Here is a 72,089-nt window from a genome sequence, read left to right as displayed (position 1 = left end):
CGGGACTATGCAGAGCTCAGATGCCCTGGTGCCTAGGCAGCTGAGCTCTAGCGGTTTGAAGGTATTTGCCTTTCCTATTGTCAAGCAGTTAACCCCTGATTACCCTGCTGTTTTTATTGGATAATTTATACCTCCATTTTTTTATTGCAGATGTCCTCCACATCCAGCAAAAAGGAAAAGAGGGCTCGCAAGAGCAAACACAGATTGTGTCAGGGTTGTGATCAACCTCTTCCTGATGACTTCCTGCAGGATCTCTGCCTCAGGTGTTTCCAGGACACACAGGGAACTATACCTGCAAAAAAGAAACAGAGAGCTGAACCTGCACTCTGCATCTCCTGTCTGCAGCCCTTACTGTAAGACCATACCTCTAACATCTGTGAGCAGTGCTCCCATCCAGATGAAACATCAGATGACGACACCACCAAGATGATGTCCCTGTTTAAGGCTTTCCTCAAACAAACTAAATCTGAAAAGTCATCGAAAAAGAGGAGACGTCGGTCTCCGTCTTCCTCCTCTGTGGATTCACGGTCAGAAGGCGAAATCTCCTCTAGTTCTGAGTCGCCGGTTCTAGAAGATAACTTTCTATTTAACAAATCTGATACGAATCATCTGATTAAAGAAGTGAAGAGTATCATGGAGACCAGTAAGGAAAAGGCCAGTAGCCATGACGAGGATAATCTCTTCTACTTTCCGAAGAAGAAGGCGTCGGTGTTTCCAGGTCACCCTGTTCTTGATGCAGTTATGCGTAAAGAGTGGGAACATCCAGTGGCAAGGCTGAACTTAGGCTCCAGATTCAGAGCAGTTTATAAAACAGATCCGGCGGAATCCTCGAGCTGGGAAGGCCCTGCTAGGGTAGACCCAGCAGTGACGAGATTGGCCAGGAAATCATTTTTTCCATCAGATGACTCAGCCTTATTGAGGGACCCTATGGAGAGGAAGGCGGATGGCCTCCTCAAGAGGTCACACACCTATCTAGCGTCTCTTAATAAAGCGGCCATGGCATCAGTCCCAGTGGCGCGAGCTCTCAGAGTATGGTTAAGCCATCTTGGCAGGGACATTGAAGACGGTGTCTCCAGAGAAGACCTCCTGAAACAAATACCTAACCTGAAGCTGGCGGCGGAATTCCTCTGTGATTTCCCAGTAGATGCGATAAGGTTTACGGCAAAGAACATGGCTCTCACGAACTCCATACGAAGGTCGCTCTGGTTGAAGCTCTGGTCTGGGGATCCATCTTCGAAGAACAATTTATGTTCCCTCCCTTTTGAGCCAGGAGAATTGTTCGGGTCTCACCTGGATAAGCTCTTGAAGGCAAATATGGAGGATAAAGTATTAAGTTTTTGTCACGAGGGTATCAAGAGCCACGTCTGACTCCGTTATACCCGGTGTCAGGAGGTCGCAGCGGGTGGCTGCGCGCTCTATATCTAAAGATCACGTTGTTTCTTAGTGATTGTTTTCTGTGTTTGCCTTGCTATCCTTTTTGTCTCAATCAGGGATCCGTAGCTTCTCCTCCTCAGCTGTTTCTTGTCTGCCACTCCCAACCTCCTTATATTCCCCCCTCACACTTCTCTAGTTGCCAGTTATAGAGCTTCCTGCCTGGACATCTATACTGACCCACTGGAGTTGTGAATCCTGGTTGTCGTTCCAGAGTGCTACCCTCCGGATCCCTGTTGGGCTTCTTGTTGTCTCCTGTTGTCGCCCACCTGGGATTATATGTTGAGTTTGTATTGTCTGTCCTTCCCTTGGTGTTTTCCTTTAGAGCTAGTGGTGCGGACTAGTGTTCCCACCGCCCTGTTCACTATCTAGGGCTCAGCTTAGGGAAAGCCAGGGCTTTAGGCACGTGATCGGCGTACGGGTGAGGAACCCGTCTAGGGACGTCAGGGCAACCAGGTGCCAGCCGCTAGGTGAGTCAGGGGTCACCACCTTCCCTCTCACTTGGGCAGGGCCTTCCTTGTTCCCTCCCTCTGCGTCACGTATGTGATAGTCACACCGACCGTGATATTATAACTGGCCTTTACTTTTTGAGAAAAAAAATAAATAAATAAAAAAAATATATATATTTTTTTTTCCTCTACTTAGAATCCAATATGGATCCTATTGCTGCCTTGGCAAAACAGCTTCAAGGCCTGTCTTTGGAGGTGGCAGGATTGAAGTCGTCTGTCCTCCAACAACAGCAGCAAATGCAGCAGACCGCACCCCCTGCGGTTGCTATGGGTAACCAGGTAGTTACAGAACCCAAGGTTGTTCTTCCTGACAGATTTTCTGGGGGAAGGGACAAATTTGCGACGTTCCGTGAGGCCTGCAAATTATACTTTAAGTTGCGCCCTTACTCCTCAGGTAATGAAGAACAGCGGGTAGGGATTGTCATTTCCCTGCTTCAGGGGGACCCACAATCCTGTGCGTTCTCGTTACCCCCTGGTTCCCAGGCTCTCCGGTCAGTGGAGGGATTTTTTGGGTCTCATATATGATGATCCTGACCGAGTCGCCCTGGCTGAGTCGAAGTTACGGAGACTCCTACAGGGAGATCGGTCAGCAGAGGAATATTGCTCAGAGTTCCGTAGGTGGGCTACGGATACTCAGTGGAACGACCCGGCTCTCAGGAGTCAGTTCTGCTCTGGGTTATCTGAAAGGGTTAAGGATGCACTGGCGCTGTATGAGACCACCCTTTCCCTTGATGCTGTTATGTCCCTCTCTATCAGAATAGATAGGCGTCTTAGGGAGAGATCGAAAATTCCTGAGCAATTGGTTACCTCTCCCAAACAACAATTAGTCTGTACTGACTTAGATGAGCCTATGCAGCTAGGCGGAACTTCTCGTCAGGTCCGTCCTCCTGAGGTTCGCCGCAGGGGGGGGGGCTTGTTTTTTCTGTGGGGGGAAGGGTCATTTCATTAATGTCTGTCCCTCTTTTCTCAAAAACAAAAGACCGTCGGAAAACTACTAACCCCAGGCTGTGCGGAGGATGTCAGCCGGGGGGTATACGTTTCCTCCATACGAACATCTCAATTTGTGTTACCAGCGGTTATTGTTTTTGGTGTTAAGACGGAGTCTATTTCTTTTTTTCTAGACAGTGGAGCAGGGGTAAATTTGATAGATGCCCATTTTGCCCGCACTATGGGTTTGTCTCTCTGCACGCTGCAGAGACCTATTCCCGTATTCGCTATAGATTCGGCTCCTCTGTCTCAGAGAAACCTCACCCACATTGTTCATAATTTACACCTTCGGGTAGGGGACCACCATAATGAGTGTCTTTCATGTTACGTTCTGGAGGGCCTTCCCACTCCTGTGGTATTGGGTCTTCCCTGGTTGGTAGTGCACAATCCAGTGGTGGATTGGCAGGCCAGGGAGATATTGGAGTGGAGTGAGCATTGCAGAGAGAATTGCTTAAATAACAATTGCTTAATCGCCTCCATAGCTTCCCTACCTACATTTATTTCGGACTTTGAGGACGTTTTTTCTGAAAAGGGTTGTCAGAAGCTACCACCTCATCGTCCTTATGATTGCCCGGTTAACCTGATTCCCGGTGCAAAATTACCCAAGTCCAGGTTGTATAATCTTTCGGGTCCCGAGAGACAAGCCATGAAAGATTATATCTCCGAGAGTCTGGCTAAGGGACACATCAGACGCTCTTCTTCACCCGTGGCTGCAGGGTTTTTCTTTGTTAAAAAGAAAGATGGGGGCCTGCGTCCTTGCCTAGATTTCCGTGAGCTAAACCAGATAACCATCCGAGACCCATACCCTCTTCCTCTCATTCCTGACCTTTTTAATCAGATTGCGGGTGCTAGGTGGTTCTCCAAACTTGATCTTAGGGGGGCCTACAATCTGATTCGAATCAGGGAAGGGGATGAGTGGAAGACAGCTTTTAACACCCCTGAGGGGCATTATGAAAATCTAGTTATGCCTTTCGGTCTGACCAATGCCCCCGCTGTCTTCCAACATTTCGTTAATGATATTTTTAGTCATCTCATCGGCAGGTTTGTAGTCATATACCTAGATGATATCTTAATTTATTCGGCTGATCTGAAAACACATGAGGTGCATGTCAGGCAAGTACTGCAGGTCCTACGGACGAATAAATTATATGCGAAAATTGAAAAATGTGTCTTCGCCGTTCAGGAAATACAGTTCCTGGGATATCGATTATCTGCTTCAGGTTTCCGTATGGATCCTGGGAAGGTCCAGGCAATTTTAGATTGGGATCTTCCTGAGAACCTTAAAGCCCTACAACGGTTTTTGGGTTTCGCAAATTTCTATAGAAAGTTCATTAAAAATTATTCAGTGATCTTTAAACCCCTTACCGACATGATTAGGAAGGGGACTGATTTTTCCAAATGGTCTGACGCCGCTAAAAATGCATTTTCCTCTCTAAAAGAGAGGTTTACCTCGGCACCTGTTCTAATTCAACCTGATGTCTCCCAGCCTTTTATTGTTGAGGTAGATGCGTCAGAGGTGGGAGTGGGGGCTGTATTGTCTCAGGGTCCGTCTCCTGGCAAATGGCGCCCTTGCGCTTTCTTTTCCAAAAAATTATCTTCTGCAGAGAAGAACTATGATGTTGGAAATAGGGAACTGTTGGCGATTAAACTGGCGCTTGAAGAGTGGCGTCACTTCTTAGAGGGAGCAATCCACCCCGTCACGGTGATTACGGATCACAAAAACCTTCTGTACCTAGAATCGGCTAAGCGTCTCACCCCTAGACAAGCTAGGTGGTCGCTATTCTTTACCAGATTTAACTTTGTAATCACCTATCGTCCTGGGGCAAAAAATACCAAGGCAGACGCGTTATCTCGTAGTTTCCCTGGAGGGGGTAATGTTAGTGATCCGGTACCTATTTTACAAAGAGGAGTGGTTGTCTCTGCTGTACACTCTGTTCTAGAGGGAAAGGTGTTAGAGGCCCAGGGGGACGCCCCGGCCTCTTGCCCCTCAGAGAAATTGTTTGTACCGTTAAACCTGCGTCTTGAATTATTAAAAGAACATCATAATTCGGCACTTGCTGGGCACCCGGGTAGTAAAGCAACCTTGGAGCTATTATCTCGTCGTTTTTGGTGGCCAAGGTTGCGTCAGGATGTAATGGATTTCGTGTCTACTTGCTCTACTTGTGCACGCGCGAAAGTCTCTCATACACGTCCAGCAGGGTCTTTATTGCCACTTTTTATCCCCAATAGGCCATGGACACATCTGTCAATGGATTTCATCACTGACTTACTGTTGTCTGCGGGTAAAACAGTTATTTTGGTAGTAGTAGACAGGTTTAGCAAAATGGTACACTTTATTGCGCTACCCGCACTTCCTAATGCTAAAACTCTTGCTCAGGTGTTTATCAGTGAAATCGTGAAGCTTCACGGGGTCCCTTCCGATGTGGTTTCGGATCGGGGAACCCAGTTTATTTCTAAGTTTTGGAAAGCTTTTTGTTCCCGTTTGGGGGTACACTTGTCCTTTTCCCCAGCTTTCCATCCTCAGTCGAATGGACAGACTGAGCGTACCAACCAAAACCTAGAAACATATTTAAGGTGTTTTGTGTCTGAAAACCAAGAGTTGTGGTCATCATATTTACCGTTAGCCGAGTTTGCCATAAATAATCATTATCAGGAGTCCACTGGCAAGTCACCATTCCTTGGTGCATACGGTTTTCATCCCCAATTTTGTACTTTCAAAGAGGGGGGGTCTTCTGGGGTTCCCGAAGAGGAAAGGTTTTCTTCATCTCTTTCATCGGTATGGCAGAAGGTGCAAGTTAACTTGAAAAAGATGAGTGGTAAATATAAATGCATGGCCGATAAGAAACGGTCGCCAGGTCCGGACCTAGGAGTGAATGACTATGTGTGGTTGTCTACTAGGAATATTAAGTTGAAGGTTCCCTCTTGGAAACTGGGCCCTAGGTTCATTGGTCCTTATAAAATAGTAGCCGTTATTAACCCTGTGGCTTTTCGCCTGGAGCTACCTCAGACTTTTAAGATCCATAACGTCTTCCATAAATCGTTACTCAAGAAGTATGTTCCACCTCTAGAACCATCACCACTGCCACCTCCTCCTGTTATTGTGGATGGTAATCTGGAGTTTCAAATAGCCAGAATTGTTGATTCTCGTCGGGTCCGCCGCTCTCTTCAGTATCTGGTGCATTGGAGGGGTTACGGTCCCGAGGAAAGAATGTGGGTTCCAGCGTCAGAGGTAAACGCCAACAGGTTAATTCAGGCTTTCCATACCTCTCATCCGGAGAGACCTGGTCCTGAGTGTCCGGAGGCCCCTCGTGAAAGGGGGGGTACAGTCACGAGGGTATCAAGAGCCACGTCTGACTCTGTTATACCCGGGGTCAGGAGGTCGCAGCGGGTGGCTGCGCGCTCTATATCTAAAGATCACGTTGTTTCTTAGTGATTGTTTTCTGTGTTTGCCTTGCTATCCTTTTTGTCTCAATCAGGGATCCGTAGCTTCTCCTCGTCAGCTGTTTCTTGTCTGCAACTCCCAACCTCCTTATATTCCCCCCTCACACTTCTCTAGTTGCCAGTATAGAGCTTCCTGCCTGGACATCTATACTGACCCACTGGAGTTGTGAATCCTGGTTGTCGTTCCAGAGTGCTACCCTCCGGATCCCTGTTGGGCTTCTTGTTGTCTCCTGTTGTCGCCCACCTGGGATTATATGTTGAGTTTGTATTGTCTGTCCTTCCCTTGGTGTTTTCCTTTAGAGCTAGTGGTGCGGACTAGTGTTCCCACCGCCCTGTTCACTATCTAGGGCTCAGCTTAGGGAAAGCCAGGGCTTTAGGCACGTGATCGGCGTACGGGTGAGGAACCCGTCTAGGGACGTCAGGGCAGCCAGGTGCCAGCCGCTAGGTGAGTCAGGGGTCACCACCTTCCCTCTCACTTGGGCAGGGCCTTCCTTGTTCCCTCCCTCTGCGTCACGTATGTGATAGTCACTCCGACCGTGATAGTTTTCCTCAAACCGAGCGGAAGGATAAACCCAGGAGTTTTCGTTCCTACAGACAGGATCCCAGAAGATCAGGGTATAGAGGTCGCTCAAGCCGAGGAAGAGCTGACCGTAGAACTTGGGGTTCGTCGGAGAAATCTAAGAGGAAAACGGAAGAGAATAGGCCTCAGAAGCAGGAATTCTGACACCAGAATTGTAAGGGTAGGAGGTCGATTATCCCTTTTTCACCGGAGCTGGCTTCAAATTACATCAGACAGCTGGGCTCTGGACATCATACGAAATGGCTACAATCTGGAGTTCAATCGCGCACCAAAAGACAGGTTTACTGTAAACAAACCAAGAGATCCACAGATCTTTCTTTTGTTAAGAGAGTTTATAGAAAAGGGAGCTTTGGAACCAGTTCCAAACGATTCAAAGAACTCTGGAATCTACTCCAGAATTTTCTGCGTACCCAAAGGGAATGGGAAGAGTCGGCTGATTATAGACCTGCGCTAGTTAAACCGTCATCTAAAGAAGATCCATTTCAAAATGGAAACGATGAGTTTCATCGCTGCTGTCCTCAGGAAGAACCTGTTCATGGCTTCTTTAGATCTCAAAGACGCCTATCTGCATATTCCTATAAATCCACAGTCAAGAAAATTCCTGAGATTTGCCATCAAAAGAGGCGGAAACATTTTGCATTACCAGTTCAGAGCTCTTCCCTTCGGGTTATGTTCAGCCCCGAGGATATTCACAAAGATAGCAGTACTTATTGCAGTAGAACTTCGCCTGAGGGGGATCCAAATCTTCCCATACCTAGACGACTGGTTGCTGGTAGCCGGGACAGAGAAACTCCTGCATCAACATCTGGAACAGACGGTGGACCTCCTACAATCTGTGGGTTTCCTAATAAATTGGGAAAAATCAGATACGGTCCCAGCGACATCCAAGATCTTCCTGGGGTTTCTAGTAAATACTGTCACCATGAAGCTCTATCTTCCTATGCCAAAGGTGGAAGCACTGAAGAAGGAGATGAAAACTCTGATGTCCCTCCACTCCCCTTCAGTACGAAGGGTTATGAAAACTCTGGGTCATATGACGTCAGTTTCAGAAGCTGTCCCTTGGGCAAATATCCACAGCAGGGATCTTCAGATGAACATGCTGCGAGCTTGGCGACTCTCCAGTCAAAGGGAAGAGCTTCCAGTTCCTGTCTCCAGTGATCATAACTACGGATGCCTCCGGCCAAGGATGGGGAGCCCTTCTTCTGAACAAGTGGGTGCAAGGCCTCTGGACGCACGAGGACAGGATGAAATCCTCGAACTACAAAGAGCTGAAGGCGGTTCTGTTGGCTCTTCGCCACTTCAAGTCCGATATAGTGGGGAGATCCGTTCTGATCCGTTCTGACAACTTGACTACCGTATTCTACCTGAACAAACAGGGAGGTACGAGGAGCGGACTTCTTCTGGAGCTGTGCAAAACTATTTTCAGCTGGGCAGAATCACACCTGTTGGAACTAAAAGCAGCGCATATCAGGGGCTGCTGCAATACGCAAGCGGATCATCTGAGCAGGAAGACGGTGAACCAAGCCGAATGGGAGCTCAATCAGTCCGTTTTTCACCAAATTACAGAGAAGTGGGGCTCTCCTGCATGGGATCTGATGGCGACAGCAGAGAACAGAAAATTGAGCAGGTTTTGTTCGCTGAACAGCTTCGACAATCCAACAGTGGTGGGCGCCTTCTCCATGAGCTGGGAACGCCTATTTATCTATATATTTCCCCCGGTACCTCTCATCCCGAGAGTTCTTCGGAAAATAGCAGAGGAGAAGCCTCAGGCCATTATGATCACGCCATTTTGGCCGAGAAGGTCGTGGTTTCCCCTTCTACTTCACTTGTCCAGGGGGAACTTCTGGAAACTCCCCCTGCGGCCAGATCTCCTGTTGCAGAACAACCTGTATCATCAGAATCTACAACGTCTACACCTTACGGCCTGGAGGCTGAGAGAAGCAGACTAGAGAGAAGGGGCTTGTCACAATCGGTAATCAACACCCTGCTGGCGTCTAGGAAAGACTCTAGCATATTTTCTGTTGGTAAAGTCTGGCGAAAATTTCTATCCTGGATGTCACAGACCAGCCATGAAACCATCAATATTTCTTCCATCCTGCAGTTCCTTCAAGATGGGTTCCAGAAAGGGCTCAAGCCAAATACGCTAAGATCCCACATGACGGCAATAAACGCTGTAACAGAGAATGAATTCCTTCATCATCCTTTGATATTCCGGTTTTTCAAGGCAATCAAGAGGCTCAAACCTGTTCATAGAGACCCGGTACCCATCTGGGATCTTTCTCTGGTACTAAAAAGGCTTGCAGCTTCCCCATTTGAGCCATTACAGGAAGTGGACTACAAATGGCTCTCCTGCAAGACTCTATTCCTTACAGCAATTACGTCTGCCAAAAGACTGTGGGAACTTCAGGCATTGTCTTAAAAATTCCCATACTTACGTTTCCTGCCAGATGGGGTTCTACTTCGTACTATGCCAGCCTTTTTGCCTAAAATCCCTTCAACAGCAAACAAAAATAGAGAGTCGTTCCTCCCAGTATTTTTTCCTGAGCCTCTGGACGAGAACCAGAAACTCTTACATACATTGGATGTTAAAAGAGCTCTACTTATCTATTTGCAAAGAACAAGAGAATTCAGAGCAGTAGAAAACCTCTTTGTCCTCTTCTCTGGGCCAAGAAAGGGTTCTTCTCCTTCTAAAGATACTTTGGCAAGATGGATCAAAGCCACAATAATGGAAGCCTATTCTCTGGAAGAGATACCACCTCCATTTCCAGTGAGAGCACATTCCACCAGGGCCACGGCTACTTCTTGGGCAGAGGTCGCACAGGTCTCGATTGAAGAAATCTGCAATGCAGCATCCTGGTCTTCATCCCTGACCTTCGTCAAGCATTATCGTTTGGATGTTAACGCTAGGAGCTCAGCCTTTGGTACCGGGGTTCTGTCTGCAGCTCTCAGTGAGAATACCCTCCCTTGTGATCTATGAAAATCCCATTCTGTGCTGCCGTAGGACGAAATGGGAAACGAAAAATTCTTACCTGGGATTTTACTTTCCTTGAGTCCGTAGGCAGCACAAGTATACCCTCCCTAATAAATTTCTTATATCTTTTTTTGGCATAATTCTTGGTCTGAGTCTATTTGTATTAACACAAGGAGGTTCTGGAGGAAGCAGCCTTTATAGGTCACTACTAATGATTTAATTGTTTTAATCTGTACCTTTTATCTAGGTGGGCGGTCCTAGGATCAGATGAGAACAAAGTTAACCCATTCTGTGCTGCCTACGGACTCAAGGAAAGTAAAATCCCAGGTAAGAATTTTTCCTATGGCCAGGTCCGTACTGCTTGTGGCTCTATTAGCCCAAAAAACTGTTTTTTATAAGCTGTCACTCACCTACCTAAGGTGCCCAAGGGGTTTTACGTTAACCCAGGGTGTCCGCCCGCAGCCCTCGCCGTCTGGTGCCCAGCGCCGCCTTCCTCACCTCAGCCCCGCCTCCGCAATCCTCCCGTCCCTCTGCTAGATAAGGCGCCTGCGCACTAGGCTCAGCCTGATGCGCCGCAGACTCCTGGCAGCGGCTTCGTTGAGCGAAGTGCGCATGTGCATCAGGCCGGCGCATGCGCACTTCGCTCAACGAAGCCGCTGCCAGGAGTCCGCGGCGCATCGGGCTGAGCCTAGTGCGCAGGCGCCGGATCTAGCAGAGGGACGGGAGGATTGCGGAGGCAGGGCTGAGGTGAGGAAGGCGGCGCTGGGCACCAGACAGCGAGGGGTGCGGGCGGGCACCCTGGGTTAACGTAAAACCCCTTGGGCACCTTAGGTAGGTGAGTGACAGCTTATAAAAAAAAACTGTTTTTTGGGCTAATAGAGCCACAAGCAGGTTTAATAAGGGCAGTTTAGGATTCATGTTATTAGTACGGACCTGGCCATATGTTTAGCTTATAGGGCTCAAATCTCATGACAGAATCCCTTTAAGTTATTTGCTTTCTAATGTGTCTCTATCCTGATTGTACTTAGGGGACTCTCACACTTGCGGTAGCCTTTTCCGGCTGCGTTTTTTGTCCGGCTGCCTCTCGGCATGTTTGCAGTGCTGCGACCGGACATCTGGCCTGCACCAATTAAAGTGAATGGGGCCAGAGCGGAACTCCGGCGGCACGGTGGACTTGTGGTAGCACGGATCCGGCAGGCTGTTCCCCCGCCGAAACAGCCTGCCGGAAAAGGCTACAGCAAGTGTGAAAGTACCTTAACCCTTTTGTTATGTGCTGCCTACGGACTCCAGGAAACAAAAATGAAATTTTTTTTATATTTTCTTTTTAAACTTGTTAGGTCCCCAAGTGGACCACAACTTGCAATGACCAGATAGCAACTAGTACAGAATAATGGAACAAATTATAATAATTATATCACAGGTCAGTGCTGCCACCTGCTGGCCTGAACTGGGATATACTAATAATGAGCCTAGTACAGGCTCTGGCTCATTATTACAACAGGGTGCTTTCCCTGATCTGGCAAGTGCGGGACTTAGCCTTCTCAGGCGCCGTGGTCAAATTTTACCATGGCATCTGAGGGGTTAAATGTCCATGGCTGCTGCTCGTGGACATTTGGCATGTCTGGCTATGGCACTCACTCTGCTTCGGAGTGGGTGCTATCTGTAAAGACCCGACATCCGCTGTATATGTACGGCAGATGTCGTGAAGGGGTTAGAAAACATAAAAACCTTTGGGGAAAAAAAATATCAAAATTTTACTTGCATCGCCATTTTCTGACAGTCAGAACTTTTTAAACTTTCTATCCACACAGCTGTTTGGGGCCTTGTTTTTTGCAGAACGAATTGTAGTTTTTATTTGTACCATTTTTTAGGTACATACAACTATTTGATCACCGTTATTCAATTATTTATGATGGGACAATGTGACAAAAAAATGGCAAATCTTGTGCTTTTATTTTTCTTTCCATTACATCATACACCATGCAGGAAAAATATTTTTATATTTTAATAGTTGAGACATTTTTGGATGCAGGAATTTTTTTTATTGTTTATTTTTATATGTAAAATTGGGAAAGAGAAGTCATCTGAATTAATATTTACATTTTTTATGTAACATTTAGCCCCCTTGAGGGTTTAAACCTGTGATCTTCTGATCGCTTGTTCCATAGATCATAACAGAGAACTATTGTATGTGCAGATTTATGTGCAGAAAATCCACACTATTTGGCCTCATGCACACGACCGTTGTTGTGGTCTGCATCCGAGCTGCATTTTTTGAGGCTCGGGTGCGAACCCATTCACTTCAATGGGGCTGCAAAAGATGCAGACAGCACTCCATGTGCTGCCCGCATCCGTTACTCTGTTCCATGGCCCCGCAAAAAAAAAAATAGCATGTCCTATTGTCCGTTTTGCAGACAATAGGCATTTCTACAATGGGCCGCCCGTTCCGCAAATTGCGGCAGGCACACGGGCTTCAGTTTTTTGCAGATCCGCGGTTTGCGGCCCGCTAAAAAACAGAATGGTCATGTGCATGAGGCCTTTATCGCATTTTTTTATGTGGTTTTGGTGTGGATTTTAAGCAGATCTCACTCTTCCATTGAAAGAGGTGAAATCTGCACAAGAAAAACAGAACAATTGACATGCTGCAGATTTCAAAAGCTGCACTGCGGATCAATTTCCACACCTACTAAGAAAGCAAAAGTGTTCATGAGATGTGTCTAATATTATACACTTTGCTGGTACTGTATTACGCTGCATTTTTTTTCACACAAAATGGCATGTAGACCATTTTCTGCGCCTAAAACAGGTGTAGAAAATGATGAATAAGGGTACTTTCACACTTGCGTTGCCTGAACTGCCTGCCGGATCCGGAAATTCGTATGCAAACGGATAGCATTTGTTTTCGAATTCGGCTGACAAATGCATTGAAACACCGGATCCGTCTCTCCGGTGTCATCTGGAAAAACAGATCCGGTATTTATTTTTTTCTCATTTTTAAAGGTCTGCGCATGCGCAGATCAGGAAACCGGATCCTGTTTTCCAGAACACTTAGTTGGAAATTAATGCCAGATCCGGCATTCCGGCAAGTGTTCAGGAATTTTGGCCAAATACCGTAAGAGTGACTGAACTGAAGGCATCCTGAACGGAATGCTTTCAATTCAGAATGCATTAGGATAAAACGGAAGCGTTTTTTTCCGGTATTAAGCCCCTGTGATGGAACTCAATACCGGAAAACTTTAACATAAGTGTGAAAGTACCCTAAGATGGACACACAGGCCTGTCCTCTTCCCCACATACCACACACACTTTTTTTTAGACCTGGTGTGAACAGGGAAAAGTCGCAGACTGGGGTTTCTTGTAGCTCCAGCAATTCATTATGCCAAGTACTATGTTCATTTTTGAATTTAACTTACTAGGTGCTGCCTTGGACTCAAAGAAAATTACAGGACAAGAAAATGTTCTTCAGCTACCAGTTCCCCTCCTGCTAAAAGAAAGAAAACTGCCCTCATGTTTAGGCCTCGTGCACACGACTGTTGTGTGCATCCGTGGCCGTTGTTCCATTTTCCGTGATTTTCTGCGGACCCATTGATTTTCAATGGGTCCGTTGAAAACTCGGAAAATGCACCGTTGTTCATCCGCTGCCGTGATCCGTGTTTCCTGCCCGTCAAAAAAATATGACCTGTCCTATTTTTGTTGACGGACAACGGTTCACGGACCCATTCAAGTCAATGGGTCCGTGAAAAAACACAGATGCACACAAGATTGGCATCCGCATCCGTGGTCGTAGGCTACTTTCACACAGACGGATCGCAGATCCGTCTGCATAAAAGCTTTTTCAGAGCTGAGTTTTCACTTCGTGAAAACTCAAATCCGACAGTATATTCTAACACAGAGGCGTTCCCATGGTGACGGGGACGCTTCAAGTTAGAATATACTAAGAACTTTGTACATGACTGCCCCCTGCTGCCTGGCAGCAACCGATCTCTTATAGGGGGCTGTGATCAGCACAATTAACCCCTCAGGTGCCGCACCTGAGGGGTTAATTGTGCATGTCATAGCCCCCTGTAAAAGATCAGATGCTGCCAGGCAGGAGGGGGCAGACCCCCCTCCCCTGTATTTAACTCATTGGTGGCCAGTGCAGCCTCCCCTCCCCCCCCTAATTAAAATCACCCCCATCATCATTGGTGGCCAGTGCGGCCTCCCCTCTCCCCCCCCCCCTCCCTAATTAAAATCACCCCCGCCATCATTGGTGGCCAGTGCGGCCTCCCCTCTCCCCCCCCCTCTCCCCCCCCTCCCTAATTAAAATCACCCTCCCATCATTGGCGGCCTCCCCTCTCCCCCCCACCCTAATTAAAATCACCCCCCCATCATTGGTGGCCAGTGCGGCCTCCCCTCCCCCCCTAATTAAAATCACCTTCCCCCATCATTGGTGGCAGCGGAGAGTTCCGATCGGAGTCCCAGTTTAATCGCTGGGGCTCCGATCGGTAACCATGGCAACCAGGACGCTACTGCAGTCCTGGTTGCCATGGTTACTTAGCAATTTTTAGAAGCATTATACTTACCTGCGATGTCTGTGACCGGCCCGGGTGCTCCTCCTACTGGTAAGTGACAGGTCTGTGCTATAGGCAATGCACCGCACAGACCTTTCACTTACCAGTAGGAGGAGCGCCAGTCACAGGCAGCGAAGGTAAGTATAATGCTTCTAAAATTGCTAAGTAACCATGGCAACCAGGACTGCAGTAGCGTCCTGGTTGCCATGGTTACCGATTGGAGCCCCAGCGATTAAACTGGGACTCCGATCGGAACTCTCCGCTGCCACCAATGATGGGGGAAGGTGATTTTAATTAGGTGGGGGGGGGGGGGGAGAGGGTAGGCCGCACTGGCCACCAATGAATATAATACAGGGGAGGGAGGGGGGCCGCACTGGCCACCAATGAGTTAAATACAGGGGAGGGAGGGGGCCTCCCTGGCCACCAATGAGTTAAATAGAGGGGAGGGGAGTCTGCCCCCTCCTGACTGGCAGCACCTGATCTCTTACAGGGGGCTATGATACGCACAATTAACCCCTCATGTGCGGCACCTGAGGGATTAATTGTGCTGATCACAGCCCCCTGTAAGAGATCGGGTGCTGCCAGGCAGCAGGGGGCAGTCATGTACACATTCTTAGTATATTCTAACTTGAAGCGTCCCCATCACTATGGGAACGCCTCTGTGTTAGAATATACTGTCGGATCTGAGTTTTGACGATCTAACTCAAATCCGATGGTATATTCTAACATAGAGGCGTTCCCATGGTTATGGGGACGCTTCAAGTTAAAATATACCATCGGATTGGAGAAAACTCCGATCCTATGGTATATTAACTCCTGACTTTACATTGAAAGTCAATGGCGGACGGATCCGTTTGCAATTGCACCATATTGTGTCAACGTCAAACGGATCCGTCCAAATTGACTTGCATTGTAAGTCAGGACATATCCGTTTGGCTCCGAACGGCCAGGTGGACACCAAAATGACTTTTTCTTCATGTCCGTGGATCCTCCAAAAATCAAGGAAGACCCATGGAAGAAAAAACGGACACGGATCACGGACCTACGGACCCCGTTTTTGCGGACCTTAAAAAAAAACGGTCGTGTGCATGAGCCCTTAAACTGAATTCCTCTTGGACACTAAGGTCTCCAAGGATAAAGTTATTTCAGGGCACATCTCAGAAAGAAGATGCAGTAGATGTTTTGCATTTGTAAAGTAAATTCGTAAAATAAAAATAAAATTGTGCTTTAAATAACCCTTTCGCTACCAGCACTGTACATGGCCGGCGGGTCTCCGCTGTTTCAAACAGCAGAGACCTGCGGCTAATGACCGCGACCAGCAATAATGTTGATTGCGGTCATTAAAGCCTTTTGCTGCCGTGATCAAGCTTCTTACCAGCGTCCTCATTGGCCGAAGAGACCCAGGGTATTGAAGCTGCAATTCTTATTTTGGCCAGCAGGTGGCAGGCCAACATAAGAAATGAGCAATTCTGTTCTCATCATGGTCCGTCCCGCAAAAATTTAGCCCCCACACAGCTCAGTAGATAGAACTATAAAAAAGTTATGGGGATCAGAATATGGTGATGTAAAATATATGTGGTATCGTTGTAATTGTGCTGACCCAGAGAATGAAGGGAACAGGTCTGTTTTGCCACAAAGGGAACAAAACCCATAAAACGGTGGAGGAATTTATTTTTAAATATTTTTTTTAATTCCCCCCCCCCCCCCCCCCCTTTGGATTTTTTTCCAGCTTCCCACTACATTGCATGCCATATTAAATGGTGGCATTAGAAAGCACAACTTGTCCCGCAAAAAATAAGCCCTCATATGGATATCTGAATGGAAAAAAATAAAAAATAAATGTATGATTTAACCCCTTAGTGACCAACCATACGTGTTTTTACTGACGTAAACAAAGGGGGTTTTAGCTAAACAGCTGGCTTTAATCAATCATTACATGTACTTAAAATGGTGTATTAAAAACTATAACTTGTCCTGCAAAAAATAAGACCTCCTACAAGTACATTTATGAAAAAACAAAAAAGTTCTAGCTCTTGGAATGCAATTTTTAAAAAATGTGCTTGGTCACTAAGGAGTTTTAAGGAAGATGGGGAAGAAAAATGAAAACGCAAAAAAAAAACAAAAACTCTGGTATCCTAAGGGTTAAAGGGCACCTGTCAGCAGATTTGTACCTATGAAACTGGCTGACCTGTTGCATGTGTGCTTGGTAGCTGAAGGAATCTGTGTTGGTCCCATGTTCATGTGTGCCCGCATTTCTGAGAAAATTGAAGTTATATATGCAAATTAGCCTCTAGGAGCAACAGGTTTTGCGGTTACACTGAGAGGCTCAGCTCTCTCTGCACTTTGACAGTGCCAGGTAGTGAAAACATCATAATGCCTGGCCCTGTCAATCAAAGAGAGGGCACGGCTGTTGCAAAGAGAGCAGGGCCTCTAGGTATAACGGCAATGTCCCCGTTGCTCCTAGAGGTTCATTTGCTTATACTAAAACCTAATTTTTCTCAGCAATGCGGACACATATGAACATGAGATTCCATTCAACCAAGCGCACATGCAACAGGTCAGCCAGTTCCATAGGTACAAATCTGCTGACAGATGCCCTTTAAAGCTGTTAAAGGAACTACTGAAACTGATAAAGATGTCTTTCAAAAAATGGAAAAAAAAAAAACAGCTGTTATTTTCCTGTAGTAAAAGTAATGTTGTCCAATTCTGTTGTGAAAGAGTGGTTTCAATTTACCGTATTTTTCAGACTATACCACACACTTGTTTCCCCCCAAAAGGGAGGTAAAAGTAACAGTGCATCTTATAGTCGGAATGCTAATGACCGCTTCCATAATGGAAGCAGTAATCAATCAGCTTGTGTAAAGTGGAGAGAGAAGCGCTGCTCTGGTTCTACTCACCCTTCCTGGTCCCGCTCTGCACTGTGTCAGGACGTAATGCATGTAGGTGCGCACTATGACCTGACGCTGTGTAATGTCAGGTCACAGTGCAGCGTGGGCTGGAAGAAGAGAGTGGTGAGTGAGTGGCAGCACCATATGCAGCAAGCGAGATAAGTTGTTGTTTTTTTTACGGTCTGATGGAGCTTGGGGATCTGGGGTCGGATGAAATTTTTTTTTTTCATCCTCCAAATCCTATGTGCATCCTAGGCTCCTTTCACACGAGGGAGATCCATGCATTGGACTCGCAGCGTGTGTCAGTAAGAGCACTCCTGACCTCCAAGCACTGACAGGTCCCATAGCATTATATTGATTTATGATGCTATGTAACCCTTACAGTTCTGGAATGTATTGTATAACATTGACAGCATAAAAATAAAATCACACAGGAAGAAATAGAATTCACGGCACTCACCCTGTCCACACCTGATGTAACCTGCTAATGTAATAAAGTGAAGGGCGAGTGCCGTGCATTCTGTTCCTTCCTATATGACTCAGCACTGGATTCTGGTCACGGAGTTTGAGTGTGGGTGTTTCAAAGTTTTGGGGTGAAGAGGTGGGTGTTCTGATGGTTTAACTAATGGAGGGAGGGGCAATGAGGCAGGGCCACCAATACCAGAGTGCAACACAAAATACCACCCCTGCAAAACTAAATACCACAGTGCAGCACAAATATTGCCATCCCCGATGCTATATTCAACTGTATCACCGTCCTGAGGATTGTTGTGCATTTTCATAAGTATGTAATATTATCTAATGATATTATAGTCAAAATGAATGCTAATTGCCTTTAAGAGGAAATCAGCTTGAACCAAAGTTCTGTTATGTGGCTGAAAAATCCAAGATGAGTTCATGGCAAGTTCAGTTTATAAAAAAAAATAATTGTGAATATGAACGGACATTATATTTTAAAAGTTATTGTTAAAGATATGGGTTTATCTATGGGGAGTACACTAGCTTCCTCAGACATGTCTGTCTGAAGGGAACAATGTTGTTCTATGGATAAGCCATGACAAGATAAGAATTTATATCCTTAAGGCACACCTGCTGTGTGAAGTCTAATTCATAATTAAATTATATATATTTCTGTATGGTATATTTAGTTTTACAACATATTTTAACCAATAATTCGTATAATGTGTAACAATGTATCGATATATATATATATATATATATATATATATATATTATACGATGTATGTGTCATCTATAATGTGTCCTATAGAAGATACAGAAACACTGAAGTAAGTTCCTGGTAATTGGATTTCTGAGAAGAGTTAAAAGTTATTTCATCCATGTAGATAAGTAAAGTATACATGTCCCCATGCCGAGTATCAAGGCCGTTATAAATCATTATCAATTAACATATATTCAGAAAGATAGGAGAAGACAGTCACTCCAACATGTCTAGGTTATAGGTAATTAAAAGCGTCAGGAAAAGACCTTCCTCAATGATGTATATTAAAAAGGTTAAGAAGGTCATGTGAACGTATTAGGTATTTAGAATTAATATTTAAGGTTGTGATATTCATCTGCAGTACCACAGTGCCATCTGGAGGCAGATAGACAATATTATATTATTTTATCATTTGTTTTATACCATGTCAAGGGTTAATATGACATCATTGTGTTATTAGTATGTGAATACACCCACCTTACCTGATTGGAAATTCCTAATCTAGAAGGGGATGATTCTTAGATAAGGTGGGGAATAATTACTCGTGTGCAGAGCATTCAGGGATCCAGCCACCCATCCATTCAATCAAGACCAAAAGAAAAATTCAAAAAGAATACTATACCAGAAGAAACTTGGATTATTTTTTGGGACTACTAGGAAAGTTCTTGAGAACTGGTCCCATCTGAACTCTGTCTAACTTTGACCCGGTAACGTATATTGTGTTTACTGCTCGTGATATTAATAAGATATTTCTCTCAGTATATAGCCAAGAGTCCCCATACTGTGGGAATATATAGTGTTAGGTGCCTCTATAATGCTGATTATTCTCTTAGCAAAGATGCATATTGTTAATGGAAGATCTGACATTATTTGAAAAGAGGACTAAACCCTTGGAAAGTTATTTTTCTGATTGCCGAGTTGAATATTCTATCATATTAATATCATATATTTTTGATTGGTCGTAGGAAAACAGAGTCAAGGGATAACATTATTTTTTCTGTATAATCCGTGTTTTATTGCTATAACCTGTTTGATAAACAGAAGATCCTAAGTTTCTCTTGGTATACGAGTCTGTTTGTTAAAGGTATGACACTAGTTGTCATAAATCACTAAGTTATACTGTGCTAGTGAGATAGGGGTGTGTTGGCACCACCGTGTGGTGTGTTCAGGTATTATTTTGTAACTTCATCATTTGTTTTGCAATTGTATTGATTTTATATTCTTTGTTTTATAATAAACTATATATATATTTTGCATATACAATTGCCCCTTTGTTTCACTGCTTGCACAAATCAAATTAAGATACTCGATAAAAAGAACTTAGAGGTGTTTATGTCCGCCCAAAGGATCATATAATTTTTTTTGATACATACATTATTTTTTTTTGATCCTCTCCTTTATATGAAGATTCTTTTTATATAGAAGATATATGACAGGATAGACATACAATTGAATTCAGGAAGGCACCTGTGGCTGTCGGCCAGGTGCATAAGTGCCTGATGCTCCTAGCATTAATTACTATTGTTATTTATCCAGCAGGCAGCCATAAGGAGGGTTTGGGCGGCCCTTCTCTCCATCGTCCCACCAGGAAATATCCCTGTAGGGTCTGCCCCGGTTAATGGGATGTCTTTTCCTGTATTGAGCATCTGATCTAGCTGTTCTTTTCTGATCCTGCTGTTGTGTTCAGTGTGACTTGTATTTCTTATAATTTACTTTGGTGGGCAGATGTTACTGTAGTAAATGAGATTCACAGAAATGCATGCAATCATGTGAGCAAGATAGAAGCAGTGCCTCTGCTGTCCATGGTTGTCAGATAGTGCAGCACAGCCTCATTCACGTTTATACAGATCAGATGGACTGGAGTGGCAATGATTCTTATCTGTATTATTGTGTGTGATGTCATCTGTATTTCCCTGTGTTGTAGATACAGATGTAAAATACAGATATATATTGTAGATCAATTTCTTTTCAGCTTGAATTAAGCTCTATGGGAAGAAGAGGTCATTAGATGGGAACGTACGGCATGGCTAAAAGGTGTATGAATAGCTCCATACAATAAGAATAGGATCATAGTGTGACTGAAGGCCAAACAAGAACTGAACGTGGAGGAGGGCCCTGAGCTCAGCACCCAGGCATCACTGGGATGGGGAAGATTTCCAGAACCCCTCTTTCCCTCGCATATGAAGCCACCAGGAGACACCGTTAAAGCTTTATTGACACCTGATTAACATAGAATAGATAATAACCTTATGGTACAGTCTATTTTACATAGAAAACTTTACAGAGGATTTCATAGATCTCTATTCAAAATGTTTACATCCAGCAGAATCATTAAAATCAGAGAATAGAGCGTAGAAGGAATAACTTAGACAGTGGAAGTATCATACAAAGAACATCCATGGGGGGGTGTATATATATATATATATATATATATATATATATATATATATATATATATATATGATGTATGCTTATGTCCTCAGACACATTCAATTGGGCAGATTATGAAAGCTGGCTAAAAAGTAGACCATCTTTGTTGCCCATTCCAACCAATCACAGTTTTCATTTTTTCAAGAGCAGAATACAAAATGAAAGCTGTGCTGTGATAGGCTGTTATAGCAACAGAGACTTTTCTTTTAGACAGTTTTATAAATCTCCCCAGATTTGTCCTCTCCGGTGAGGTCACATCCTAAACATTATTATAACACTGGATGAGATTTAAAGTTAATGGACCCCCCCCCCCCCCCCCCCATACAGATAATACTGCACCCATCATCCTCTCCATTCATCTTCAGGAGGAGGCTGCGACAGCAGAATGGTGGAGCTTTGAGCAATATGGCAGCCCAGAAGAACAAAATTTCAGCCACAATCACTCTATATCGGATTCATCCCACCTATCAGACTGTATGAGCACATACATAGAGGCCTATCCTGAATAGGAACAAGTCCCGAGCACTGCAGCAATGGAAAACCACATGGAGGTGCCACATTCAGGCTAGTTTTACACATAGCATTTTGCCGTAAAAAAACTTGGTTTCTCATGGTGTTTTCGTGTACATTGTATTTGGGCCCCCCATCCTGGCAATTGGGAAGGAGGGTTCTAGCAGTAGATATGTGATAATTTATTACTGAAATGTCACTCTAAAGTCTGTAGTGAAATCTAAAATATACTACACAATGAGGGATATTCAACTAGACTGGTGTTTTCTACGGTGGTCGTGATATCTCCTGTGTCTCCAGAGGATGCACTTCATTTAAATTTAAGCACAACCTTCTGTAGTCTGTGTGCGTAGAATGAAGTCTACACCAGCTCATAGCATCAAACCGATTTTTTGCACAAATGGGGTCTAACATGTTGCAAATCTGCAGTTTGTGACTTTTTTTGGGGGGGGGGGGGGTCGATTGATAAATCTCCCCCAAAGTGTTTTGATTTGTGGCTTTTTTCTTTCAAAATGGTGCATGCTCTGGGTATGGCATTTTTCCAATGGGCTTCTCTATAGGACTTTAAAAATTCCAAAAAAAGCAAGTCACAAATGTAACATAATAAACGCCACCAAAAATACATGAAATTTATGGTAGTTTTTAAAAGCGTTTAAAAACGTGAAAAATAAAGCGTGGGAAGAAGACCCTAGAAGGTATGTCATGTCTCCTGGCAGTAACCTACAATGTTAATGTGACAGAATGAGGAACAGAGGGCATCCATAACATATAAGGAGGCCCGGCTTTATACAGTATAATAACTATAGACATGTGGACAAATGGCTGCACCATGAACACTTAACATGAATTGTCGAAGTATTCCAAGGCTGTTGTACACAAGTAGGCACAGTTATTGCTCTCTGGTATCGGTCTTAGTAAGCAGCAGTGTCACAGAGAATACAGAATGAATGAGGGATGACCAACAAATGATACCGTATCCATCATCAGTAGAATCTCTCTATATATAAATAAGTGCAATGCAGGAGGTTCTTGGGGGCCATGTACAAGTAGAGCTCAGCGCAGCCTCCGGAGTCACAAGAAAACTAACCCAACAGGAGAGGAGAAACAACCCATAAAAAGAACCTTAAAATATATTCAGGGGCCTCACACCTGAAGTAGCAAAAATAAAACTCTACAACACATTCGTTCCATCCTTCTGAACTCAGAGTCTAAAGAAGAAACCATTAAAGCACAGAGCTGGGACAGTAAGCGCCACCTCCCTCCTCTGCGCATCCAGCAACAGAGCACTCTAGGACAGTCACCAGTGATTAGGAGGTTGGACGTTGACCACCCAGCTGCTCTTCTGCTATCCAGATCTTGAAGACAATCCCGATACGCAGAAAGAACTTCCTGAGGACGGCACGGAGCTCCGGGATCAAGTCAAACTGCATGATCTCACACAAGTGCGGGTAATACTTTGAGGCATGAGCCCTGAACTAGAAGGAGAAGAAATCACAAGTCAGGATACAAGGGAACAAGTCATGTGCAATATTATTATAAGCTATGGACTGTACTGTGAGCAGCCCTCTATTATGCGCAGAGATATAGGAGAAGCCACTAACATTACAGTACAGTATATAATAATACATCTGAGATTTGAGGCAGAAATAACACTACAGTCCACAGCTTATAATAGTACAACAAATATAAAAGTAGGAACTAATACTACAGTCTGCACAGACATAAGAAATAAGTAACACTACAATGCACATCTTATAATAATACAGCAGAGGTATAGGAGAAGGAACTAACACTACAGTCCATGTCTAATAATACAAACATATGTGGAGTCACTAACACTACAGTCCACAGTTTATATTAATACAGCAGAGATAAGACTACAGTCTAAACTAACACTGTAGTCCACAGCTTGTTACAGAGTATTAGCTTTAGGAGATGGATGATAGCATTACAATTATCCCATGTGCTGTCACTACAATCGTTTCTTAACAATAACATCAGGTGGCTTCAAGGCTATGTACACCTTTGGGAGCAATTTATTTTAATTATTGCATTGTACCTATTTTAAGCAAAAAAAAAATTTGAATTGGTCTTTATTAAAAGTTGTGAACCACTGTCTTTGTGCAGCCTTGGAGTTTCTCTAGTAGCAGGATCTGCATTTTCACTCTGTTCCATCAGGGAACTCAGCTGACGGGCTCCTTATCTCTGACCTTATAAGCACTCATTATAGCTCAATTCTTTTTTTACTGATAGGAATGTGGCTTAAAGGGAACCGGTCAGCAGCAAAAGCCTTCCCAAACTACCAGCAGTACCTTCAAGTAGCAGTCAGTGAGTTTCTAATGATGATTTTCTTACTGCATTCTAATGAGGCAGAAGTATGAAAAAGATTCTTTTATCCTCCGTCCGCGCTATCTTCCAGTCAGACTTGAAGTCAAGGGGGCAGCGACCTCCTTGCTTTAAGTCAAGGTAACTGCGACCCCTTCCCTGCCACTTCACCTGTGACTGACAGGGCTTATGCCTAACAGCCGGCTGTCAGTCACAGTGAAGGGGCAGGGAAGGGGGCAAGGATACCTTAACTTGAAGCAAGAAGGCCGCTGCCCCCTTGACTTCAAGTCTGACTGGAAAATAGTGCGGACGGAGGATAAAAATTTGATTTTTGCACTTACCGTAAAATCCCTTTCTCGTTCAATTCATTGGGGGACATAGTACCATGGGTATACCCCCAGCTACCACTGGGAGGAGAGGCCATAACATGAAATGGTAGATGGAAAACTAAGGAAGTGAGCCGAGAGGCTCCAGGACCAGGAAGAGTCTAAAGAAGAAATTTATGGGAGACCGCCAGGATCTCAAGGACAAGTGCCTGGGAAAAAAGGCCATATGCAAGAAAGGAACAAAGGGAAACACCCAGCTCCACCAAAGGTTGAAAAAATAAGAAGCTAGAGAATAGGGAGCAGGGTTAGATGTCCTGCGCAAGAACCAAGAGTTGAACAAGTGCGCACTAGAGAGCCTGAGGAAGGATTTGGAAGAACCAGGGCTCCCCCTGAAGAAACCGGAGAGCAGCACAACCGGAAGGCGTCTGTTGGTAATGACCTAGCACTCTGCATATAGAAGGATGCTCCACGAGGAGGATCTATAAGAGGACAGACCCAACAAGAAATATTAGACTATGAGGGAACATTGACGGAGAGAAAATGCCTGGGAAAAGGACAGGAGCAGTCCTGAACCAAGGAAAAAAACTTCCTGGAGACAAGTTAAAGGAGACCCTGTGGACCACCCCTCAGCAAAAGGAAGGCGATTCCATAAGGCCTGGAAACAATGGAACCCGACCAGTAAGAGGACCCGGCAAGGAAAAAACTCTAAATTGTCTCAGACCAAACACATGGCCCGTCCGTGGCAAACACCATGAGAAGGCCAGGGTAGAGAGGAAACAAGGAAGCACTGGAGGCTTAACGATTGAGAGAAAGAATAGCAAGACTCACCATGGGAAGGGAGCAAGCCTCCTTCCACTGCAAGGCAGGTGAGAAAAGAGAAACACCCTAGGAGAAGGTGGAAACCCCATCCTGCCAGAGAAAGCAGCCAACCTCTGGGGGAGAAGGGGGTCCTCGGTAATGGCTAGGAGAAGGGAACATAAAGAAATGCGTTCTATACAAAGGAGGCAAGAATCAAGCCTCAGAAAAACTGGAACAAAATATCACTGTGAAATGTAAGACCAGAGGAATCCCTGGCCACATGAAGTCTCAGAAAAAAAGGAACCATTCGCAGACGCTGGTTATACAGGTGGAGACAAACTTGTCTGAAAGATATTGGAGTAGAGAGAAAGGACACCAAACAGCCTAAGGAGGAACAGTTCTCAAATCGAGGGAAAGCTCCATCCCAGAAGTGGCCAATACAAATGTAAATTGCAAACCGGAGCAACAAACTCCCAGGTACCAGGACCTGAACCTGGGGAGACGGGAAGAGAGATTAGAATCTCAAGAGGGAAACAAGCCTATGGGGACCCAGGAGGGAAAAGAACCAAACCGGGCCTAAAGAAGCAGCTGTTATACAGAGCATGTGCGGTCAGAGATGCCATGAGTAGCTTCCCCAGAGGGAACCGGCCAGCTAGATGGTCTAAGAATCATTTGCCGCAGGGACTCGAAGCAGGATTACCAAGCCAGAGGCTCAAGTAGGGTCCACAGAACTGGACCACATGAGGACAATAAGAGCCAGATTATCAAAGGAAAAATGAAATGTAGCAACCATAGGGAAAAAAACCTCAGCCATGGTTAACCAACCATCCCAAGTGTAGTGACTAGCATACTGTATAACACTGCCCCAGAAGGGGCAAGTACAGTATCCTGGATTTTGTAAAAGAATCGCCAGACATCCATATGTCAGAAAAGGATGCAGAATTCACCAGGGGAAGCCGGGAGAGTCTCCGCTGACATGTAGAAACCAGCTACCAGCAGAGCACAATGAAACCCCCAAGGAAGGGCGAGAGGGGGGCAGAGGCGGCTGCCATTGGGCAGGCAAGCGGTCAAATAACTCCTCCATGGATTGGGAGAGTAGGGCTAGAGACCAGGCACTGCGAACAAACAGGGTCAGGCTGACCACATGGCAAATTTGTACAGCAACAGGCGCACAAAAAGTATGTGGTGACCCCGAAGGTGGGCTGGGCATGGGACACTTCTCATCATTGCCAGCTTGGAAGCCTGAAAAAAAAAAAAGAAAAAATAGTCTGCCGGATGCTGTCCCACCAGACCCCAGGTGCTGTGTCCCGAAAAAGGTGCTGCAGCAGCCGCAGAAGAGCGTGAGCGTACCCTGCAGGAAGGCTGCAGGAGATGATCCTCGATGCTGGCAAGATGGAGGCCCTGCAGCAGGAGTTAAGTGAAAACGCCGCCCATAGGGCTAAAGCCCGTGCTTGAATGAGAGGGGGGGGGGGGGGGGGGGGGGGGGACCTCTCCCAGAAGCCAAGAGCGGGGAGGAGCCAGGAAAAAAGTCCGGAAAGCCAGTAGGGGACGGGAGAGGATACGGCCTAGTCGAGGTAAAAGCAGGGGCCTTGATTAATGATGTGGCCGGAAAAAGTGCGCCGTCGGCGGGACGGAACCGCGGGAAGCTGGGGGCCCTCCGAAAGAAAAAAAATAGGCGTAGGGGGCTCCTGAGGAGGAGCGACGCTCAGGGAGGGAAAAAACGGGGCAAAAGGTGCACCTGGGACAGGCCAGAGAAGATGCGGCCTAGTCCAGGCAGAAGCAAAGGGCTAAAGTAGAAGGGAAGGCCAGGAAGGGGCATGGGTGGGAAAAAAGAAGGGCCCTCTCACAAGAAATGTATCCCCCACCCTGAAAAAAACAGGAAGGGGGGGGGAGGGAATCTTCCAAGACCCCCCGAATAAAGTGAAACCCACCACCTGGCCAAAGAAGGGGAACTAACACGAGACCCCATGGGACAGGGACGCAGTGGGCAATACTGACCATCCGGCGTCTTCAGGCGCCTCAGGGTCACCCCTTCGGCAAAGTCGCACTTACGTGGGATTGCCGGCATGCCACTGCGGATGCAGTAATGGGGGACTGGGTGATTGGCAAGGTACTCAAAGTACGCGCCCACAGGGGGTGCAACTAAAGTGGTTATCCACAATGGAGTCTCATCCTGCAGCAGGCAGAGACCTGCAGACAAAAAGAAGAAGGAATAAAATAAAATAAAAAAGCAGCAAGACCTGCACGGACACTAGACTAAAATTGATTAGCCTAGTGTCTGTGGAGAGTGTATAGCCCACCTGGGCGGAGCCAACTTTTTTTTTTATCTAGTGTCGCCTCCTGGTGGTAGCTGGGCGTATTCCCATGGTACTTTGTCCCCCAATGACATTAACGATAAAGAACATTTTTCATACTGCTGCCTCATCTGAATGCAGTAAGCAAATCATCATTAGAAACTCACTGCCAGCTACTTGAAGGCACTTCTGACGGTTTGGGATGGCTTTTGCCGCTGACAGGTTCCCTTTAAATAAGTGTTTATGACCTTTTATTAATTTAGAGATAAGGTTTATTAGATGACTGGCACAAAGTGAAAGTAAAAAGTATATTCACACAGCTAGAAAAACGGTTAACTCTCTGTGACAGAACAGCTCAATATTTTTAATAAAGACCAGTTGAAAAATAATTTTTAGCCCAAAATGAGTATAATGCAGTCATACAAAAATTGTTCCCGAAGGTGTACATAGTCTTTTAGTACATTTGGTGGGGGTTAGACCAAAATTTGTCTTCATACAGTTGAATGAGGCTGCCAGAAACAACTATGACAGCTAACGTGTCATTGATTTTGACAGAACGTAACCCAATAATGGCACACAGGAAAAACAGTCCTACATCTCAGTCACCTTTCATCTTATGTCTTCAGTTTCAGGCCAGGTGGGTCATCTGACAAAGCTCAAGGCAATGAAAACTATTTTTGTGACTTTTTCCGCTCAAGAATTATGCATTATAATCCAAGGACAGTACACAGGGAGCGGAACTTTACTGCAGGAGGAGAGCATACTGTATTTAAAGGAAGAACATACCTTCTCATCACTAATTTTGAGGGTTTTGGTCAGGAGTAACAGCAGTAGATTGGTCCAAGCCTCTCGATGGCTCTCAGAATTTACAGTAATAAAATAAGCCAGGGCCTCGCTGCACACACTGTAACATCAAAGAGAGACATGAGGAAGGGACATGAGGGAGAGACAGCCATCAACCGTGACCGCCAGGGTGCTCCACCTCTAAATGTGAGGAATGAGACATTTGGGTTGTCAAAACTCCCTTACTTTAGCAGCCGCTGCTCTATGTCCTCCCATGAGTCTCTGCGCAGATCATCTGTATACATGCGGAATAGGATCCGTAGGCAGCAGGCAAGGCTACTGGTCTCTTGCTTCAGTAGATTGGGCTTGGATTTTCCTTTAAATCCTATTGAACAGAAAGTGAACAGTATTGTAAAGGGCAGACGTTTCTGCTCCATTGCTGACACTTCTGCACTGTCTCCTGTATGACACCAGACCTCATGGAGTGCAAGTAGCCATTGTGCACTCATTGAATACAGAAGGATACTGGCCTTCAAGTGATGGCTTCAGAATATTCTCACCCCGAGCAGGAATGGCCCACCGCTATATGGATCTTCGATAAAATGTGAGTAAAATCTAGCTATTTGCTCCCTCAATGACATCATCAGTAAACCATGCATCCCAGAAGTCCTTCGTATTCAGACTTGTAAAAAATACACAAACTGTGACTTTGTAGGATATAGATCACCTGAATGATCTTTCCTGTCTGAATCTTCCGAATGGAGAAACAAAATCTTTCTCCACAGGCAGAAAATCAATTGAGCAGGTCTCTATACAGTGAGAGAGATTGGAAGGTTATATCATGGTGAGAAGAAGTCCCATTAGAGATGCTACGACTGACAATGATTGGTAACAGCCATACAGTAGGTGAACCCGATTTTGTGTCAATCTCGCTCTCTTTCTCGGCGAGATTGAGCACCTACGAGCCCCATCGCGGGAGCCAGCGCCGAGCTGGCTTGCCGCGATGGAGACAGAGCCGTCATAGAAGCGACGGGAGATCCGACTTGGATTCCCGCCAATTCTACACGTGTGCGGCGTTTGTTATGAATCCTGAGGGGGAAGTCCCCGCCGGATTTTAAATAAAAATCCGGCCTGGGTCCCCCCCTCAGGAGCATACCGGGCCCTTAGGTCTGTTATGGGTTGTAAGGAGAGCCCCCCCTACGCCGAAAAAAACGGCGTAGGGGGTCCCCCTACAATCTATACCAGACCCGTATCCAAAGCACGCTACCCGGCCAGCCAGGAAGGGAGTGGGGACGAGCGAGCGCCCCCCCCCCCCCCCCCCCCCCCTCCTGAGCCGTACCAGGCTGCATGCCCTCAACATGGGGGGGTTGGGTGCTCTGGGGCAGGGGGCGCACTGCGGCCCCCCCACCTCAGAGCACCCTGTCCCCATGTTGATGAGGACAGGGCCCCTTCCCGACAACCCTGGCCGTTGGTTGTCGGGGTATGCGGGCGGGAGGCTTATCGGAATCTGGGAGCCCCCTTTAATAAGGGGGCCTCCAGATACCGGCCCCCCACCCTAAGTGAATGAGTATGGGGTACATCGTACCCCTACCCATTCACCTGCAAGAAAAGTGGTAAAAACACAAATAAACCACACAGTGTATTAAAATATTTTATTTTTCTGCTCCGGAGGCCGCCCCCTGTCTTCTTTATTAGCTCTTTTACCAGGGGGGGCTCTTCTTCTTCCGCTATCCCGACGGGTCTTCTCCGCTATCCGGGGGGTCTTCTCAACTCTCCGGGGTTCTCCTTCTGTCTTCTCCGCTATCCGGGGGGGTCTTCTCAACTCTCCGGGGTTCTCCTTCTGTCTTCTCCGCTATCCGGGGGGGTCTTCTCAACTCTCCGGGGTTCTCCTTCTGTCTTCTCCGCTATCCGGGGGGGTCTTCTCAACTCTCCGGGGTTCTCCTTCTGTCTTCTCCTTCTGTCTTGTTGACTCGGCGCACCCCGGTTCTTCGTCTCGCGAGACGTCTCGCGAGACGAAGAACCGGGGTGCGCCGAGTCTCGCGAGACGAAGAACCGGGGTGCGCCGAGTCAACAAGACAGAAGGAGAAGACAGAAGGAGAACCCCGGAGAGTTGAGAAGACCCCCCCGGATAGCGGAGAAGACAGAAGGAGAACCCCGGAGAGTTGAGAAGACCCCCCCGGATAGCGGAGAAGACAGAAGGAGAACCCCGGAGAGTTGAGAAGACCCCCCGGATAGCGGAGAAGACCCGTCGGGATAGCGGAAGAAGAAGAGCCCCCCCTGGTAAAAGAGCTAATAAAGAAGACAGGGGGCGGCCTCCGGAGCAGAAAAATAAAATATTTTAATACACTGTGTGGTTTATTTGTGTTTTTACCACTTTTCTTGCAGGTGAATGGGTAGGGGTACGATGTACCCCATACTCATTCACTTAGGGTGGGGGGCCGGTATCTGGGGGCCCCCTTATTAAAGGGGGCTCCCAGATTCCGATAAGCCTCCCGCCCGCATACCCCGACAACCAACGGCCAGGGTTGTCGGGAAGGGGCCCTGTCCTCATCAACATGGGGACAGGGTGCTCTGAGGTGGGGGGGCCGCAGTGCGCCCCCTGCCCCAGAGCACCCAACCCCCCCATGTTGAGGGCATGCAGCCTGGTACGGCTCAGGGGGGGGGGGGGGGGGGGGGGCGCTCGCTCGTCCCCACTCCCTTCCTGGCTGGCCGGGTAGCGTGCTTTGGATACGGGTCTGGTATGGATTGTAGGGGGACCCGCTACGCCGGTTTTTTCGGCGTAGGGGGGGCTCTCCTTACAACCCATAACAGACCTAAGGGCCCGGTATGCTCCTGAGGGGGGGACCCAGGCCGGATTTTTATTTAAAATCCGGCGGGGACTTCCCCCTCAGGATTCATAACAAACGCCGCACACGTGTAGAATTGGCGGGAATCCAAGTCGGATCTCCCGTCGCTTCTATGACGCGCTTGCTGGGATGTGCTGTCACTATTCCAGTGAGTGCGAGATCTCGGCACCATGTTGCCGAGTATCAGCGCGACGCTGTCGTGCTAAAAGCACAATCTCACAAACACCTACTGTACACTTATTGTCCCAGAAACACACAATAACTGTTCAGGAAGATCCCAGAGCTAAAGGCTCATTTAGACGAGTAGATAATTGTTCAGGATTGACGACACGTGTGAACTACGGACACAACGACAACTACTGATTTTCAGTAAAATCGTTCAGTCGCTACTTACATTCACATTACACGATTATCGTCCACCATAAATCGCTAGCATTCGAATCGGAAAGATTATCTACTTGTTTAAATGAGCCTTAAGACTCCACACCAGATGTTCTACTCGCGTTGCAAGCAAGGGATTAAAGGGAATTCCTGGCAGCTCCAGCGCATGTCAATGAGTCCCCATATTCATGAGCTCACAGCTCTCCCCGCTCACCTGCTGCTGATTCATATGAAAAAAAAAAAAACTGTATCAGAGGCAGGTGAGCGGGGAGAGCCGTGAGCTCATGAATATGGGGACTCATTGGCAAGTGGGAGCTGTTCAATGCAAGATTTTGGCAAAACAGCAGGGGTCAGTTAAAGAAAGTGACACAGCATTTTGCTAAGGAGATCTGTCACTAGTTTATGTTGCCCTTAGTTAAGACACCATAAAACTGGTGACAGATTCCCTTTAAAAGGGTTTTCCAAGACTTCATAACTGATTACCTATCTTCAGGATAGGTCATCAGTATCTGGGGTGGGCATCCGACACCTGGGACCCCCGCCGATTAGCTGTTTAATAAGGCAGCGGCACTCGCAGTAGCGCCGCAGCCTTTTCTCAGCTTTTCCTAGGCCAGTGACGACATGTTCATCGGTCACATGGCCTAGGTGCAGGCCATGTGACCTATGAATGGGGCTGAACACAATACCAAGCACAGGCGCTGTACAATGTATGGTGCTGTGTTTGGTAAGCTGCGTGAAGGCCGCTGTGCTCACAGGAGTCTCGGATGTTGGATCCCCACCGATCATATACCGATGAACTATCCAGAGGATAGGTCATCAGTATTAAAGTCTTGGAAAACCCTTTTAACACTTTACAATTACTTTTCTTTGTAGTAAGAAGAGAAAAAAACATTGTGTGAAATCTTGCGCATACCAGCTCTCCACAGTGCCGTCCTCTGCTCGTTATTAGAATTAAAGGCTTTAGCAAACGAGTGGGATTCTTGAAGACAGTCTAGCAGTTTGAAGAGATGTGGCGTGGACATGAACTTATACATTCCCTGGTCCTCATATTCAGTGTGGAAGTCATTGTCCAGTGTGTCCCTCTGTATAAAGAACACTGTTTAACCACAGACTGACTCACAACCCCTTTAACATTTCTTTATCCCAATACATCCAGCCTGATTCATACACCCCTTAACTGACCCATGGCCCCTCTAGTATAACAATGTATATCCCCTATATTTAGGCCGACTCTTTTTAATAGATAACATCTATATTCCATATATCCAGCATGACCCATACCCTTTCTATTATAAACACATTTATTTATTTTATGCACTTATATAGCGCTATTATTTTTCGCAGCACTTCACAGACATTAGCATCAAGCTGTTCCCAATGGAGCTCACAACCTAAGTTCCCTATCAGTATATCTTTTGGGAGTGTGAGAGAAAACCGGAGTACCCGGAGGAAACCCACGCATTCGGATTCGAACCTAGGACACCAGTGCTAGTGCTGCCCTATTCCATACATATAATGTGACCCATCCCCCCTCTAATATAACACTTTTATCCTAGAACCCTATGGAGCATGGTATGTTGAGGATTAACCTGGGCTGCAGCCAGATGCTCAGCATCCTCTTTCTTGCTAGTAGTTGGAAAAAAGACAATATTATCGATGGTCTGGATAAGTTCAAGCTGCACAACGCACTTTATGAGAAGCCCAGCAAACAACTTCTGGTCAGCAAGCCCTGGGCAGAGACACAAATTGACAATCAGCAGACAGACACTATATAGGAGGGAAGGCAAATTCAGAAACAAATGAATGCACCTTTACAGACACTGGTGAGATAAGACAGACTGTGTGCCATGTGTGATGCTGGGTGAACAAAGCATACTGTGACTGCGCACCGTATGCGACGCTGGTGATCAACGGCAGACTGTGCACCATAGGTGACACTGGTGACTGTGGGCAGACTGTGGACCTGTAGGTGATGCTGGTGAATGAGGGCAGACTGTGGACCTGTAGGTGATGCTGGAGAATGAGGGCAGACTGTGCGCCTGTAGGTGATGCTGGTGAATGAGGGCAGACTGTGCGCCTGTAGGTGATGCTGGAGAATGAGGGCAGACTGTGGATCTGTAGGTGATGCTGGTGAATGAGGGCAGACTGTGGACCTGTAGGTGATGCTGGTGAATGAGGGCAGACTGTGGACCTGTAGGTGATGCTGGTGAATGAGGGCAGACTGTGGACCTGTAGGTGATGCTGGAGAATGAGGGCAGACTGTGGACCTGTAGGTGATGCTGGAGAATGAGGGCAGACTGTGGACCTGTAGGTGATGCTGGAGAATGAGGGCAGACTGTGGACCTGTAGGTGATGCTGGAGAATGAGGGCAGACTGTGGACCTGTAGGTGATGCTGGAGAATGAGGGCAGACTGTGGACCTGTAGGTGATGCTGGTGAATGAGGGCAGACTGTGCGCCTGTAGGTGATGCTGGTGAATGAGGGCAGACTGTGCGCCTGTAGGTGATGCTGGTGAATGAGGGCAGACTGTGGACCTGTAGGTGATGCTGGTGAATGAGGGCAGACTGTGGACCTGTAGGTGATGCTGGTGAATGAGGGCAGACTGTGGACCTGTAGGTGATGCTGGTGAATGAGGGCAGACTGTGGACCTGTAGGTGATGCTGGTGAATGAGGGCAGACTGTGGACCTGTAGGTGATGCTGGTGAATGAGGGCAGACTGTGGACCTGTAGGTGATGCTGGTGAATGAGGGCAGACTGTGGACCTGTAGGTGATGCTGGTGAATGAGGGCAGACTGTGGACCTGTAGGTGATGCTGGTGAATGAGGGCAGACTGTGGACCTGTAGGTGATGCTGGTAGAGGAGGGCAGACTGTGGACCTGTAGGTGATGCTGGTGAATGAGGGCAGACTGTGCGCCTGTAGGTGATGCTGGTGAATGAGGGCAGACTGTGCGCCTGTAGGTGATGCTGGTGAATGAGGGCAGACTGTGGACCTGTAGGTGATGCTGGTGAATGAGGGCAGACTGTGGACCTGTAGGTGATGCTGGTGAATGAGGGCAGACTGTGGACCTGTAGGTGATGCTGGTGAATGAGGGCAGACTGTGGACCTGTAGGTGATGCTGGTAGAGGAGGGCAGACTGTGGACCTGTAGGTGATGCTGGTAGAGGAGGGCAGATTGTGCACCGTATGTGATGCTGGGTGGAAAGGGCAGACTGCACCATATGTGGTCCTGGTGGAAGAGGTCAGACTGTGCACCTTATGTGAGGCTGGTGCTAGAGGATGAACTGTGCACCATATGGGACACTATTGGTAGAGATCAGACTGCACACCATATATTACACTAGAGGAAGAGGGCAGACTGTGCACTGTATATTACACTGGAGGGAGAGGGTGGACTGGGTAGCATATATTGCACTGGAGGGAGAGAGCAGACTGTACAACATACTAAACAGGAGGGAGTGTGGACTGTATACTAAACTGGAGGTAGAAGGCAGACAGTGCACTGTATATTACACTGGACAGAGTGAGGAGTGTGCACTGTATATTACAATGGAGGCAGAGGACATACTGTACACTGTATATTACAGACTCACTCTCATTGGGCTTCCCCCTCCAGTTCTCCTCAGACAGTTGGCTGTGAGCCCGCTCTGAGGGATTCCTGTCCTGACTGCTCATTGACTGACGATCTATATCCAGATCCTGTGAATGAGACAAACCAGAACAATGCACAAAGACCACCATAAAAGACGCTCTACAATACAACATGAGAAACAGCACACAATGTGTTAAACTCACATAGCGCTTCTCCAACGTATCGTCTTCCATATGAGACGGTCGCCAAGCTAATAATCTGGAGAAGAAGAATCAGATCTGATAAATGAAAGTGATATCCCTCCAGCACAAACGTGCAGATGGCTGGACGACACTTACACACTAGGGATGGTGGTCCTGAAGATATCCAACATACAGTTACACGTCTGATCCCAAACCTCCGGGCTAAACTTCTGTCCGTTCAGTATGACTAGGTTCTCCAGACAGTTGGTGCCAGATCTCGCCAGTTGCTCATTATCTATGGAGCACAAACCAGGATTAACAGTCAATATAACGCCACAGGGCCAATGCTGCTGGTACCAGTTAACATCTGCTTCCCCGCACCCTGTACAAGGCATGACTGAGCTCTGACTAGACTGGTGAACTGATCCATTGGCCACCTCTGTGCCTGTTATTCCCAATAATAATTCTCTGGAGTGATCACTCATGGTCTGAATGTAGACAACAAGTGCCTGAACTCTCTATCTATTACATGGCTGCCTCTCTGCCTGTGATCAGCAATACCCATTGGATGGAGTGACCTCCCACACTATATGAAGACCGCCAGAGCCTTCACTATTACTATTACATGGCAGCCCTCTTTTCCTATGACCACCAGTCCTTTTCTGGTGAGATCTCCCATGTTCTGCACTATTAATACACATGCAGAGAATCTTCCTCTATGTACGTGTGACATATAAAAGAGTAGGGCAACAGGGGGACACAAAGTGAAGCTCGCACCTTGTTTCACACACCAGTGTAACTGGGTAAATATATCCGAAAGCAAAACGCTGTTCAGAGCCTCGTAGAACTGGGTGAAGACATCACAAATGGCGTAGAGGGCATGGTTACAGGTTGTAGTCATCCACTCTGATTTCTAACAAAAAAGAAAACGCATAAAATTAGAGTCGTTATAAGCACTCGCAAGATTGTGTCTGTGTTAACGAAATTCAGGCAGCCCTATAGTCTCTGAAGATGTACTGGATTATTGGAAATTCAGTGCAGAGGTCAGTAAAGATGAGATTTATGGGAGACCATGCAGACCTAGGCAATCCTTCTCTCACCTCTGTTTGCTGTTCTGGGAGTTTCATGTTGTCAAATATTCGGAATACAATGCGGAACAGGTCATGCCACCAGTGGTTTTCAAAAGTGTGCCCATAACTTTTCATAATCTCAAACATGACGGTTAGGCCCCTGCAGAGACATTATTAGCAAGAGTGATGGTTGCAACAGAAGCATACAAAAACATAAGTATCATTACAGGTCGGAGCTGCAGTTAGACTAGAATCACTTCTTATCCACCACCTCCATACCACAGAGGGACAAAGGACATTTTCTAAATGCTCTCCTACAAGATGACTTCTTAAAAGGAGTCTGTCAATAGATTTATACGACTTGGTAGGGTACTTAGAAACGTGTGCACACACCTTTTTGGCCGTTCATCACGTTTTTTTTGTTTTCTTTATTGCAGAAAAAGTGGACCAAGAAAGGTCCCAATCCCGCAACTAATGCTTGAAAAGCCTCCCAGCTCCTCTCCCTGGCCCTGATTGACAACCCCAGCCTTTTCCAATTCACTGGTAACCACCCAATCTCGTGTGCTTCCTGTGGTGGGTAATGGCCTCACAGAGATACTGTGCATGCTGAAGGTATGAACAGCACATGTGAAAGATTTCTAGGTGGATAGCAGGCAGTGAAAATGATGAGGCTGACAAACAGGGGAAGGAGAGGACAAGCAGCAGGATTGTCCGTGACCCTCTCAGGGCTTACTAGGGACAATAATTCTAGTAATCCAATGAGTCGCCCTTTAGAGGGTTTGCTACACTCATTCGGATATTAAGTGTAAGGTTACAGGGCTATAATATGGATATACTATCCACTTGCCTTCAGGAGAAAATTATCTGGAGACAACCCCTTCAAGAATGGTAAAACTGTTCTTTTATTGAGCACTGGTGTGTTTACAGCACTTCACTATAATTTGACGATTCTTGGTTACTTGTTGTTACTTTTTTATTTTTTTTACATCCAGGTAGCCAGTTTTAATTATTTACCATATATTTAAAGAGTTACGTTTTAGCTAAGCTCCTTGGACAGAGCTTGAGGATTAAAGCTCAGCGTGTCGATAGTTACATACAGGTGAAACTCGAAAAATTTGAATATCGTGCAAAAGTTCATTTATTTCAGTAATGCAAATTAAAAGGTGAAACTAACATATGAGATAGACTCATTACATGCAAAGCGAGATATTTCAAGCCTTTATTTGGTATAATTTGGATGATTATAGCTTACAGCTTATGAAGCCCCAAAGTCACAATTTTGAGGTACCCTTTGCTCAGGGGGTATGGATTAATTAGCTGACTAGAGGGTGATACTTTGAGCCTAGAATATTGAACCTTTTCACAAAATTCTAATTTTAAGTTGCATTACTGAAATAAATAAACTTTTGCACGATATTCAAATTTTTTGAGTTTCACCTGTATATTTGCTTGAAACCCATATTCTACTTTGTATCCACTATGATTTAGTCTTTTTGATATGCCTATATGTTCCAACTGCTAGCAGTCGTTAGGTAGGCATATATCTTCTGACAGACTCCTTTTAAGGGTCCATTTACAGGACCATATTTTGTTTGCATCCGATCCGCATTTTTTGTGGATTAGATGCAGACTCATTCATTTCAATGGGGCAGCAAAAAAATGACAACAGCACACCATATGCGGTCTGCATCCATTTGTCCATTTTGAGGACAAGAATAGGCATTTCTAAAATAGGGTTGAATGTGCTGGTCCGCAAAAATGCACAATTTGTGGACCGCAAAACGTATAGAGTCGTGTGAATATCACAAAATACTGAAACCCACAAGAAGCTGAGATATTGGAAGCTTTTTACAGAGGTGCTCACATTGGAGGTATAGCTGCCAGAGGTGACGTTCTCTTTCAGAACTTCATTTCTTTTGGGTTAAGACGGATTTTGGGCTTTTTAAAGGGTTTGGCATCACCTCTGGGACCCACACATATTGGACATTGGTGGCATATCGCTATGTGCGAGGTGGGCCAACCCCTTTAACCGTGCCTCACATGTCAGCTTCATCTATCCTGGTGCATCTCAGGGGAAAGAAGAAAGAGGAAACTGGAATTCATTGCAGATATTAATTCTAGAGTTTGTGGTTTGGGATAGGGACAGAACCCACTGGGGGTCAAGGAGCGATTACCTTGTTCTTACATCCAGTTTACACCTGTTGATAATACAGGAAAGTTCAAAAAGGATGGGAAACCAGCCACGAACCCAGACCCTGTCCCCAGGGGCCACATTCATGTCATCGCTTGTGTACTCCCTCAATGCCTGCAACAGATCAAGTCACAGTCATCATTAATTGGTTCAGATTATAGACATTTATTAAATAATCTCTGCAGAAAAGGAGAATGTAAAGAAATTGCAGCACACAAGCAAAAACAAGAGCAGAGTATGACAATCCAAACCAGATAGAGGAAGACTATGAAGAGAGATTAGCACCAAAGTTCACCCACCTGAGGCTTGTCCGAGACAAACTTTGCACAATAACGGATGAGTCTAATGGCCTCCATGCTGGTGTCTGGAAAAGCTGAGTTACAAGCAAATTCTGACAGACATTTCACAGCATCTTGGAAGGAGTCAATGGCTGCTGGAAAGTGGTGCTGGAATACATTGGCTGAGGAGAGACATGGATGTGTTACCAGTTCCTGCTGAGCTGTACAGCTACAATAAGACAGGTACTCTACTTACTGACAATATGGTTCACAGTCTGAAATGTCAGTTCCACTAGATTTCCATTTGTCTCACAAGCTGCTTGATAAAATACTGCAAATATGTTTTTCCAGCCAGAGCGGATGTTCCCGGCTTGCATGTTCACCATCTGTGCCAGGCAGCGGATCACCATGTCCCGAATGGTGGGAGACCTAGAAACCGAGTAAACATTAGACTTAGAAAATGAGATAGTCACCAGACCCAATGACGTGCAAATTTGTCACCTGTTTTTTTTCATAATGTGCTCAAAAGGACGCAAGAAATCCTTCTGGAAGCGAAAATTGGCCAACTCGTCTTTTTCCAGAAACTTCATGGATAACTGTCTAAGGGAATCCAGGGCAAATATGGCGACATCTTCATTAGGGTTGCAGCCAACCTGTCAGAAAGACAACACGGATCTCATCTGAGACTATTACTAATCCACTCACTAGAAACGTGTAGTCCAACAAACCAGCATCACCGGTTTAGGGTGCCTTCACACATGGGGCTTGAAGAAATCCATGTACTTTTCCTGCCAAAACAACCCCATTCAGAAGAATGGAACGGATTGTCAGTTGCAGAAATTTTCTGCAACAAAATCAGCCATTTGCAAAGGCACCCTTATAAAACAGAAAAGGATCCACAATTACCATATTAGTCGGACTATTAGACGCACTATTGCTCCTTGATCTTGTGACGCCACCCTCTGGTGTGTGTAATAGTTCAGGTGCCGGCATTAGGAGCAGGAAACTCTGAGCTCCATTACTAACCGATAGGTCTGGCAGTGCAGGTGTGAGGATACAGCATGTTCTGTGCTCTGTGTACACAATGTGTGTGTTATCTGCTCACTGAACTGATAAATATACACATTTCTGTAATAATACACACATTGGTACATACAGCACAGTAAATGTGTGCAGTGTCTGCCCTGCCAGGACCTTTGTAGCCATGCCCCCCCTCAATGCATTCCACGGGACAGATCCATCCCAGTATCTCCACACTCCTACTACTGCTTCTGGCTGGGTGGGCTCAGGCAGTAAGGCTGTCCCTAATAATGATAGTGGTCTGTGGCTGGCTGTCAGGGGGCACTGTGGCTGGTATAGTCAGTGGGCACTATAGCTGGTAATGTGGTGAGGAATTGTGACTGGAACAGTCAGTGGCCTGTTAATGTGGGGCAGTACTGTGGCTTGCATATTCAGAAAGCAATGTGGCTGATAATACGGTGAGACACTGTGCTTGGCATAGTCAGGGGGCACTATGATTGGCAATATTATGAGGCATTGGCTTTTGTACTGTGTCTGTACCACATCAACTATATATATCACTCACAAGATATACTTAAAGTACTAAATACTTATATTTATACAAGTAAATATTGTAAACATTTTCTATTTCAATGCTTCTAATTGTGGGTGCTTGTCTTATGCTCTGGTGTGTCTTCTAGTCCGTATAATGCGGTATACTGCCTAGCTGCTACAGCAGAACGGGGCGGTCTTTATTATTTCTTTCAACCAGTGTCTATGGCTCTTTTAAGGAAATATCATTGCATTTCTGAGCAGGGACCATACAAGAAATAAACATGCTGGATCATATAAATGGACTTTTTCAAACTGATGCAAAGCTCCTCCAGTGAGTACAGCATGTGAGATCCCTGTATGTCCCCCATGGAGAAAAGGGAAGAATAGAAATTGATGAGCTGTGTTTTCTAGGTGTCTCATTATTCCCCAGAAGCCTGCGCCATTGATCAATGACCCAATAGGAGACTTAAAAAAACGTCTGGCCCCAGCTGAAACCCATGGCCCTGCGAGCTGCAGCGTTACAACCTCAGGGCTCCAGACTAAAAAAAAAAATATCAAGGAGCCAGTGGCTCCTAACCTGAAAAATTTAGGAGCCAAATTAAAATTTTTAGTCGCCAAATTTAAAATACATATAATTACGGTATAATAATAAAAAATGAAAAAATAAAAATAAAGAACAGGTCTTACCTAGGGTTGTCACGATACCAAAATTTTGACTCGATTTTGATAACATAAAAAAGCATTGCGATACTAGATACCACGTTAAAAAATAAAAACACCAAAAAAGCCGCGTGCATTCCAGATTTTATGGAACGTCTGGACCATAATAGAACAGTCCTAACCTGTCAGGACAAGGTGACAAAAAAAAATGGCAAATTGCACGTTTTTTTTTTTTTCTGTTACGGCGTTCACCGCATAGGAGATTTTTTAATATTTTAATAGTTCGCACTTTTTTCGGGCGTGGCGATATGTATTTTTTTTGTATTGTTTATATATTTTATATGTAAAATTGGGCAAGGGGGTGATTTAAACTTAATATTTTGGTGTTTATTTTTTTTAACCTTTTTTTTTAAAACTTTTTATTTAATAAGTATTTCCCCCCTTAGGGGCTAGAACCTGGGATCTTTCATCCCTTGTCCTATTCACCCTGATAGAGCTCTATCAGGGTGAATAGGACATCACACTCTCCCTGCAGATCTGTGCATAGTACACACAGCACAGTAGGGGCCATCCCTTGCGGCTCTTCAGCGTACGGTGCCCCAGTGAACACTGAACAGACGCGTCCACTCTGGGGTTCACCTGAACCCCTACTTCTTTGGTGTAAGAGCGGCTCAGTCAGCCCCAACCCTGGCCCCAGCTGGCTGAGCAAGGCCTACAGCTGAGCCCACCGGTAGTTATCCAGGCAGTCAATGGGAAGGGCAGACTTCATGGGCCCTGGGGCCCCCTTGTAGGGAGGCTTCCAGCTAGGGCCCCTTGGGTTTGTAGTAGGGGGGCTGTAGCCGGTAAGTGGGCCCATAGTTTGGGAAGGGCGGATAGGGAGGGTGCATGATCAGAGTCCTGCAAGGAGTAGGTGGGCTGCGCGGCTGCCCCTTATATCAGCCTGTTATAACAGGCTCGTTACTTTAACGACCGGCAGCCCTGCAGCTTTAACACCTTCACTGCCAGCCACACTTGAGCCTCCCCAGCGTGGTGGCATCTCCGCATCGTAGGCTGTACAAATGGCAGAGTGCTCCCTCATACCACCGCACTTATCGGGCTCACACCAGAAAAGTTCTTCTTAAAGCGGCAGAGCAGCGGACGGTCTAGGCGCAAATGGCGACAAGACTACAAAGTCTTGTCGCCATTTTGCAATTCTAGGTCGCATTTGCGACCATTTTGGTCGCCATCTGGAGCCCTGACAGTGTGGTGTGTGAAAACTACATGCTTACGTGCTGTGCACCACAGTGTCTTCTCTGGCTGAATTATAAACTTGATCTCACAATTCTGTTCGAAAAAACCATCAAGCCTCCAGATGGTGAATTAAGAGAGTTAATTTAATTAACCCACCAGCGCTAATCCCAATACAAGAAATGAAGGTACTTCATCAGGCAGCAGTAATACATCAACTGCAGCTCTGAGGATGAGAACTTCAAATCTTCTGGGAAAAAGGTTGCATGTTCAGTGTTCCTACTGATCAGGCTCTTCCCCTTAGGCTTAAATGGGACCCAGCAAACTGGCTGCTCTGAGACTGAAACAAACAAGCGTCTCTCCTCGTTGTCACTTATAGTGATAAATATAATGAGCGGATAGTAAAAAACATGAACTCCCCACAGAATTTTCTCCCACTAAATGCCGGCAGGGGTACATGAAGAAGGTAGAGTGTGTCTATTACAAATAACCTAGCAGGGCAGTGACCTCCATGACTTCAGGGACTGAAAGGGGATATATAGCAGTGAGAGGTAGATGATGGAAGAAAGCCCATCTCTGCATCATATGTCCATGATGTCCACAGATTAAGGACCCAATTACATGGGCTGATACCTGGGGCAATGACTGGGAACAAAACCATTCGTTCATGATCATTGCCAGCTCAGTCATCTTCATTTACATGCAGTAATCATCCCCTTTGTATGAAGGAATCAACAATCACTACTGTGACCGTTCACAGTTTGTGGGCAGCATATGCTTGTTTACAAAGGGCAATGAGCTGCCGAACATTCACTGTTCATGAGGTGATTGGTGACACCTTTACATAGGGCAATTATATGGAACAAGTGTTCGTACAAACATTTATTCAGATAATTGTCCCAGTCCTCCTCCCGTGTAAAAGGGCCCCAAGTGTGGAACAGATATAAGAAGGAGATAAAACAAGTCCAGTATATAAATCACTCACCACGTCACTAAGATGCTAAGCAGAACAACTTATAGTTACCTTATTAAAATGGTCACCGATCACTTGCCATATCCTTGACCACTGCAGTCGAATGCGGTTCATGTTGTAGTATGAGATCTCCACAATCTTCTGCAAGCTGAACATGCGAGGCTGGTGGACAGAGGCCAATTCATCCATAGACACAGCACACAACCAGCGCACAAAATCAACTGGAACACAAAGCAGAGGAGGGTCAACACTGCGACTGGATGCCAACCTTTAACCTCACCAGAGACCCATACAGTGTAAGTGCTCAGACCTACCTATAGCATATCCATCCAGCCGCGTGGAGCCGGTGAAAATCCTGCAGAAAGAAATAACTCCTATTATTGCTGCAGAACATCCAGAACATACCGTATAACAGCCAGAAACAATGACTGCAGAACAGAAAAACCGGTCATCCTAGGGATCTGTACATTTTTGACCACTATGTTCACTATCAATACTCTGGATAAAACATGAAGATCTGACCACTGGTACTGAGAATGAGCGGAGTCCTCAGAAGGTCTAAAGGTATCATCACTGGTCTACAAAACTCCGAACTAAAGCCCATATTAGACTGCCAAACACTTGTTCATCAGGCTATCCAGATTTTAAAGCATGCCGGCAGCAGATCATGATTACACAGCACAATCTGCCGCTGGCAAACAATGGGACAGCATGAGGACAAGCGATGGCATAATAATTGCTCCTCCCTATGATGTGGAATAGATCGCTGCATGTAATAGCAGCAGTGTCCTCCGCTAGCGAGCAAGCGATTGCTGGGAAGGAACGCTTCCCTCCTGACAATCACCTGTCTGATCTGGCTGTTTAATACAGCCTTAAAGAACTTACCACTAGTGCTGATAATGTATCCTCACCAACTAGATCTAGAACATTACTATCGTATGTTATAACTCAGATGTTGTTTTTATGTGATTGAAATTCTGGTGGGGTTTGGGATGGCACACACACATATCAGAGTTTTTGTGACTGGCACACTGTTTGTTTTACGACTGGGTATGGGGGAGATGGGAAAGTGGGTTAATTTTGCTTTGAGAATAAATTAAAAAACTAAACTATACATCACATTGAGCAGCATCTATCCCTGTCCTATTCTGCTGTCAAATAAAGCACCACAATAACAACTAAAAAGACACAACACCGATATGGATAATGAGAGTATCCTCAACAGTTTAAACAACAGTCCAGGGGCTAAAGAACTGAATGCGAGGAATGTACAGGACATTCTATGTATACTCACCGGTCTACAGCGACAACTACACTTTGTGAGCTGGTCTCTCCAACAGATTCCTGGAAGCTGGCCATTTGTTTCTTGTCAACTCCACTGCCGACTAACGTGCCTACAAAAAAACAAGTATGAGAATAACAGAGCAACAAAAACCTGTCAAACTTCTGCAGGGTCTCTGGAGGGAAACTCACCAAGTCCCAGGCCCATGAACTCCTCCCCTCCGGTGGTGTAGCTCTTAATAATGCCTTCCCGTTCCCGGCCACTTCCTGAGATGTAGCGCGTTTTAACTCCTGTACCAATCAACTGAGCTAGTTCCAACTGACTAATGCACTTCAGAACCTAAGATAGCAGACAACTGTGAACACAACTATACAGAATCAGATGAGCATGTCAGGATAGGACCTCTACCATTGGAGGTGCAGAACTTACTTCATGCCATGAGTTACCCAAGTAGTTGCCATCAGTATGAGCCACGGTGATGAGAGTCTTGATTGTGTCGATGTTCTTCTGCTTCATTTCTGTGATGCTTGAGCTGGCAGTCAGCAGAGAAAAGCGAGCCAGGGCCTGAACATAAGCATCTCTTTCCAGCTTCTCAGAGAAAAGAAAACCAAGTAAAAAGTTGGAAATGCTTATTGGCCCAACAGTGGCCGTCTAATGCCGACTACCAACCAGTCATTATTCAGTAAATCGACATTAAAGGCATCACATACATAGGAGATAAACGCAGCTACAACTGAATGGCTGACGCTGAGGGAATAATACTAGACTAGAACGGTGGGAATGAAGCTCCAGAGAGTGCTGCAGTCCCTTCCTCCAAATAACATGGGCCTCAAACTAGAAACTCCATCATTATCATCTAAATACAAGGGGAAATGTGCCTTCTAGTATGTGACTGTCCACTGACCTGCATGCCAAAGATACAGGAGATCCTGATTGCACAGCGGATCCCCTCCAAACACAGATTGGTCACTTCATTATCATCACAGTCCTGGAGACCGATGCTGTAAGCAGCCAGGAGTGGCGTCCACACAAGCTGCAGAGAATTCCAGATATGAGAGACAGTTCCTACTTGCACTGGGGCAAACAAAGTCTTTTACAGTTACCTTAAACATAGGCCTGACATGCTCCAGGTGCGTGGCACTGGTGAATGGCGCCTTGGCATGGCTCACAGCTTCCATAAGAGCCTTGGCTGTTTTCGCCATCTGCTCCATTTCCATGTTATATAACAACCGACGCTCCTTCTCGCTAGCTGCACCTGAGCATCAGAACATGAGAAGCACACAACTTATATAGTGAGCGTCATAGCCCTGCCTCCTGTTACTGGCACCACTAAATATAAATGGTAAATATAATTACAGTGTGATCAGACATGAGATCCACACACCTTATTCTACAGTAACAGCTATTATGTATACTGCTGCTACCTGCCAGCCACCATCTCTTGACTGAGTGGTTGTCACAGACCCACCGCATTACAGAGATCACAATACAACAACAGTAATATAATTATATTGTGAACAGTCCACACACCTTATACTCCATCTGCTACTGCTGACAACCAGGCTCTATATCATGACTGATATGTAGTTACAGCCCTGTCCTAGTGACAACAGAGAGGCAGCATAGAGGTTGTGGTTCTAAACACAAAGGGGGACATTTACTAGGCTCCATATGCCACAACAAAAAAAAAAGTACACATATAGTGTGTGCAATAATGTGCCATAATTTGCAACTTTTTAGGCTTCTCGACACTTTCCCGAAGTGGGCAGGAAAAGTGGACGGGGCTTAGCGGTCCCGCTGGATTTGTTATAACTTTTGCCAGAAACTGGCGGAAGTTATAGCTGACGTCTATGCCAGCTACATTTCAGTATCTGATGAACGGCATGGCAGAGATGCCCCTCATTTGTTAAGACGCATCTGCCTCTTAATAAATTAAGCGTATCTCACGCCAGTGCAGGGACATAAAGACTGGCGTATAGGTACTTGCCCTCAAAGGGTGTATATTAATCACTAACTTGGTTTTGTAGATTTCGTTGCAATGGTATGCTCCTTTGTCTCTTTCATCGCAATCTTCTTATCTTCAATTTCATCAAAAATGGCAGAGAGGTATTCCTCTGGAAGGTCCTTGCTGTCGTTTATACCTCGGTTCATTTTAATATATTGTTCCTTTGTCATCTTATTCTTCACCTGTGAACAAATGTTTGTCAGCTCTGTGGTCAAACTAGAGAACAGATTCCATGGACTCCTGTACATGAAACTTACCTGTGGACTGTGCAGATCTGTTGTCAGCATGATAATGGAAAAAGCCAGGACATAGGCCGTGTCAGCACTGGCGAACATTGTCTGTCTGCAAGGAGACAACACAAGGGCTCAGCTCTATCACTGCCACAAAGATCGTCTGCCTCTGCACAGCACATTACTGATCAGCTTATATTCTGGGTTATTAACCTCGCAGGCTCGGCTGGGGATGTAGTGACTGTTGCCTTACCCCTGATTACACTCTAGATATCTGGCTGCAAATTTCTCCATAAGTCGGTCAATTTTCTGGGCTTCTCCTGGCAGACGGAAGCCTTCAAGGAAGAGGCGCAGTGCAGATACAAAATCCTTGTCGCAGAAGTCCAGCTGGTCCACATAAGCATACATCACTTCTCTGTTAAATCGATTGGTTTCACCCAGAAACTCCCCGATCATCGTCTAAGTCAGAAAGAAGACAGACATGAAGTTAAATGTATTCTGTCACTAGCTTTAGGCTGCTTTATCTGAGGGCAGCATAGACTGGTGACAAAGACCCTGATTAAAATGTTGGTCACTTACTTGAACTAACCCAGCTGTTTTGCTAATATCAGCATTGAGCAGCCCCAGATGGAGTCCACTCGACACACTGCATTAGCACAGGAGTCCCCATATTCATGAGCTCCCGACTCTCCTCGCCCTTCCACCTCTTCCGATGCTTAGGTCAGTTTCACACAAGCATGTTAAGTCTAGAAAACATGCTTTGTGTGATGGCTACATTACCCAGACTGAACACTACTACTTTCACTGAACTTGATGCCGTCAGTTCCTGTCTGACCACAGGTCTACTAAACTGTACTCACAGCATTATGTGAGTACAGGACAGTAGACAAGTGGTCAGGCTGGAGTTCACAGCATCAGAAATCATTAATATTCAGTGAGTTCAGGTCAGAGGAAAAAAGTGTTTGATCCAAGAAATGCAGCCATCACACTGGACTGAACATGATCATGTAAAAGCAGCAATGTCACGTACAGTAAAATGCTTCCTCCCTCATTTGTGAAGTCTAATCCACAAATTAGCAAGCATCTCAGGGTGACTTCTGAGCTCCTATCTTTACAGCCGACGCAAAGCTTTTCCATACACAGCAATAAAATTAAGATAAATGCCACATACAAAATCCAGCCGATCTTCCTGGTGCAGGAACTGTGCAAGGTCTTGCGGGGTAGCTCCCAGCATGCCCTGCTCCTGCAGATACTGGATTCCTCTCTTTGGTTTCTTGTTGAATCTGTGAATAAAAAAATAAAAAACAGGTAAGAATTTTTGGAGGGGAAACATTATATGTGCCCGACCAATGTGTCCGCACACATACTCACAGCTCAATCCCATGCTCTATAATCTCCTTCTGCTGTTTCATCACTTCAAACTGTTCAGGGTCATCAGGCATGGAGGACTGGGTGCTACTGATGCCGGAGGAGGTTGTGGAGTCCAGGGAGCTTGGGCTGCTCCTGTGCGGCAAGATTTCTGGGGTTTTATTTTCTCCCCCCTCAAAATCTGAGGTTTTCTCTGGACCTACAATGAAATGGTAAAATCAGTCAATAAAGAGTGAAGAATCCAGTAAGAGGACAACAAGGGAACATGTTGATGTGAGTCTTGGACATCATTGTGTGATCACGGCCCTGTGCCTGGTTAATTGGCACTACAGCCGAGGGTCATTCATTTTTATGGTCATCTACAGCACATTAGTGACGGTTCTTATACAAGAGGTCCATAGTGTGACTGCTCCTACTAAGGAGGGCAGCACAGTGTGACCGTTTTCATAGTAGAGGAATCCATAGAGTGACTGCTCCACAGCGTGACTGCTGTTACAATACAGGGCTCCACAGCGTGACGGCTCTTACAGTAGAGTAAAAGACAGAAAAAGATGTAGTTTATAGAAATGAGGCTACTTTAACACTTGCGGCAGAGTGATCCGGCAAGCGGTTCTGTTGCTAGAACTGCCTGCTGATGGCATTTGTAAGACTGATCAGGCAAGTCTTCCGTTTTTTTGGCCAGAGATAAAACCGTAGCATGCTGCGGTTTTCTCTTTTGCCTGATCAGTCAAAATGACTGAATTGAAGACATCCTTATGCATCCTGAATGGATTACTCTCCATTCAGAATGCATGGGGATATACCTGATCAGTTCTTTTCCGGCATTGAGCCCTTTTGATGGAACTCAGTGCCGGAAAAGAAAAACGCTAGTGTGAAAGTACCCTAAAGCTTTACGGTATAAAACCAATCAGTGTATCACTTCACTGGGGAGGTAGTCTATGGGATAAGCTCAAGACACCCATAGGCTCCACTCCCCTGCCAGGATCGCTTGTAGAATCTCAGGAAGAACCGCAGTCACCACGGAAGGTACTTCTGGAATATTCCCTTTATTGGTATCAATGCTCAACGCGTTTCAGGGGTTTCTTAACAGGTACCCCTTTCCTCAGGAGTAGTCAATATACATATACAATAAAATCATAAGCATTTTGTAAGTGACAAAATATTTGTGATATTCCATAACAATACCAATAAAGGGAATTTTCCAGAAGTACCTTCCGTTGTGACTGCGGTTCTTCCTGAGATTCTACAAGCGATCCTGGCAGGGAAGTGGAGCCTATGGGTGTCTTGAGCTTATCCCATAGACTACCTCCCCAGTGAAGTGAGTCACTTATATAATTATTTTATTATAATATTTTTTTATTTATGCTTTTATACACAGACTGGTTTTATACCGTAAAGTAGGGATCGACCAATTATCGGAGTTACCGATATTTTCGGCCGATATTCATGATTTTTAAAGTTATCGGCATCTAACCTTGCCGATAATGCGTCCAGCGCGCTATCACAGAACTTGAGCGCGCTGCTGTCAGCGCGCTCATGTTCCCTCAGCAGCACATGGGAGAAGGAGTCGCACTCTCCCTCCCCCTAATGAGGAGATGGGAGGAGGAGGGGCGGGCGCACTGCGCCAAATGATAATTAGCGTCTAATACAAATACAGGAGGTGGTGCCCAGCCTATATGACAGGGAGATGCAATCAGCGGCAGTTAACCCCTCAGGTGCAGCACCTGAGGGGGTTAACTGCTCCCGCTGATCGCAGCTCCCTGTCAGAGGCAGGGTGTCGGCTATGTGATTCTGAACTGACACACCCACCTCATGTATTAAACAACTTTTGCAGTGCGCCCTCCCCAGTATTAAAAACATTGGTGGCGCAGTGCGCCCCCCCACCCCCCAGTATTAAAATCATTGGTGGCACATTACCTAGACTGGACTGGTGGTTGGGGTTAACATAGAGGTCCTTGCTCCACTCCACCATACATTTCAGGATGGACACCAGACAGTCTAGACCTTTCTTCCTGAGGCTGAGCTCCTGCAGAGGATAAAACAAGAGAAAAAATATATATAATGGCTCAGGGCCCAGCACTTTGAGCATACTACAGATTGTAGTCCACTATGAACCCACCACAGCTGTCCATGGCTCTCGACCTCCCAGACCTCCTGCCCTTGGGCTCTAGAAATAAATCAAAGGTCTACTCTGGATATTGGATATTACACCTGCAGTCTGTGCTATTCAGGTATAACCTATTCTGCTTTGTTATCTTCCTTTTCCGGCAGGGAAGAGGCTATGGGAGAGTTGAATACAAAGTATTGCATAACGTAGTGACAGACATGCTGATTTCAGCTGTGTATCACTCATTAGCTAAAAGTAAGTGGTTGACCAGAATCGGCATTATAATAATCATAGCCGGGGCCTGGAAAAGAGTCAGCGCTGCCTAAAAAGTCATGGTTATTCATAATCTGCTGCTTTCCCAGTTTACAGGCAGATTAGTGACAATCATCTCCTTAGCTTTCTAACTAGGAGAGAACTGTCAATCACCAGCAGCTTAGGAATAACCATGACTCTTCTCCAGGCACGAGCTGCAAAAATTACGATGCTGGCTTTCAGCAACTTACTTTTAGTTGATGAATGACAGACCTCTGAAATCAGCCAGTCACTACTTTATGCTGTCCTCTGTGAGGTTGGGATGAAGCCGATGACTGGTTCCCTTTAACGATAAAACCAGTATATGTCTATGATCCTGTGCCGGACCTACATATTGACAGTGGGCACTACAGCATTAAGATGGGAGATTCTGATAACATAATTGTGAGAATCTTCTGATCACACTTAGGGTCCATTCACACGTCCGCAAAATGGGCCCGCATCCGTTCCGCAATTTTGCGGAACAGGTGCGGACCCATTCATTTTCAATGGGGCCAGAAAGTGCTGTACACATCCGCATTGGGGGATCCGCACTTCCGTTCCGCAAGAAAATAGAACATGTCCTATTCTTGTCCGCAATTGCGGACAAGAAAAGGCATTTTGTATGAGAGTGGATCCACAAAACACATACGGACGTGTGAACGGACCCTTAAGGGGATTGTCCCAATAAAAATATTCTACAGTTTTCAAACCAGTACCTGGATCTGAATACTTTTATTATAGCTACTGAGTTATTCAATGAAATCTCTCTGTATAGCGCCACCTGCTTTTTGCTCTTTCAAATTTCTCTGTCCTGCTCACGGAAGCTCAGTTCCATCCTTCAACTGCCACCACGTGAAAGGACACGCCCCATGCGAAAGGACACGCCCCATGCGAAAGGACACGCCCCATGCGAAAGGACACGCCCCATGCGAAAGGACACGCCCCTAAGCTGACTGCTTGAAATAAATCTAGCAGAACAATTGGAGCAATAAATGGGGAGATCTCTGGATCCACTTGAGGTACAGGGCTGGTTGTAGATTTGTTAGAGATTGCCATGTACTAGATTATGTATGAGTTTCATATTTTACATTCATCATTCACATCTTGCAGCCCACACAGGTAGCCCCCTTCCCTCTCACCTGTAAAGGGGTCATTCCGAGCTCATGGCCACTCCTTCCCTGAGCGATTTTAGACAAGTCATTTACAAGTCTTTCAAATATATTAGCAGCATTTAAGTCACAGTCATAGTTCACGTAAATGTCGACCACACATTGAGCATCTGAAGTAGAAAAACTGCCATTAATGGACACATTACAAGGCATTGGTTCTCTGTAGACATTGTCATCATTAACAGCATTAGTTCATCATCCTGGGCGCTTCTTAAAATCAGACCCTTTTCTCGAAAGTGGGACAACAAGGATTTTATTCAAAAGGTCCCCACATGATGAGCTAATCACAGGACATGCCACCGCTAGGACCTCCAGCAATCAGCAGTGATCTGTGGTGAAATCCAACAGCCAGTGTGTAAGCATTACATGGCGCCTACGGAAATCAATGAGATGTCTATTACAGGGTGGAGACCTCTTACAGAGGTGGATCTACCCCTTACCTGCACAAATCCTTGTCAGGGTCTGTATCACCATCCACTTGTGCTCAAATGAACTCGATGAAGTCTCTAATATGTTCAAAAATATTTCTTTGAAAAACACCTTTAAAAGGGATAAGAAGACTTATCTAAACAGGTGAAAAAAAATTCACTGCCCCTCACCCCACAATACGACACCTCGAGATGCTGCGTACCTCCACCTGCATTTTTAGATGCATCTTGAAATTAGACAGCAGGCTGAGGAATATGGCCAAGGAGAGCTCAAAGACATCAGGTACAGAGGACACCCCATTTTTTGATAAGGCTACACAGAGGTATTGCTTGATTGCATTGATGAACATTTCATGGGTCCTAAAGATGGGGCCGGCGTTCTGCAATACTGACAGCAGGAGCTGGAGGGAGAGGACCTTAGAGCGGAGTTCATGGGACCTGCAAAATAAGGGAAAGTTATAGGTGCAATCTATAAGTCTGTCAAACTCGAGCATAACATAAGATGGATGTACTAATAAAATATATACATCAAGTTCCCTATGGGCCATACCACCTCTACACCCAGGACATTGACTCTCCCAATATTCTCCTCTGTCCACCTATAACTCACAAGATCATTTCACATCATATGTACTGTGAGCAGATGCAATGCCGTCTTGAGCTTCCACATAAAGCTATTCATAGGTGCAAAGCCTAAATCTAAGGGATCAGTAACAGCATGCGAATGTGAAACAGAGCTGCCTACAAATCAAGTATGGCAGGGGTGCACTTACTTAGGGTCTGGAGGTCCATCCCCCAAGGGCTTCATGGACAATTTACAGAGTGAGCGAAACACAAGGAAAGCATCTTTCTGTAGTATGTGGCTGAATCTAGAACCAGAGTGTTGCCCGGGGAGAGAATCAGACTCCTGAATGGAAGAAAACAGAGTACATTACACTGGACTTAGGATGCTGTGCCAGAATGCTTCGGGGGAGACAGAACCACTCAACAACATCCGGCTCTGGAAATCACTGCCCATACCAGATTATCTGTGGAAGATACAGACTGCCCGTCATCTGCTATTCCATTTGTGTGGATAATCTCAGGTGGTGGGAGATCAGCAACTTCAGATTCACCTTCTGGAATCTTCTCTTCAGGCTCTAAGGAAAGAAAATGAGAACAGATGAACTGTAATCCCATTGGTTTCTGTTTGCCTCTTCTATAAGAGCGGCCATATTTGTAGATGCTGCATTACCAGACAATATACAAAGAACCCTCATACCTTTAATATTGGCCTCCTGGGTTCTGTCCACCTGTGATGGTGCATCCTGTGTCCTGTCCACCTGTGATGGTGCATCCTGCACCACCTCCAACTGTGCTGGTGTCTCCTGCACCTCGATCACCTGTGCTGGTGTCTCCTGCACCTCAATCACCTGTGCTGGTGCCTCCTGCACCTCGACCACCTGTGCTGGTGTCTCCTGCACCTCGATCACTTGTGCTGGCGTCTCCTGCACCTCGACCACCTGTGCTGGTGCCTCCTGTGTCCCGACCACCTGTACTGGCGCCTCTTTCAGCACTAAATAAGTAAAATAAAATTCACATTGTGACTGCAACTTTCAACGTATTATATATTCCCAACATACTTTGTTCACCCGGAAATGCTCACTGACTCCCTCTACTGTTAAGGCTCACCATTTACAGTCGTGGCCAAAAGTTTTGAGAATGACACAAATATTAGTTTTCACAAAGTTTGCTGCTAAACTGCTTTTAGATCTTTGTTTCAGTTGTTTCTGTGATGTAGTGAAATATAATTACACGCACTTCATACGTTTCAAAGGCTTTTATCGACAATTACATGACATTTATGCAAAGAGTCAGTATTTGCAGTGTTGGCCCTTCTTTTTCAGGACCTCTGCAATTCGACTGGGCATGCTCTCAATCAACTTCTGGGCCAATTCCTGACTGATAGCAACCCATTCTTTCATAATCACTTCTTGGAGTTTGTCAGAATTAGTGGGTTTTTGTTTGTCCACCCGCCTCTTGAGGATTGACCACAAGTTCTCAATGGGATTAAGATCTGGGGAGTTTCCAGGCCATGGACCCAAAATGTCAACGTTTTGGTCCCCGAGCCACTTAGTTATCACTTTTGCCTTATGGCACGGTGCTCCATCGTGCTGGAAAATGCATTGTTCTTCACCAAACTGTTGTTGGATTGTTGGAAGAAGTTGCTGTTGGAGGGTGTTTTGATACCATTCTTTATTCATGGCTGTGTTTTTGGGCAAAATTGTGAGTGAGCCCACTCCCTTGGATGAGAAGCAACCCCACACATGAATGGTCTCAGGATGCTTTACTGTTGGCATGACACAGGACTGATGGTAGCGCTCACATTTTCTTCTACGGACAAGCCTTTTTCCAGATGCCCCAAACAATCGGAAAGAGGCTTCATCTGAGAATATGACTTTGCCCCAGTCCTCAGCAGTCCATTCACCACACTTTCTCCAGAAGATCGATCTGTCCCTGTTTTTTTTGGAGAGAAGTGGCTTCTTTGTTGCCCTTCTTGACACCAGGCCATCTTCCAAAAGTCTTCGCCTCACTGTGCGTGCAGATGCGCTCACACCTGCCTGCTGCCATTCCTGAGCAAGCTCTGCACTGGTGGCACTCCGATCCCGCAGCTGAATCCTCTTTAGGAGATGATCCTGGCGCTTGCTGGACTTTCTTGGACGCCCTGAAGCCTTCTTAACAAGAGTTGAACCTCTTTCCTTGAAGTTCTTGATGATCCTATAAATTGTTGATTGAGGGGCAATCTTAGTAGCCACAATATCCTTGCCTGTGAAGCCATTTTTATGCAACGCAATGATGGCTGCACACGTTTCTTTGCAGGTCACCATGGTTAACAATGGATGAACAATGATTTCAAGCATCACCCTCCTTTTAACATGTCAAGTCTGCCATTTTAACCCAAATCAGCCTGACATAATGATCTCCAGCCTTGTGCTCGTCAACATTCTCACCTGAGTTAACAAGACGATTACTGAAATGATCTCAGCAGGTCCTTTAATGACTGCAATGGAATGCAGTGGAAAGGTTTTTTTGGGATTAAGTTAATTTTCATGGCAAAGAAGGACTATGAAATTCATCTGATCACTCTTCATAACATTCTGGAGTATATGCAAATTGCTATTATAAAAACTTAAGCAGCAACTTTTCCAATTTCCAATATTTATGTAACTCTCAAAACTTTTGTCCACGACTGTACTTCACTAATAAGTTATTTTCAAAATATTTTACTTCCTACAACTCAGAGATTGGACTCCCGATGTGACATCCGATTAGAGGAAGCTTTGATAAAATCATTCTGAACACCAGACTAGCTACGTCTCTTCAATTTTGTGGACTCAAAGGGAGTCTGTCACCTGTTTTTCACCAATATAACTAAGAGCACTGCCCCCTAGAAGATTGCATACACATCCCAAGCATACCTGTGTGCACTTTGTGCCTTTAATCCATGTCTAGGAAAAGCACTTTTATTCTGCTGGAAAACAGCTTCCAAGTGCCCGGCTCTGCTGCTGCAAGTGCCCAAAGCAAACCAGACAGAAGAGGGCAGGGCTGCTTTAGCTGCTCATATCTTGGGATTGGTAGCAGCTACAAATTATGCCGGCATTACAACCTTTCAAACGATATCAGAATCACAGCATTATATCCACTATATCAGAAGATATATCGAGTCAGGAGTGAAAGCTGTTTTTACTTTCACTTTCAGCCGGGCACTTGGGAGCTGTTTTCCAGCAGAATAAAAGTGCTTTTCCTGGACATGGAATAAAGGCACAAAGTGCACACAGGTATGCTTGGGATGTGTATGCAATCTTCTATGGGGTAGTGCTCTTCGTTATATTGGTGACAATTAGGTGACAGACTCCCTTTAAGGAACTTCCATGAGACACAATTAAGGATTTTGTAGCTCAAGTGGACTGGATTACGGTATATGCACCTCCATTCTCTCTGTGCTGGCTGCCATTGGTGATGCTGATACTCGTAGGTGTGGGTGGAGCACTGTGAGGATAGCTGCCTCTCCTCGATGCAGTAGATGGAGAGCCCATTAGTTTGTGAATTGCAGGTGAATGTAGCTTCTGTAATATATAATCTCCATGTTCTTGGGCCTATGAGAAAACACAATGTCAGTAACACAGAGAAGTGGCTGTCATGTCAATCTATGGAGCACAATTAATACACATTGTAGTTTTAAGAAAAGACCACAGCAAAGACCCATAATCACTGGAGCGGAGGAACCATGTTAACAGTTGCAGTTCTGCTGATGTGCATGATGATATTTGTGGCTTTTTTGGATAGCAGTGGTAGAAAATGACATTTATTTTAGAGAGGAGAGCCATTTCATTAGAAGGGGCCATGTTGAATACTACATTGTGTAGCCCCACAGATTCCCCAGGAGTTGTCCCATCAGCAGAATGGCTTTAATCCATATTCAGCACAGTATTAAAAGGTATCAGAATAAGCTCGTCCGCTTCTTACCGCCTGCGTTTCCATCCGGATGAAGATGACATTCAGCATCTGAGTCAATGTGGCCTTGGCAGTGGTCTGGTTCACCAGGTTTTTGCTGGCCAGGTATATGTTGTAACATGTTCGTACAGTCTGCAGGACAGTTGCTTCATGGATCTCAACATATGGAGAGGTGACCACAGTCAGGAGAGCCTGGACAAGAAACAACAGCCACTGTTAGCAAGTGCACTATATTCATGATGATCACAGCTAGTCCTTGCTGCAATCACACGACTACAAGGTCATGTGTGGACTTATCACATAGATCAAACACTGTGAAGGGGGGGGGGGAATGAGCAGCAACGGAGCAACCAATCAAGTTGTGGCTTTCTGAAGGATTGAGAGCTGTGATATGAGGCTGCCCCTACCCTTTCCTGTTGCACTAGTTTTGTGCCATTCAATGCACAGTCTGTAAAGGCTGTATTAGACAGCCGAATTCTACAGACGATTGTCGGGAAGGAAATGTCCCTATCCGGCAATCGCCTGCTCACTAGTGGAGGAGAGCGATGCTATGACATGTAGTGATCTCCTCCACAGCATGGGGATGAGTGATCCCCACGCTGTCTAGTTGTTTGCCGGCAGCAGATCGTGATTAGACGCCACAATCTGCCGCCGGCAAACAATGATTTTTATGCGTTCTTAAAAATCAAAATTGCTCAATGAACGAGCGTATTAGACTGCCGGATCATCATTAACGAGTGTTCCTGCGGAAGCTCGTTAACTATGAATTGGCTGAAAATCATTCAGTCTAATACACCCTTTAGTCTCACCTTAATGATCTGGAGCTGCACCCCCTCATCTGTCTGGGGACCTTGGAAACAATTGCAGATGGTGTCCACTATGCGATCTATGAGGCGTTTCCCAGCAATGCCTTTATCCGGAGCATTGCCAGTTATATGACCGTATGCAATTAGTTTCTACAAGACAGAAATACAACACGTCATCATCTGCCGATGTAGATGGCTGCTTCCATACATTATAATACAGCAGTGCCAATAGACAGACATCACATAGAACAGGAACGCATCTATCTCACAGATAGCCTATAAGAGGTGTGTGCTGTGCCTGCACCCAGCAAGACATGCTGGTGCATGTAGTCCTGTACTAGGTAGACAGAGCAATGATGGGTACCTGCAAGCAGTCCAGGGAGGTGCTGACAACTCGAGGAGACTTCAACTGACATGCCAACTCAAATGGAAGGAAATACTTGTCGGCTTCAATAAATTTAGGTTTGGAGGACGGAGCAGATTCATTCCTAAAATGAGCGGAAAGAAATAAGAGGCCTATAAGAAACAGCTTCATGGGAGGAAGGTGGCGGATACAGCGCAGGTCACACTTACTTCTGCTGTTCCAATTCAGCTTTAAGTTCATCTGCAAGAGAGTTTTAAAATTAAATGGTCACTAACTTTATACACAACTTTACATAAATCAATAGCACAAGTGACCACAAGAAACTTTGTAATATGTTTTATCAGTGAGAAATCTCTAGTTCAGTTGTTTACCAGCTCCCCCTCCCGCATGCTAATTGATTTTCACTTTGAAAAATGCCCTTTAAAGTCCAGGTCGGATCACATTATCGATATCTATAGAGAGGGGAGGGGGGAGGAGTGAGCAGGAGCTGAGGAGACACACACAGACAAGCAGACTACATAGGAAGCTTATAGCTCAGCACAAGTGTTTCATTCACAAAAATACAGGTCAGTACTTCTCTCTAATGTCCTCCATTTTCCAAGGGTTTGATCGGAAGGAGATTTTCCTCTTTCTCTGTGTGCATTGGATGGCAGGTAGTCTCTCCCTCTCTGAGAGAACTGCAAACCAAATATTCAGCAAGCACAAAGGAAAACTGCTAAAAAATGCCAGCTACAAGTCATATAATGGGCAGAAATAGTGTTATTTCTCATGTACACACACTGTACTACTGATTAATGCAAAGTCTGTTGAAAGCTCAGTGCTGATTTAAGCCACGTGGACACAGAACTGACATCATACTGTAATACAGAGAAAACCTGTGCCATTGCTGTCCTCACCTGACCTGCTACACAGACTGCAATCGATGTGCCGTGCAGAGATATAATACATGCTCAGTGCCAGCTGCAGGATTATCAGCTCACTTACTAGACTCTACAGACTCTACATTGGGACATTTACAGTGCACCCAGTGTCCTCTCCAAGCAGAGGCCACACAGCTGGACAAATCCCTCATTATACACACACAGGTCATCCGCATATTGCCCACCCCACAAAAAAAACATTTACTGTGAACACATACTGATATTAAGGCGCAGAGAGGCCTCCACTGTCCACACGCGGTATTAAAAAGGTTTTCTGAGACTTCAATACCGATGTATCAGTATCTGATCGGTGGGGGTCTAACACCCGAAATCCCCCCGATCAGCTGTTTGGGAAGGCAGCGGCGCTTGCAGTAGTGTCGTGGCCTTCTCTCAGCTTTCCAAACACAGTGTCGTACACTGTATAGCGGTTATGCTTGGTATTACAGCTCTGCACCATTCACTTCTATGGGGCAGAGCTGTGCTACGGCCATGTGACTGATGAATGTGACATCAAATGGCCTAAGGAAAGCTGAGAGAACGCCGTGGCGCTACTTCAAGTGCTGCTGCCTTCTCAAACAGCTGATCGGCGGGGGTCCAGGGTGTCAGACCCTCACTGATCAGATACTGATGACCTATCCAGGAGGATAGGTCATCAGTATTTAAGTCTTAGAAGGCAGGGACAAAACTCATAAATCACCATCCTATACCACCTCTGTTTCAGCTACATCGGACATGTCACCTCTTCAGTCAGGAAAACGTAGCTCAGCAGATGGAGAAGTGGCACTGGAACTCAGGCACAGGACTCAGAATATACTTGTTATTATTATTATTCTGATGGCGTCCCTACCTTTTAAAAAAAAATTATAATAATCTACTCGGACAACCCCTTTAATGTACAGAATGATGGATGTATCCACCGTCAATTTTGAATTTTAACCTAGCTGGGGTTCTCCGGGAATTAAGAAAATGAAAATACGTAAATATTACTTTATTATAAATATATTCCCAAATACCTTTCATTAGTTATAATGGCTCGTTTTGTCTGGGGAGCAATCATTAGGAGAAATAAAATGTCCGCCATCCTATTAGTACACACAAAACCTGTCCTAATCACACAGGAGGACAAGTTACTTCACAACACTGAGCTATAGAGCTGCTTCATCCTCCTCTCTGCTCTGCTTGTCAGGGATTATGATCCTGAATACAGTTTAATATGATATTTAGCTGAATCTTTGTGGGAATGGAGTTCACGAGGAGACATGAAGTACAGAAAGCATGGACAGGACAGACTGTGGCAATGTGGGACTACAGACAAGTGCTGCTGCTTATTAGCCAGATCTGCTTATAAACTCAATTCCAACAGAGATTCAGCTAAAGATCTTAGCATCTGTATTCAGGATCATATTCCCCGACAGGTAGAGCAGAGAGGATGAGGCAGCTCTTTACCTCAGCGTTGTGAAGTAACTTGTCCTGCTGTGTGATTAGGACAGGTTCTGTGTGTACGAATAGGACAGCAGCCATTTTGTTTCTCCTAATGATTGCTCCCCAGACTAAACGAGCCATTATAACTAATATAAGGTATTTGGGAATATATTTTCATTTTCTTAATTCCCAGAGAACACCTTTAAAGGGTTTCTACCATCAGAAATACTGTTATGTAGCTGACTGACATGAGCGATGCGCTAATGTCAGCACTACATAACAGTATGTTTTTTACATTTCTCCCTGCAGCCGTCAGCGATGCTGCGAACCGTGACATCAATCAAGAGGAGCGGGGCGGGCAGAACAGGGGACCTGGGCGGAATAAAGGGTGAGTAGACGGAGCCTCTAGGTGCTGATTCTACGCCCACATAGCACCTAGATGCTCATTAGCATATTATAAAAGTGCTTATTTTATCAGAACGGGAGAAATGTAAAAAACATACTGTTATGTAGTGCTGACATGATGGTAGAAAGAAAGCTAAATAGCGCCACACTCCTACCTAAGAAAACACTGAAACAAGCAGTAAGTACACTCCCTATCTTACTGTACCATAAAAGACAAAGTCCATATCCACAAGTGCTACCATAACACTCCACCCACAATAAAAACTGTACTTCATACATTTCCCACTAGACACTCTTATAACTCCACACAATGTATTCTCCATATGGCAAGTGATGAACCATACCAAAAAAACACACACACCGCTGATAAGATAACGGGAGAATACCGGCAAACATAGACTTGAATGAATGAGCAACATTTTAGTACCTTATACAGCAGCTTGGGAGATTAGTGCAGGGATGCTCAACCTGTGGCCCTCCAGCTGTTTCAAAACTACAACTCCCAGCATGCCCTAATAGCTGTAGGCTGTCCAGGCATACTGAGATTTGTAGTTTTGTAACAGCTGGAGGGCCACAGGTTAGTGTGCTCCTTCAGTGGTCCTCCTTAACAAGCCAATCCAAACAGTAGTGAGAGGGGAATGTTCCAAGCGGTAAATAATCTGAGAGGAGTGTACCTCTTCTCAGCGGTGCTAGTGGTGACTCCATCCGGCAGCATTCATGACTTACCTCTGGTAGTTCTCTGAAGGCAAACAGTGATGTCACTTTGCTACTTATGGATGCCAATGTTGGCCTAACTTCCAACACATTCTGGAAACTCCGGTTTCCTTCCTCAGAGACAAGAGAATAAAGAGTTTCCAAAATGTGTTGGATATTTGGCTATTAGCGATACCCCTATGTACCACAGTGACGTCTCGGTTTGCCTTTAGAGGACTAGTGGAAGTACACTGTGAACACCGCTGGCCAAAGAATCCTCCTGTCTCTTAGGAAGAAAACAGGAGTTTCCGAACTGCGCTGGTCAGTAATCTCTATCCGTACCACAGTGACACTCTGAAGGCAAACAGTGACGTCACCACTAGCTCTGCTGAGAACGTGGCCTTCTCTTGGATTATTTATCACTTAGACCAATTCTCGGTCTCTCTACCATTTGAATTGTATTGTTAAGGAGGACCTTTGAAAGAACACACTACTCTACCAAACCAGGTACTGAACGTTTGCTCATTCATTCAAGTCTGTGTTTGCTTGTATTCTCCCTTTATCTTAAAAAAGCAGTGTGTGTATTTTTGGTATGGTCCATCCACAGTACCTTACATATGCCAGACGGCTTTCTGTAGAACTGTCTAGTGGTAAATGTATGGAGTAAACTTTTTAATGAATTGATTTACATGCTGGACAGTAGCATGGTAGCATTTGTGGATTTGAAAGAGGGATACCCACGGTCTATGTAGTGGGGCAGAGAAGTGTCCTTTTGTAATATTAAGGTAGAGGGATAGGAATGTCTCTACTACGAAAATTCTGCTACAGTACCTCTTGTGTGGGATCAAACCAGACGGGCTAGGCTTCACTCCCCATGCACATCAATGAGCCTTGGGCACCCCTGACCTTGTCACTGGTTGTCCTTTTTGGGACCACTTTTGGTAGGTACCAACTAGGGTGGCACCAGGTATCGAAATATCAATACTTTTTCGATACTTTGATTCCCAGTTCAGTTTTATACTGTCAGGTTTTCAATACTAGACGGTAGGGTTGCAGTGGGTATCCAATTATCAATACCCAATTGATACTTTTGTACCAGTATCCATTCGATACCGTGATTTGCCTTTTACCAATAATAGGCTGCGCTCTCAGCGCTCGCCATGTTCCCCCAGCACAGGGGAGGAGTCACTCTCTCCCTTCCCCCTGTGCCGCTGCCACCAATGAGAAGAGAGAGGGGAGGGGCTGTGGCCACTGCACCACCAATGAAAATAACTAACGTTTAATACAGACACAGGAGGCGGATGCCGGCGGCAGAATCACATAGCCGGCACCTGACCTCTATGACAGGGAGCTGCGATCAGCGGCAGTAAGCCCCTCAGGTGCCCAGTGGAGAAGAAAGGAGAGCTTCCCTTCTTTCCCACTGTAATGTGGTCAGCCACGGCCACCAATGAAATTGCTCAGTGGCCTATGCGATTGTCTGTATTGTATAAATAGGGCTTGCACAGATCCATGCAGTGGTAGTGCGGCCACCGACTTACACTCACCCTCCAATGGAGCCAGATTTACTGTGGACCACGGCAGGGGATGGTGGATATTATATAAGGGTGTTCTATATGAGTGTGTGTATTGCAGTATCGTATCGTATCCCGCTGTCTCGGGTATGCGGTTATGAAAGTGGTCAACCTATCCCTGACTCATGGAGGGAGGGTAGAGATTAGTTGGTGCGAGCGGAGGGTTCCGCTTCCTTCTGATGACCTGCACCGCGGCCAGCAAGCAGCATAGAGGAAAACAGCATTTTATTGTGACTCATGAACCCCAACCCCAACCCCAACCCCAACCTGATATCAAAGTACAAATTCTGGTATCGTGACAACCCTAGTACTAACCTCTGCTATTTTGGAGATGTTCTGACCCATTTGTGTAGCCATCAGAATGTGACCCTTCTCAAAGTTAGGCCTCTTTCACACGACCGTTTTTTTTTCCGTTTTGCTGGCCGTTTTTTGCGTTCCGTATACGGAACCATTCATTTCAATGGTTCCGCAAAAAAAACGGAATGTACTTCGTATGCATTCCGTTTCCGTATTTCCGTTCCGTGTCCTATATTTGGCCGCAAATCACGTTCCGTGGCTCCATTAAAGTCAATGGGTCCGCAAAAAAAACGGAATGCATACGTAAATGCATCCGTATGTCTTCCGTATCTGTTCCGTTTTTTGCGGAACCATCTATTAAAAAATGTTATGCCCAGGCCAATTTTTTCTATGAAATTACTGTATACTGTATATGCCATACGGAAAAACGGAACGGAAACAAAAAACGGAACGGATCCGTTTAAAATGGACCGCAAAACACTTAAAAAGCCATACGGTCGTGTGAAAGAGGCCTTACTCAGATCCCAACACGCTCCTATTTTTCCTGCTTCACGAACTGTTCATGTGCTGCCTGATATATTTCACCCCATTGTAGTCGGCTAACCAACGTCATTCACTTCACTTGTCAGTGGTTTTAAAGCTTTCATTACGGACACGGCAGGCATATGACATACAGCACAGGACAACACCTATCATACCAACGACTAGAACAACCTTCATTGATCTTGTAGAACAATATGGAGGAACTTGAGGTATAATTTCCCTACACTATAAGTTCCTTTTGGAGGCATTTCTCAAAAAATATCCTCTCCCCCTCAGGGCTCATGAGTGTGAGCGTACTTGCTTAGTGCCCGTATCGCGGATCGTACGCAGCCGGTCTGCAATATATGGGCACTGGCCATGTGCACTACGCAATACAGATGAGGACCCATTGACTTGAATGGTTCTGAATCCACCAGATACGACTGAAGATAGGACTTCACCTATCTTTTTGTGGTGCAGAGGCACAGTTCGGAAGCCCATGGAAGCACTACGAATCTAGGACCAATAGAAGATTGCAAATGGGAGGACATACTTCAATCAACACCGAAGGTATCTTCTATGAGTGAGTTGCAGAGATTATCTCAATTCTATTTGGGCCACAGAGAGTGACTTATATGTTTGCGGTGACCCCAACACGCGAATTGCAAAAAAATCAAGAAGTAACCACAGCCTGACCACAAGTGTGTAGTAGCCCTATACATAATGTACAGCTAGAACATCTGCCCCCCTTCCCACGTCAATGTCTATAGTCATTTAGACAGTAAGCTCTCCTACACAAGAGCTCACATTCCTATTGAATCACTGTGACTGACTGATAACCGTAACCCTGAGGAAGGGGGCGACACTAACTGAAAGTAGTGGGTAAGAGACTTTCAAGACATTCCTGCCTGAGCGATCGTTCCTGATAAACCTGTCTGGCCGGCTGCTGTGGGGATGTCTACTGCTGCCCTTCCTGTCACTCTAGAGGGGGCTTCCTTCACTGACTAGGACCCAAGCAGTGGCCGCTGGAGATGGTACACACTGTGCACCTGAGGGGGCGCCGTCAACACTTCCCTTGTCTATTCAATATAATAACAGAGCTTGAAAACGGTGCTGAGCATATCTGAGCGGGCTGTTAAGGACGACGGAGACCATTTTCTGCCAATGCCTCTTTGTCACATAAATCAGAACGATAAACACTGACCAAAGGCACCAAGACGCCGAAATGTCCATCTGCAATGTAGGTGTAACGCATGGCAAACACCAGACGTGCACCCCATCAGTAGACACCCTTCATACGTCTGTCACACGTCCCCCCCACGCTGCCCAACATACATCTGTCACGCATACCACGCGTCCTCCCCGTCGGACGTCTGTCACGCGTCCCCCCTCTTCTCCCATTGTACATCTGTCACGCGTCCCCCTCTTCTCCCATCATAAGTCTGTCACACGTCCCCCCTTCTCCCATCATACGTCTGTCACGCGTCCCCCCTTCTCCCATCGTACGTCTGTCACGCGTCCCCCCTTCTCCCATCGTACGTCTGTCACGCGTCCCCCCTCTTCTCCCATCGTACGTCTGTCACGCGTCCCCCCCCTCTCCCATCGTACGTCTGTCACACGTCCCCCCCCTCTCCCATCGTACGTCTGTCACACGTCCCCCCCCTCTCCCATCGTACGTCTGTCACACGTCCCCCCCCCCTCCCATCGTACGTCTGTCACACGTCCCCCCCCCTTCTCCCATCATACGTCTGTCACACGTCCCCCCCCTTCTCCCATCATACGTCTGTCACACGTCCCCCCCCCTCCCATAATACGTCTGTCACACGTCCCCCCCTCCCATAATACGTCTGTCACACGTCCCCCCCCCCTCCCATCATACATCTGTCAGACGTCCCCCCCCCCTTCTCCCATAATACGTCTGTCACACGTCCTCCCCTTCTCCCATCATACATCTGTCAGACGTCCCCCCCCCTTCTCCCATAATACGTCTGTCACACGTCCCCCCCCCCCTCCCATAATACGTCTGTCACACGTCCCCCCCCCCCCCTCCCATAATACGTCTGTCACACGTCCCCCCCTTCTCCCATCATACGTCTGTCACACCTCCTCCCCTTACACATCTATGACACGTCCCCACCTCCACCACTTTCCCTCACCCTACTCTCACACATCTACCCGGGCCCCAGCGCGGGCACCCGCTGGCTCTCACCTAGGGCCACTTGGCATGCCGTACGCAGCGGAGTGTGCTGGCTTTTGCGCACGTCCCTGTCGGCCAGGATCTTCTCCAGTGCCCGGGACAGGAACATGCTCTTGGTCTTATCTCCGTCACCCGCTTCTTGCATGTCCCGGGCCCGTTGTCACTCCGCCCGCACCGGGGACTCAGCACTGCGCCGCCATCTTGGAGGTCATCACATGACCCGCTCCGGCTCCACCCCTTCCATGCTGGCAAGCAAAGGTCTGAGCCTGAGGCGGCGCTAAAGTCATATTGGGAGGCGGAGCCTGAAATCTGACAGCTCTGGGCGGGGTCAACTGACAGCACAGGACTTCTTCCGGGATGGGCGTGACCTGTTCCGTTAAATTGCCTTCTGCCCTCTAGCGAAGAAGTGTTGTAACTGCCGCTGAATGGGCGGGAAATACATTGTCACAAACTGATCTGCTGCGCAAAACTTTTGCCGTGCCCTCAGCACGGGAGTTGATGTCACTACATGTCACATGACTCATTTAACCCCTTAGTGACCAAGCCTGTTTGGGTCTTAATAACCAAGACAGATTTTGGAAATCTGACATGTGTCACTTTAGCAGAGAATAACATTGTAAAGGTTTTGCACATCAAAGTAATTCTGACATAAATTTTCTCCTCACATATTGTACTTTACTTAGGGCTCTTTCACACTTGCGTTGTCCGGATCCGGCATGTACTCCACTTGCCGGAATTACACTCCGGATCCGGAAAAACGCAAGTGTACTGAAAGCATTTGAAGACGGAACCGTCTTCAAAATGCTTTCAGTGTTACTATGGCACCCAGGACGCTATTAAAGTCCTGGTTGCCATAGTAGTAGTGGGGAGCAGGGGAGCGGTATACTTACAGTCCGTGCGGCTCCCGGGGCGCTCCAGAATGACGTCAGGGCGCCCCATGCGCATGGATGACGTGTCCAATGCGATCACATGATCCATGCGCTTGGGGCGCCCTGACGTCACTCTGGAGCGCCCCGGGAGCCGCACGGACGGTAAGTATGCTGCTCCCCCGCTCCCCGCTACACTTTACCATGGCTGCCAGGACTTTAGCGTCCCGGCAGCCATGGTAACCATTCAGAAAAAGCTAAATGTCGGCTCCGGCAATGCGCCGAAACGACGTTTAGCTTAAGGCCGGATCCGGATCAATGCCTTTCAATGGGCATTAATTCCGGATCCGGCATTGCGGCAAGTGTTCCGGATTTTTGGCCGGAGCAAAAAGCGCAGCATGCTGCGGTATTTTCTCCGGCCAAAAAACGTTCCATTCCGGAACTGAAGACATCCTGATGCATCCTGAACGGATTTCACTCCATTCAGAATGCATGGGGATAATCCTGATCAGGATTCTTCCGGCATAGAGCCCCGACGACGGAACTCTATGCCGGAAGACAAGAACGCAGGTGTGAAAGAGCCCTTAGGTGGTAAAATTTTACCGATAAAATATGCGTATCTTTATTTTAAAAAACGTAAAAATCTATTTAAGGGCTCGTTTACACAAGCGTCTTTTGCGTTCCGTGTACGGGCTGTTTTCTTCGTTCCACATACGGTCCTTATACGGCGCCATTCATTTCAATGGGTCCGCATCCGTTGCTCCGTTCCATGGCCCCGCAAAAATGAGTCCTGTCCTATTCTTGTCCTATTCAAGCGTTTTTCAATGCTTGAAAAAGACCAAGAAAGGTCGAAACGTTGCATCACCCTGTTGTTTTTGGAATAAAACCACCATTGGATTTTCCATACTGGCGAGTGCTGCAGATTTCTTTACATCCATTTTCTGAAAGTCATATTTTTTTCATTTTTGGGGCGATTGTCTCATGTAGGGGCTCATTTTTTGCGGGATGAGGTGACGGTTTGATTGGTATCATTTTGGGGGACATACGACTTTTTTGATCACTTTTAATACCTTTTTTTGGGAAGTGAGGTGGGAAAAATTTCAATTCCATCATAGTTTTCTTTTTTTTTTTCTCTTTTTTTTATGGCGTTCACTGTCCAGGGAAAGTAACATGACCCCTTTCATAGATTAGGTTGTTCCGAAAGCGGTGATATCAAACATGTGTAGTATATTTTATTTTTAACATTTTTAATCAATTATAAAAATGTGCGGCTATAAGAAGAAATGAGATCATTAAAAATTTTTCAAATTTTACCTTTTTTTCACTTTTTTTAAATTTTTTGACCCAGACCCACTTGGCTCTTGAAGATCCAGTGTGTATGATGCCTCTATAATACACTGCAGTACACTGCAGTGTATTGTGACTTTACACTTAGACTTAGGGTTCATTCACACGTCCGCAAAATGGGTACGCAAAATTGCGAAACTGGTGCAGACCCATTCATTTTCAATGGAGCCGGAATGTGCTGTCCGCATCCGCATTTGCGGATCCACATTTGCGAAACCGCACTTCCGCATCCATGCTTCCGTTTCCGCAAAAAAATAGAACATGTCCTATTCTTGTCCGCAATTGCGGACAAGATTAGGCATTTTCTATTATAGTGATGGCGATGTGTGGTCCGCAAATTGCGGCATGCACATTGCCAGTGTCCGAGTTTTGCGGATCCGCAAAACACTTACGGACATGTGAATGGACCCTTATCAGGCTCCTGCCTTTAGCAGGAACCTGATCAGGCTTAGCTACACCATGGCAAGCCAGAAGCCTATGAAGGCGCCCAGTTACCATGGTAACCATTGGGACGCTGCCACAGCAGTGCAGTTGTCCGATGGGAGAGGGAGGGAGCTCCCTTCCTGTTAACCCTTTCCATACAGCGGTCCCTATGGACTGCGGCATGGAAGGGGTTAAACGGCTGCCATCGGTGCCAGCACCGATGTCGGCCATTTCAAGCAGAGTGTCATATGTATGCTGACACTCTGCTAACCGCTCGGCCATCCTGAAACAGCGGAAGGGGGATCAGCAGCGCTGTTGCCGCCCATCCTGAAATTAGGGGGGCACAATGAGCACTGGAGCCTACAGGGGGGGGATATTATATATACGCATTTTAGAAGGTTCTGATCCCACAGGCACGGACTGTGGGGATCAGAACCTTTCATTAGGATCGTGTGATTCAGAGCGATCGCCGGCCCGGGATTGCCCTCATTGGTCCCGGGCCGGTTAGCTGAGATCCCTGGCTGTGTGTAACAGCCGGGGTCTCAGCGCTGTCACCATGTCTGCAGACATGGTGACAGTTTAATGCCATGACGTGTATACATGCTATGGAGCGCTACTCTATGACGAGTATACACGTCAAATAGCACTAAAAGGTTAAATACATTGGGCGTGCTTCGGGACCCGATCGGGGCATAATTACTTATTATCTCTCCTCTCCTCAGGAGAGAGACATACTGCAGTGGCGGCAGCGGCCGGCCTATAGTGTACGCAACTTTCTTGAGGGCAGGGGGGACGGGTGAGGATCGGGACTCAGCTTTCCCTTATGGTGAAGCTGGGGGACCCGATCCCTGCATCGGAGACTTTCTCACTCCTCTCTTACATGAGAGGAGGGAGAAAGTTTACTGCCGGCAGCTCTGCTGCCAGCATTTTCGGTGATCGCCGTGCTAAGGTGTATCACGGCGATCACGTGATCAGAGACCGCTTGTCACAGTCTCTGATCACTGCCCCTCCGGTAGCTGCGGGCACGGAGCTCCAGCGCTTGATTTAAGCACTAACTTGGGCTGAAGTGCCGCCGTAAAAAGGCGGCACTCCAGCCCAAGGCCCCTTAGTGACCGCCGTAAAAACACGTTTGGGTGGTCACTAAGGGGTTAATATTATCTTCAGCTAATTATTATTATGTGGTAATTATCTCTTTATCACTGTATATTATATGTGAAGTGGGAGATAGTTATCAATTAGTATCCAGTGATACTGTGACATTATTATTAGGCAATTATATTAATATTACTCTTATTATATGTGAGGTTTTAGGCTAGGTTCACACCAGCGCTACAATTTCTGCTGTTCCGCTCCATTACCGTGCCTTCACACAGATTTTATCACAGAAGATTTCTGTGAATGACAGACGGTTCTTCCTATGAATAGGGTGGTTTTGGAGGGATTTCTGCCGACTCCATTCACATGCACTCATTTTCGGTCTCAGAAATTCTCTGCAATAAAAGTTGCCACGTGTGAAGTGACAAATGGCACCTGAAGGCGTCTATTTCCATTAGAAAATCTGATATCTTACCAGACGAATTAGCGCAGCTATCTTCTTTCGTATTTTTTTTACAGCTTCCCGAAGCAGATGTGAATATGGCCTAATTATCCTGTAATACATGTAATATTATTATGAGTTATATTAGCTCGATATTACTGTATATTATATGTGAGGGGTTATCGATATTATACTGTGTTACATGGAATATGAGGTAAACTATCTGCATATTACTGTATATTATATGTGAGGGGGCTGTCGATATTATACTATGTGGTATGTAATATGAGGTAAACTATCTCTATATTACTGTATATTATATGTGAGGGGGTTATCGATATTATACTGCGTGACATCTAATATGAGGTAAACTATCTGTATATTACTGTATATTTGATGTGAGGGGGCTGTCGATATTATACTGCGAGGTATGTAATATGAGGTAAACTATCTGTATATTACTGTATATTATATGTGAGGGGGTTATCAATATTATACTGTGTGACATGTAATATGAGGTAAACTATCTGTATATTGCTGTATATTATATGTGAGGGGGCTGTCGATATTATACTGCCTGGTATGTAATATGAGTTAAACTATCTGTATATTACTGTATATTATATGTGAGGGGGCTGTCGATATTATATTGTGCCACATGTAATATGAGGTAAACTATCTCTATATTACTGTATATTATATGTAAGGGGGTTATTAATATTATATTGTGTCACATGTAATATGAGGTAAACTATCTGTATATTACTGTATATTATATGCAAGGATTTATCGATATTATACTGTGTGGTATGTAATATGAGGTAAACTATCTCTATATTACTGTATATTATATGTAAGGGGGTTATTAATATTATATTGTGTCACATGTAATATGGGGTAAACTATCTGTATATTACTGTATATTATATGTGAGGGGGCTGTCGATATTATACTGTGTGGTATGTAATATGAGGTCAACTATCTCTATATTACTGTATATTATATGTGAGGGGGTTATCAATATTATATTGTGTCACATGTAATATGGGGTAAACTATCTCTATATTACTGTATATTATATGCAAGGAGTTATCGATATTATACTGTGTCACATGTTATATGAGGTAAACAATGAATATTTACTCACCCAAATTTTTGTTTCCTGGAGTCGTAGGCAGCACATGACTAAAGGGTTAAGTCCCCTAGGTACAAAGCAATAAACATTGATTAACATCAATTAGCAGGCTATATAGGGTAACACATGACACCAGAGCCTTGTAAATTTTTATTTTCCTGATCGACCTTGGCAGCACATGACTAAAGGGACTTTATAACCAGTTCTCATTGGGTGGGAGCACTGGCCGCAACTTGAAGCACTCCTTTGCCAAACAAAGACCCTTCAGCTGCAAGGATGTCTAATCTGTAGTTCCTCATAAATACAGAAACAGACGACCAGGTAGCTGCCTTTACAGATTTCACCAAGAGAAACTTGTGCCAATTCTTCCCAGGAAGATGCTGTAGACCTTGTAGAGTGTGCTTTTAGATGAATGGGACAATCGAGTCCCGAAACAGAATAAGATTCTTCAATTATTTTCTTTATCCATCTTGCTAGAGTTGCTTTACTAGCTCGTTAACCCTTGCTGGGGCCTTGGATTTGCAAAAACAAACCTTCGGATTTTCTAAATGAGGAAGTAGCATGGAGATAAGCTAACAATGCTCTTTTAACATCCAAGAGATTCCAGTCAACCTGTTCCCGTGGATCTGAATGAAGTACTGAAAGAGAAATTTCCTGATTGATATTTGCCGCTGATGCCACCTTTGGAAGAAAACCCAGCATAGTGCGTAGAATAATACAGTCCCCCATATCTCTGAAATATGTTTTCGTCTAAAGAAGGCCTCCCCATGCGGGTCACAATGTCGGTGAACACTGCTAGATTTAAACTCCATTCTCCTGGGTGTAGTGGAGTTTGGCTGAGTATATCTGCTAATTGATTCTGAGCTCCCCTTATGTGAACTGTTAAGATGCCCTTTGTATAAATCTCTGCTCACTCCATCAGGAGAGCACACTCTTTGGACAGGCTGCGGCTCCTCGTACCCCCTTGTTTGTTAACATAGTAAACTAAGGGTAGGTTGTCTGACTATCATTATTTTGAATCCTGAAAGATGGGATTGAAAATGGAGAAAAGCTAGCCTTACTGCTCTCAATTCTCTCCAGTTGGAGGACATCACTGCCTCTTCTCTTGTCCATCTTTTTTGTACCCATAGACCATCCACATGGGCAACCCAGCCCCAAGAGGAGGCATCTGACGTGAGAATCTTCTGACAATAGGGATTCAGAACTCTGCCT

The 72,089-nt window shown here is 45.7% G+C and overlaps 1 protein-coding gene across 3 annotated transcripts; it reads right to left on the bottom strand.

Moving 5' to 3' along the window:
- Positions 1–22,078: 22,078 nt before the first annotated feature.
- Positions 22,079–65,793, bottom strand: ARFGEF2 (ADP ribosylation factor guanine nucleotide exchange factor 2). Of its 3 annotated transcripts, none has more exons than XM_040437369.1 (40): positions 65,582–65,793; positions 57,752–57,782; positions 57,543–57,666; positions 57,182–57,328; positions 56,385–56,564; positions 55,846–56,014; positions 53,312–53,433; positions 53,140–53,251; positions 52,899–53,017; positions 52,652–52,785; positions 52,082–52,316; positions 51,891–51,990; positions 51,421–51,560; positions 49,798–49,906; positions 47,884–48,079; positions 47,684–47,795; positions 46,766–46,971; positions 46,540–46,624; positions 46,293–46,464; positions 45,381–45,532; positions 45,182–45,310; positions 44,707–44,865; positions 44,469–44,616; positions 44,290–44,389; positions 43,310–43,350; positions 43,047–43,216; positions 39,083–39,234; positions 38,838–39,010; positions 38,603–38,763; positions 38,287–38,417; positions 36,143–36,272; positions 35,820–35,955; positions 35,199–35,337; positions 35,064–35,118; positions 34,862–34,967; positions 32,862–33,001; positions 32,186–32,354; positions 28,292–28,430; positions 28,049–28,166; positions 22,079–22,994 (listed from the first exon to the last, which is right to left on the bottom strand). In XM_040437369.1, exons 1-40 carry the CDS (start codon positions 65,712–65,714, stop codon positions 22,827–22,829), a joined length of 5,442 nt encoding a protein of 1,813 aa, XP_040293303.1. In that variant the 5' UTR covers positions 65,715–65,793; the 3' UTR covers positions 22,079–22,826. The 3 variants fall into 3 exon arrangements, with proteins under 3 accessions (XP_040293303.1, XP_040293304.1, XP_040293302.1); XM_040437370.1 differs by having other exon boundaries at positions 53,140–53,281; positions 53,372–53,433; XM_040437368.1 differs by having other exon boundaries at positions 53,140–53,433.
- Positions 65,794–72,089: the final 6,296 nt, after the last annotated feature.

The sequence above is a fragment of the Bufo bufo genome, chromosome 6 (assembly GCF_905171765.1).
Source record: "Bufo bufo chromosome 6, aBufBuf1.1, whole genome shotgun sequence".
NCBI lineage: Eukaryota > Metazoa > Chordata > Amphibia > Anura > Bufonidae > Bufo > Bufo bufo.
Note: the sequence above shows the minus strand (reverse complement) of the source record. Positions and strands in the feature narration are given on the sequence as shown.

Coding starts and splice junctions, on each gene's coding strand:
- ARFGEF2 (XM_040437368.1), bottom strand. CDS start 65,714: ATGCAAGAAGCGGGTGACGGAGATAAGACCAAGAGCATGTTCCTGTCC. Junction 48,080..49,797: donor CAACCACCAGTCCAGTCTAG/GTAATGTGCCAC, acceptor ATTTCATTGTAG/GTCCAGAGAAAACCTCAGAT. Junction 45,311..45,380: donor ATGTCAGGCCTATGTTTAAG/GTAACTGTAAAA, acceptor AATTCTCTGCAG/CTTGTGTGGACGCCACTCCT.